Raw genomic sequence first — 72,089 nt, 5'->3', positions numbered from 1 at the left:
TTTTGAAGAAGTTGAAGATTTGTTTCTGCAATGTTAAAAGAATATTTTGTATGTGGGTAAAGGAGTTATCAGAAGAAAATCATACCATATGGAAAAATGAGAGGATTTGTCACAAATCTCTGTTAGCATTTATTGTTCAACTTTCACATTAGTTTGTTCTTTTAAAAGGTTTTATGCTTAATTCAATTAAAAGTATACTTTAAAACATTTAATGTGTAATTTGAACTATGTCAAAAGTGGATAATATTCTTGATGTTTATATTAAGGGATTGCTAATAAATTAAAGTACAGCATGTAGTATTTAAACTTTTTATTTTGGGATAATTGTAGATTCACATGCAGTTTTGAGAAATAATGCAGGTGATCCTGTGTACCATTTACCTAGCTTTCCAGTGGTAATGACTTCTATAACTACAGTACCATATCACAGGTAGGATATTGACATTGAAACAATCCACTGAAATTTTCAGATATCTCCAGTTTTACTGTACTTGTACTCATTTGTGTGTGTGTGTGTGTGTGTGTGTGTGTGTGTGTGGCTTAGTTCCATACAATTTCATTATATTTATATAAAGTTCAAGTATTCACCACCATGGTCAAGGTACTGAAGAGTTCCATAACCACATTCATCTCTCATGTTGTTCTTTTATGATAATGCTCACTTCTTTCTCTCCCTCTCATACCATCCTGACCATTGACAATCACTAATCTGTCCTCTACTTAAAAAAATATATCATTTCAAAAACATTATATTATTGGATCGTACCATATGTAGCCTTTGGTATTGGATACTTTCACTTAGCAAAATTCATTAGAGTCATCCAAGCTGTTGTGTGTATCAAAAGTTTGTTTCTCGTTATTGTTGAGTGATATTTATTCCATGATATGGATATACACTGTTTGTTTAGCCGTTCATCTGTTCTGAAGGACATCTGCCCGTCCCCAAGTTTTGGCTATTATACCAAGAGTCAACTCTTTTTCCTTTCTTCTATTGAATTCTTGTATGATTCTATTATATTCAGAGAGCATACTGTGTATGAGTTCAATTATTTTAAATATGTTGAGGCTTGTTTTATAATCTAGGACAAGGATACTTGAAAGAATGTATGTTCTACTGTTGTTGGCTGGAGTGATATAGATGATAGATAGATAGATGATAGATAGATAGATAGATAGATAGATAGATAGATAGATAGATAGATAGAAATTAGATGCTGCTCATTGATTGTATTGCTCAGATCAACTATATCCTTCCTGATTTTCTGGGTAGCAGTTCTAGCAGTCGCTGAGAGGGGAATTTTTAAGTCCCCAATTATAATTAGGAATTTGTATATTTCTCTCTTTAGGTTTATCAGATTTTGGTTCAGTATATTGCGACTTGCATATACATTTAAATCATTAGGTCCTCTTGGTAGATCGTTTTATCATTTTTAATGCCCTTCTTTCTCACTAGTTAATTTTCTTTGCTCTGAAGTCTATTTACATGATAGAAGTAGAGCCACTCCTGTTTTTTTTTTTTAAGTTAGTATTTGCATGGATATTTTTTCTGTTTTTTATTTTATTTTATTTTATTTTATTTTATTTTATTTTATTTATTTATTTATTTATGTAACAGAGAGACAGCCAGCGAGAGACGGAACGCAAGCAGGGGGAGTGGGAGAGGAAGAAGCAGGCTCCTAGCAGAGGTGCCTGATGTGGGGCTCGATCCCATAACGCCGGGATCACGCCCTGAGCCGAAGGCAGACGCTTAACCGCTGTGCCACCCAGGCGCCCCGGATATTTTTTTCTATCCTTTTATTTTCAGCTACACATGCTGTTACATTTGAAATGAGTTTCTCTTAAATAGCAAATAATTCAGTCATATTTTCTTATTGACTCTGCTGATCTCTGTCTTTTAATTGGTGTGCTTAGACTATTTATATTTAAGGTAATTACTGATATGTGAGAGCATAAGTCTGCCATTCAATTCTATGTTTTCTGGTTTCTCTGTTTCTCTCTCTTTTTTTGGCTCCCTGTGGAATTTTGAAGATTTTTAAGGATTCCATCTTGATTTACTTTGTGCGTAAATCTCTTTGTCTAGTTTTATTTGTGGATGCTCTAGATACATATATGACTTATCACACTCTAGTAGCATCAACATTTTATAGCTTTGAGTGATTTGTCTAAATCTTAGTTTCATTTATGTCTCTTTATCTTCCCCACTTTTAAATATGATCATTTTGAGTATTACATAGTGTTATAATTTTTATTTCATCATCAAATATGATTTATAAAACTCATGAAGAGAAAAACAGTTTGTCTTACGAACCCATATGTTAGCTCGTTCTGTTGTTTGTCCTTCCTGATGCTGCAAGATTCCTTCTTTTACCATTTTTTTTTTATGTTTGAAGAACATCTTTCAGCCATTCTTTAAGGCTAGTTACAAATTTTTTAGTTTGCTTTGTCTGAGAATGTCTTTATTTTCCCTTTCTAAAGGAGAGTTTCTCTGGGCAGAGAATTTACAGTTGACAGTTCCTTTCTTTCAGTATTTGTGCAATGTACCACTTCATCTTGGGCTTTGTTTCAGGTGAGAAACTTGCTGTAATTTTGAAAAGGCATTCCCCCATAGATAATGTGGTATTTTTCTGAAGCTGCTTTCATTTTTGTTCTGTGTCTTTAATTTTCAGAAGTTTAATTATGATGTCTTGCTGTAGATTTCTATAAATTTATCTTATTTGGAAGTTTCCTAGGCTTTTGAATCCGTATGTTTATGTCTCCCACCAAATCTGGGTCATTTTAAGCCTTCTTTCTTCAAATATTCCATCAGTCCCATGCTCTTTCTTCCATCCTTCCAGAATTCCAATGATTCAAATGTTGAATCTCATGTTATTGTGTCACAAATCTCTGAGACTGAGTTACTTTTTTAGAGGGTCTATTTTCTTTCTTTTGATCAAATTGTAAATTCTATTGATTTCTCATTGATTCTATTTTCTGCTATTTACATTCTACTATTGAACACATAAGCAAGATTTTTATTTTGATTACTGTATTTTAAAGTTATTTAATTTTGATTTTGTTCTTTTTTGTGACTCAAATTTTTCTTGAGATTTTCTATTTTTTCTTTGTTGTAAGAGAGTTTGATATTGTTTGCTGACACATTTTTAAGACGGTTGCTTTAAAGTCCTTGTCAGACAATTAAAACATTTGGTTCACCCTGGATTTGGCATCAGTTGATTGTCTTTTCTCATTTAAGTTATGATTTTCCTGGTCCCTGGTATGATGCGTTATTTTCTTATTGTATTTTGGACATTTTGGCTATTACTTTAGAATACCATGAGACCTGCTTAAATATTTTATTTTGCTAGGCAGTCATCTCTTTAGGTTTAGCATAGAGATCCTGTTCTCTATTTGTGACTGTGGTTCAAACTGAAATTTATTTTACAAAGTGTTTGTGATGGTATTTTGGTCAACCTAGTTTATCTGTTGTGACTGAGACCCCACTAGTCCCTAAGTTCATGCAGCCTAAGTGAGAGGAAGGAAATTCCATAGTCTTGGCTGTCATGTGTCTCTTGACGGCAGAAGAGATTCTGTGGCCTGCAGAGACAAAGTGATTTCCTATAGCAGATAACTTGTGGTAGGATATATCTTGCTTGTGCCACCCAGCCACATGGTATCTCTTGATGGGGAAGGGGAGTTTCAGATTCAAGAGAGAAAGAGAACACTTTGGTTGACCTCTTACTATCCACAGGGTTCCTGATCAATCCACCTTGATGGTGCTCCTGTCTAGCTTAGAATTGTTAGCAGGACAATCCAGAGCAGAAATGAGCCTACCTATGCCACTTTTATTGTTAGCTTGGTAGTTAAGAAATAAGATGAATGGGTCATTTTTTTTCTTTTGGGTGGTGGGTTATAAGATGTCTTGCCGCTTTGTGCTCCTACAGTCCTAGAATTTCTAGCCAGTTTTCCTTCTTCTTTCCACCTTTCAAGGTTTTCCTTTGCTTGCCTGTTGCATTAGTTCCAGCATTTATAGTTGTACTTAGTGGAGACGAAGATAAGATAAGTCTACTTTATCTTATCTAGCTGGGATATAACACAGTGTATTTGAACTTTTAAAAGGCTATTTTTTTTCAGAAAGTAGATAAAAAATATCCCAACAGAATATATAAAAATGGTAGAAACAAAGGAATATGAGAAATAAGAGTTGGAGAGATAAGAGTAGGTCGGATGCTGAGTATGCAAGACAGTAATTGGAAACAATATTTCAGTGTCATAAGTAATTTCATACCATAAATAATAAAACAGCCTACATATTATGTATATAAGGAAAAAAAAGAATCAGAAACTGAATATTTTGACGTGTCAAGATAACGGCAATGTACTATTTGTGGTAGTTTTGGTAATTTCCCTAAATCTTTAAAAGCATGGTCAAAATAAACTAAAAGGGGTAGCTACCAGTGCAATACTTCTTGATTATGTAATCGTTGTTTATTGGCACAGTTCTAAAAATGATGATTTTAAGCTGATTCAAAATTTAATAGATCAAGAATAGCATAAACTACCTTGAAGAAAAGAATAAAATTAGAGAAATTATATGGAACACATAATAAGACATAATGAATCTGGATAATTTGAAACATATAGGTCAAAAATATGCAAATGAGACAAAATACAGGAGTTATGTACAGTCACTTGTTACATGTTGAAGGTAGTACTGCAATTCAGGGAGGAGAAAAAAAGTTCAATATATAGTGTTGGCCAATTGTGTGCTCAAATAGAAAAAAAAACAAAGGAGCTTTAGCCAATATTTCACAGCACATTCAAAGACAAATTCCAGATGAATCATAATCTAAATTTGAAAGGTAATACATTAAAGACACATAGAAGATGGCCTTTATGAATTTGAAACAGGCAAAGATTTCTTAAGCAGAACAGAAAAGTACTGACCATTAAAGAAAGATTTATAATTTGGACTATATTAAAATTTAAAAATTCTGTTTATCATAAGACAATATTAACAGTGTGAAAAGACAGGCCACAAAGTAGGAGAAGAAATTTCCAATGCATATATACAACAATGGACTCTTATCTATACTGCAGAAAAAGACAAACCAGGGCCCCTGGGTGACTCAACTGGTTAAATAGCCAGCTCTTGATTTTGGCTCCACTCATGATCTCAGGGTCCTGGGATTGAGCCCCACATGGGGCTCACTGGAGCCCAGCACTGGGGCTTGTGCTCCTTGGGGAGTCAGCTTGAGAATTCTCTCTCTCCCTCTGCCCCTCCCCCTACTCACATGCGTTCTCTCCAAAATAAGTAAGTAAATCTTAAAAAAAAAAAAGACAACCCAATCAAAAAATTTTCAAAAGATTTGAATACTGTTTTATTAAAGAAATTGTCCAACTGGTTAATAAGCATATAAAAAGTTGCCTGATTTCATTACTCATCAAAGAAATTAAAATTAAAACCAAAAATGAAATATACTACACATTCACTAGAATGGCTAAAATGAAAAAAAAGACTGAAGATATCAAATGATGGCAGAAATGTGATGCAGCTGGAATTCTCATACATTACACTTGACGATAGAGACTACAGAACTATATTAATCCTTTCAGTTTGTAAAAATACCTGGCTGTACCTACAGATGTAGGCATACGCGTAAATCTGTGACTCAGCAATTCCATCCCTAGCTACACACATCCATATGCAGGTACCACAAAACAGGCAGGAAAATATTCACAGCAGCTTTGTTCATTACACATAAAAGAAGAAAACAATTCAAATGCCCATTAACAGAAGAGTAAGCAAGCAACCAACAGTGTATTTGTATATGAAATATCATAGAGACAAAAAGGAAAAATTTAGGAAAAAAAAGTACTACTGCCACAGGCAACATACAGACATAATTTTGAGCAAAGAAGCCAGATACTACGAAGTACACACCATATGATTACATTTGTTTAAAGTGTTAAAACAAAAATGAAAGGAACAAGCATGATCTCTACAACAAAAGTCAGAATATTGGCTTAAGTTTGGATGTTTACTTCTTGAGACTAGACATGACTGAGACTTCTGAATTCTTCACTATGTAAACATTTATGGAGCTATACACTTAATATTTACGCACATTAGTGTACGTACACAATAACCGATTAAAATATTTACAGAAAAACTGCCTACTATGACTTGAAAACTATATCAAAACCACTTGTGAATGACTATTAAGATAATGTGCAGAGAAAAGAGCCAGAAATATTTCTAAACATTATTTTATTTATATTCCACATTAAAAACAAAATAAAACCGAGGAGGATTTAAGTAATTAGAAATTAGAGGATGTAGATTTGAGTCAGGACGCCTCTGCTTACTCATGATAAAATACAGCAGGTCACAACAGTCAGCATCAATTTTTTTCATCTGTAAAATGTGAACTAAAACACCTGCCTCAATCAAAATTTTGTGGATGGTAATATCTGAAGGTGACTTACAAAGCCTTATAAGTTTAAAGGTGTTGAAATTTTAAAACAAATGCAATTTGAGATAGGTATTTCATGTTACTGAAACACTATCATGTCATGATTTGGAGTACTTAAAAGAATAAGAAGAATGTGAGATATTCTGGAAAGGGGATTTAGGAGGTAAAATAGGAAAGGTACAATTGACCAGTGTTTTGAGAGATTTCAATGCAGTTTATATCATTGAGCTTAGAGCATTTTTACTTGGAAGACCATCTCATAGTCCTGCTAAACTCATTTTGTCTGAAATAGACATCTTTGTACATAATTCGGTTCTCCTGTCTTCTGATTCCAATACATATCCCAGAGGATTGCTGTCTGCCCAAATGCCCCACCTTCTAACCTCCTTATTCCTTACAGCTCCCCTCATTCCCTTCCACTCTGCATAGTAATTACTAAATCTTTTTTTTTTAAACTCCCACTTTTTCTCAAATCATCCACTTCTTTCTTCTATCTTATTACTACCTAGTTCAGACTGCCCTCATCTCTCATCTATTTGTATACAATAAATACTTGACTGACACTTTAGCATCTATGAGAGTCTCCACACTGTGGTCAAAGTCAACTGGCAAAACATAGATCTCATCACTGCCATATAAAAATTGCTCCATTGGATGAGAAATGCCCTTAAGATGAACACATATTCTTGGACATAGCATAATCATTTTTCATTATAAGACCTATGTTGTCTACTTTCAAATATGATTCTCAGAATGTCGCTAGTCTGCCATTAGCTCTTCATCAAGAATTTTTCCTCAGGCCCACCAATTTATGTGGATTTTTGGAAAAAAAAACCAATGATATTTCAATTTGGAGCTTTGTTACATGCTTCCTCTGCCTGGACCCCTTCTTACTGGCCTTCATCCTCTCTTGCAACCCTTCACAAATTTTGATGCATTCTCAGATTACACATTATAACTAGTAAGACTTCTCCAGGCAAAACTGGGTGTGGATACTCTGTTATGTGCTCTCATAGCAACTTAGTCTCCCATTAAACTGTCTGGCAATTATCTGTTTACTGGTGGGGTCCCTGACCAGAAAACAACTCCTTCAAGATCCATACTCAAATCCCACTTGAATCTCCCGTATCTGAGAGAGTACCACATATTTACTGGGCACTTGATGAAAATGTCTTAAATAAATGAATGACTATATAGATATCAAATTTGCTGTGTAGTCTGACTGGCACTCTTTAGTACACAGATGGGTATAGTGAACTTTCAGCATGTTGGAGATATAATGGGGAGGACACTTGGAACTCAAAGAGAGGAGTCATAGTGTGGGGCAAAAAGTCACAGGAAAGGTGGGAGAGGGGATGTCTCTGAATGATTGATGGAAAATGACCTTCCCAGGTACTCTAAGTAAAACAAGATCCTTCTCCTTTACTAAACTGCATAGAGTTGTGCCCATTTTTGAAAATAAGCTAATTTCAGAAAGAAGAGATTAATGAAAGGCTTCCAAGAATAAAGAGTAGTCTATGGAGACTGAGAGTCAATGGTGATTATAGCATAACTACCAGGAAGGTGAATTACCATCACATTGAAACCCAAGTGAAAAGACTCGACATATCTGTAGTCACCGCAAATGGATAAAGAATACTCATAAGCCAGGAATTTGGCTGCATATGGGTAAAAAATAAGCCAAAGAGTTACTATATTAAGATTAAATATAAATTATTATTAATAATTTTAATTAGGGGCACCCAGGTGGCTCAGGAGGTTAAAGCTTCTGCCTTTGACTCAGGTCATGATCCTGGAGACCCAGAATTGAGCCCTGCATCAGGCTCCCCACTCAGTGGGGAGTCTGCTTCTCCTTCTGTCCCTTGCCCTGCTCATGCTCTCTCTCTCTTACTCTCTCTCTCAAATAAATAATTAAAATATTTTTAAAAAATTTAATTAAAATTTATTTTAAAATAGTTTTAAAGTTCTGGCGATGTTGTAATTGTAGGCTATATACATGGATGGATTATTTTGTGTAACAAACTACTTTTGGGATGAACATATTGTAGCAATCAGGACAGGTGAGGCTGGATTGCAATAATAATCCCAATGTTGTAGTGGTTTTCGTATTGGAAGTTTACTTGTTGCTTCATGCTTAATGTCCATTGTGGATCATCAGGGAATCCAGACTCATTCTGTTTACTCAGGTACCCAGATGACAAATGCTCTGTTTGGACATGACCTTCCATGATTGCAACAGTACAGAGAAATCCTTCATTGGTTCTCAAAACCTTGTTTTGAAATGACTGTTGTCATTGTTAACTCCTATTTCATTAACTAGAGAAAATCTACCCAACTTCAAAAGACATGGGAATGTGAGATCTTACCAAATGCCTGCATGGAGAAACAAATAGAATATTTTTGAACAGTTCTAATGATAGCTTTGAATGGATCACAGAAGTAGCGGAGTGAAAAATCTTATTCTGGGCCCTCTAGTCAATAAAATGATACTAAGAGAGTAGAGCAGAGAAGGAAATTTAGTCTTTGAGAAGTGGGATAGAAGGCCATTGTGAAACAGCTAGTTATTGGCAGCGGTCTAGCTAGGTTTTAGTTTCAAAATCTTCCTTTCATATTTTTAGTAGTATAACCTACTGCTTCCACTTTCACATATTTTAAAAAGAGATCAGTGAATTCCATATTCCTGTGGCAGTCTGTAATTTTGTGTGGTATCCCTCGGTACTCTCCTCATCAACAAATTGTCAGAAGAAAGGCATGGATTAAAGGGTACCTTGTATATCAAGCCACTTTGGTTTCATAGGTATGTAATTATTATTATATTTAAGAAAACTTTGATGACCTTTAGTGAGGATATTTTTAAAATCAATATTCAAGAAAAAAGCATCTTTTTCTGCTCCCCCCACATCCCAGAGACAGATTTGCTTAGACTGAGGGATGAATCAACCTTAGGACAAGTGAAGGTTTCTAACTAAAAGAGTTATTTATAAAAACAATCAAATAGATTATGCTTGACTCATATTCTGCATTATCAACGGAGTGGAATGTTCGCATCATCCCACAACTCTTCCTATTAATCCCCAGTCTGAGATGTTGAGCAAATCATCTGCTTGAACAATGATTCAGGAACAACTACTCTCAGGATTCTATCTAACATTATAATTTCAGGAGTAAGAGATAGGATTATGCAACCTGAAAAAATATCACTTGTACATTTAGAAAATAATGCCACATACTGGGAATATCCACACTTGCTATACCCCCTTTTATTCCAAAAAAGCTTGGAAGAGATTTAACTGTGATACTTAATCAATCACAATTTGCTAATGATATCAAAGTGGCAGATTCAAGTGCACTTTAGATCATTTGAAAAGCCTTTTATTTTTCATGTATTCCTTTTGTCTGGTGTAGAATAACCTTTAAAACTCTGTCTCAACCCTCTCTTCAGTGCAAAGACAGAGACTAATCACAAATGGGAACTGATTGCTGTTCACCAAACTTGAAATAAAATGCAGGACTAAAGCTTTATATGCAGAAAAGATAGAGTCCTCTTATCTCATATTGAATATGATTGCTGCCTCTCTCCCCACCCTTTGACATTCATTACCATATTAAGGACATCTTCACAGAGAGGGGAAGGAACTATAGATTTAAATTTGAGAGTCATATTAGTTCTACCAAATAGTTCTTTAATTTTTGTTTGTATTACCTGATTTAACTGGTCTCCATATGTCTCTTCTCTCTCTAAATTTTCTTAGAAATTATGGCATTGGCATGAAAATAATTTAAACTCCTGGATTGTTTACGAAAATAAAAAGTGATTTGCTGAGTGTCTTGCTACTTTTCAGAAACACATATATGTACAGAACTCTGCACTTACTGTCCATATCAGAGATGGCACATAAAACTAACCCTCCGGGTTAGTTCATGTCTATCAGAGCTTTTATTTGGCTTGTAGTGCGTGTGTGTGTGTGTGTGTGTGTGTGTGTGTGTGTACGTTCCTAACATATACATACTGTGCTAACATAATCATCCAGATTTTTGGCTTCTCTTGAACGCAATCAAAAGAGCCAATATCTTGTCAGAGAAATCTCTTTTCTTCTGTAAGAGCTACCCCCTTATATGTTGCTGTTTTCCTCTACCTAGCCCTCTTTACCCGGGTGTTTTTTTTCTAATATCTATAAGCATTTTGGTTGGTCACCCTTGCTCTATATAAATAACATTACTTGTTCATCAGTGTTATGGGCTCAATTGTGTCCCCCTCCCCAAATTCATACATTGTATCTCTAAGCTCCAGAACCTTATAATATGACCATATTTAAAGACAGTGCCCTTACAAATGTGATTACATCAAAACGAGGCCATGAGGGTGGCTATAATCTGATCCAATTTGTGTGTTTATGAGAAGAGGAAATTTGGACACACATAGAAACCATGGGCAGATATGCACAGAGAGACATGACCAGGTGAAGGGGCACCAAATGGGCAGTCATCTGCAAGCCAAAGGGAGGGGCCAAACTGCCAACACCTTGATCTTGGACGTCTAGCTTCCAGAACTATAGGAAAATAAAGTTCTGTTGTTTAAGCCGTCCAGTTTGTGAAATTTTGTTATGGCAGCTCCAGCAAACCATTACAGCCAATGTCACACACACACACACACACACACACACACACACACACACACACTAATTGAATAACGTTTTACCAATCTGCAGAATCAGGATTTTGTTTTTCACCCAATTGGAATGGTGTATGTTAACATTTAGAATATGATGTTCTTACAAACACTCTTGAGGAAACACCCTGAGAGGATAGGCCACTAGCCTTTCAGAGACCCAAAGGTAAAGAGGACAGATGTGCCTTGTTTAATAGCAAAACCAAGACAGAGAATTGAAAGGTTGACTTCAAACATGAGCCTGCAAGCACGTCACAAGGAGTGAAGGTACTAATGTGGTGTAGAGCTGCAGCTCATGCGCAACCGCATGTTAACACTCCAGAAGGGGTAGCTTCTTATTAATGCACAAATGAAGTTGATGATTCTTCAGAGGAGAGCAGCTAGTTGAAAAGCATCATAAAGGGAAATTGCAACTCACCAGCGTTTAGATAATACAGGTGAGATAGGTCTGATTCCTCAGCCCCTTTCCCTTCTTCCCAACTCCGGTCAACTAGGGGTCCGCTGGGACTAATCCTACTGGCAATTTTTCAACTTGTCCAATCTAGTCTAACACTCTGAATATCCCTGGGAGCTGCCTAATATGAACACTCCCACACACTTTATGTAACCTCTTCCTTATTCCCATTCCCAAACCATTCCATTCTTTAACTATTTTTCCTCTGTTTCTCTTTTTCAAAAACCTTCTATACTGAAATAGCATAATACCCCAGGAAACCAACCTCTTTTTTTTTTTCCCCAGCAAATCAACTTCTTAACAGACCTGGCTACATAATATGTGGGGACCTGTGTCAAATAAAAATGGAGCCCCTTGCTTAAGAATCAGGAAAAAAGTACAGTGAAAAGTACTAAGATAGGCTTTTTCTTTTAAAAATATTTTATTATATACTTATTAACAATGGATACATAAGTAACAATAAACTTGCAAAACAAAATTGCAAAAAAATAATATTTTGGTATAATTTTATATAATACAATAAATAATAATACTTTATTAATGTGATATCTTGATTGGTGATAAGATTTTTCTAGCTTACTTTTCAGAAATTTTGTATATTTGGCCATCAACTCATTTTCAATCAACATAATTAAAGGTGACGTTAGTCAATCTTGGCAAATGTAAGTTTGCTAATAATTTTTGATAATTTTTAATTTTGAGAAGGATCTTTCTGCTGCTGCAACTGTAAATAGAACTCTTCATAGTATTTTATAGGTTTTGGAAACATTGGGAAACATTTCTGATAAATTATTTTGAAATATAAATTTTAGTATCTCTGGGGCTGATAATTCTTGAGAAACAGTTTTTTTAGAGACAGTTAACACTTCATATAAATCAGTTTCAGATGTCTGTTATATCTAATACTATAAATCTAATATAATTAATATTTTAAATGTAAATTTATATAATAGCATTTTAATGGTTTCACTGACATTTCCTATAACTACTGGTTATTGTACAAGGTACAAAAATGGCTTCATGACTTGTATATAATTCAAAATTTCAAAATACCTGTCCATGTATTTTATAGTTATAACTTCAATTACAAGACAACAAATAGTTTTAAAATTGCCTTCTTCATTAATAATTGATTCATCCAAAGTTTCGTGTGAACATATTGTTCTTTTCTGTCAAGTGTGGCCATTCTAAATTTAATTTCTATTATATCTGTGGTTATGTGCTTTGAAATATGGCAGCAGATTGTAAACCGAAAAATTCTATTTCCTCTCTTTCATCCTTTACTGCAATGTTTATGTGGACATTTTTATTTTCTGATAATGCACAGACAACATTTAATGCTTGACAGCTGACTTGGCCTGCACGGGGGCTCAGGCCAGGTCTTTGCTATCTGTGAGTTGCTGCAGGCACAGACTTGCGGGCTTGGTGCTGCCCCATTCAAAGCCCTCCTCTCTCAAGGAGCCACAACACCTGTCACCATCTCTGCTGCTATGGCCGCTGTTCCGGCCCTCGCTTCTGCCAGTCTGGAACTTGGTCCACACCTGGCAACTCCCTTGGGCACTGGAAAGACTAGACTGCCCCAGGTGTGTGTTTGTGACCTGGGGTTCTGCCAAATGCTTGGCACCTTATCTTTCCCTCAGTCCTTCTCCCCCTAAATTCTTTATCCCATTGAATTGGGACATCATGCGTTAGGTTGCACAAGCATGTTGTCCAAGCATTCCTTTGATTCTTCTCTCTTACGCATCTTCTCTACCAAGATCTAAGCTTTCTTATTTCCCATCTGATTGGAATTGTCAGCAGTATTTGACATAACTGAGTACATGTATTTGATCAATATCGTCTCACTTGCCTTTTAGGGCACTATGCTCTCTTATTTTCTCCTACCACTCACTGGTCATTCAATCTCTTTGTGCTTATGGTTTTCTTTTCTTCTCCTAATCTCCTAATGTTGACATCCCTAAAGCTAGGTCCTCAGCTCTCTTCTCTTCTCCATTGCACCCACCCCCTTGGCTAGTTCATGGATTTAAATATTATCTCTGCTCTGATGACCATCACATTATGTCTCTAGTCCAGACATCTTTCCAAAGTCCAGACGCATATATCCCTCTCTGTTTGGATGTTCAGTAAATGTCTCAAACAAAACTTCCAATCTCTCCTAAAGCCTGCTCTATGCTCACCTTTCATATTTCACTTAATTACAAATCCACCTTCCTTGCTGGCAGATCAAAACTGGTATTGTCCTCACACTTAATATCCAATCCCTCAGGAGATCCTATTAGCTTGAAGTTTAAAATAAATCCAGCTTCTGGCCACTTCTCACCATTTCCACTTCCAGTTCCCACCACCACCTCAGGCATAGCCGCCACCATCTCTAGCCAGAATTCCTGCCATAGTTTCTTAACAAATTTTGCAGTTCATTTTTGTTCCCTTACGATCTAATCTCCCTGAACCAGTCAGTATTAACTCTCTAAACATGGAAGTCCAATCATAACATCCCTGCTCAAAAGCCCCTAAATGTCTCTCATTCTTGGTCAGGGTAAAGCTGATGTACTTACAACGCTTACCAGGCCTTTAGTGATCTGGGTTCTATTACCACTTTGACTTATCTGGTCCTCATATTCCTCTAACATGTTAGGTGTGCTTTTCCTGCCTTAGGGCTTTCATGTCACCATTCTCCTTGCCTGCTATGCTGTTCCACCAATTTTCTCATGATTCACCTTCTTCAAGTCTTCTTCAAGCCACCTGCCCTCTGGCTCACCAGGTTTTGCACTTATTCTAACCTGCCATTCCACAGAGCCCCTTTCTGCATTTCCAATATCCGCAGGTAGGTCCGGCCATGGTCGACTCTCCTCCTTTAATGACCTTAAGAGCTATGGAGGTAGCAGCTCTTGGTAAGCAGCCTCTTCAAGTTTAGAGACAGCAGATATTCCTTTTTCAGTGGTCTCTTCACGAATCTCTAGGAATTTACGTACAGTGTAAAGAGCTATGCATGTTGCATTCTCTAAGGATAACTTGTTTTGCAGAACTGATGACACAGAATCCAACAGAAGACATCGACCTCTCCTTTGCCGGCTCAAGTCCATTTCTGTAGCAGCTGTGCAGGGAACCCCTCAGCTGCTGTTTGATAGCAGCTCTTATACTTAGGTCCTGCCGTGTAAATGATGAAATGGGTGGCTATATTAAATCCTCTTGTCAATTTGCATCACCTGTTCAGCAACCTTGAAGTTTTTGGAGTTCCTCTTTCAAATCAGGCCCCACAGGTAGGAAAACAGTTTCTGACAAAGGATTCTTACCTGTGAGACATTCATTGGTGGTGTTCACAATGGTTGTATAGATTGGTAATGCCCCGTCTCCTTGCCAAAGTAGCACTTTTTCACTGACATCCCTATTATTAGAAAAAAAAAAGTGATTTAATGGCATCTTTCTGAAATGTTTCAGTTGCAGTATTAGAAGCACTTAATTCATCTCTACACAAGTGGCCAGCTTTCTATACCTATCTACATCCACAAACTGGAAAGGTGCACCTATGGGATCTGGGGAATGGAAACTTCAGCGTGTTTTTGTTTTTTTCCAACTTCCTCCACAATTCAGTATTGACTGGAGACTTTCGAGCGTTCTGGTGGTCTCATCTGGTGGCAAGCAAGGCAGGTGAATCTCCTTATGGAAAGTGACCAAGCATGTCAAAGTGTCTCTCACATAATAAAAGCTCAATAATTATTTTAATTACTTTTTGTAATTCTTGCTTAACATCTATACATAATCATATGGTTGTACTTCTCATACTTTATTATAATTGCCTGCTCACTTCCCAGAAACACTCCACTAAACTATTAGTTTTTTGAGGGCAAAGACTATGATGAGTTTGCATTCATTCCCCCAGAATCTGTAAATGAATGGGTTGATTGAATGAAGCCCGTATAAATTAGTCTCAGGATTCTACATTACTGGACAATTTCAAGCATTGGGTGGATAATGATTCAGGAAGTTATTATAAAAGGAATTAGATGAAATGGCTCAATATCCACTCCTATGCCTTACACCTGTGAATGGCAACAGTGTTACCTATCAAAATATATTTCATATTGTGAACACTGAAGTATTGCAAGAGTGGAAATTATCAAAAACGATGTATTATTTTCAGGTTACTAGATGTATTAAGACAGAAAAATAGTCTAGTTATTTTAAGAAATTTGTCAGCAATGGTTGAAATAAAAATGTTTTCTCTTACCTTTGTGTTATCCAGAAATATTAATATATCACATATTACTTTCTTCAAGTACAGTAGTGTATCAACATTACCATGTAAAAAGAGAAATCAAGGATTGCATTAATTTAGGAAGTATAATTTTATGTCTATAAAATTATAGTCTATAAAATTTATACCCACATTTGTGGGTAAAAACATAAAGCTGTAAAAAATCCATAAAAACTTTTTATAAAAATAAAGCTATACATAATTATCAATGATTACAAAATTTAAGAAGAGGAACATGATCATAACTTCCCAGAGAACGATTTATCAATTTTCTAGGTATCTTGCAGGAGATTTCCTAATTTTTTCCCACTGTAGTTCTAAAATTTAAATCCAAGTTATACGGTATGTCTTATTCCCTAATGACAAAGCTTTAGATTATATGAAATGAAAATTTTTATGATATTAGAATGAATTCATATCAACATGAGGGTGGAGACATTTTCCATTTGTGCAATTTTTCCATTAAGTATATAGAGTAGGTTTCTCCAATTGGAAAGCAGTTGGTGAGATGAGGTTCTAGGTTGTCCATGTACCATGCAGAAATTTCTGCAATGATAGAGAGTTCTTTCTGGTCCAGTAGGGTAGCCACTAGCCACAAGAGACTATTTAACACTTGAAATGTGGCTAGTGCAACTGAGGAACTGAGTTTTTAATTTAATTTAATTAAAATGTAATTTGAACCATATGGCATTAGTGGTTACCCTATTGGACAGTGCATTTCTAAAGAAATTTCCTGAACTGGGCCAGAGGTTAATAGACATTTCTAATCTATCTCTATATTACATGTGAAAATACATTAACTGGTACGCTTCCTCACATATGGAACATGGTGCAAGATTAAAATTCTTTTCAAGATGCCATTTTTATAAATCTGAATTTCCTTGGAAAGATCCAGTGATGAAATTTAGATCCATGAAAATTAGGCTGCTTGCATTATAACTACTCATTATTTTGGCATGCAGAGTGTGACATGATGTAACCCTACATCATTACATGTGTTCATATATTTATATTATGTCATCAGTTTGAATTGTTTATCCAAGAGAAACAGCTATTTTAAAAATGCAGATAAAGTAGTGACTTAAACACTCTGTTGGCATCCATTCTATTACTACACAGGTGCCACTTTCTGTAATTTCATAAGACACGTAAATGATGAAAACAAAAATGTGTTGGGAAAGAATATGACATAAAATTGATTTTTAAAAAAGCATAAACTGCAATCCTGTGTTGCTAGAACTGATGTTTTCACAGGTGGGAAATAATGTTTACTAGATATTTTAGAACATATTATTATTGAAATGGAACTAGATAATATTTAAGTTTTGGAAGTATATGCACATTATCTCATTAGCCTCTTAAAGCAGGTGTCATTAAATGAATACACTTTGGAAAGTTAACTTACAAGTGTTACTAATAAAATGTGTTAATAAAACGTGTTAATATTGAGAAAATAGAATCCCAGTTATTTTACTATCATTTTATAGTCTCTATCTATGATATCTGTCATCATTTTGGATGTTCAAATAAGTAAACCTATCCCCCAAATAAGCAAATATGGCTGGGGACTTACTTCTGGGTGTTTTGTCATTAGAAAAGACAGATTCTGTGATCTTAGATTTTAAGTTTATGCTCCAAACAGACATACATTTCATGGATAATATAAACAAAATCAATGACATTCTTTACCACTTAGCAATGCATTCTTTAGTGAAAATGGAATTACTTTTAAATATTATATTTTGAAAGACAAAGAAGTTGAACCTGAGTAAATCCAAGTAATGCATATAGTTATTGAACTTCTCATAATACCTCTTAAAAATACTTTCTTTTAACATGTTTTCTACTCTGTGTACTGTGATAAATTTTTGATACAATTTAAAATAAAGTGCACATAATATGCAATCGTGAAATTAAAAAAAAGAAAATGTAAAATGACAAGATTTTGGAGAAATCAAATATTCCAAGAACTTAGGCTAATACAGTTACTGTAACTGAACATGAAATTTAGCTCAAAGTTTTCTAGAGATAAAAATTTTAAAAAAAGTAAAAAGAAAGCCCCAAATGTCATATAGAGTGTTATAGATGGTTATGGTATTGTAATGAAAGTGGATGAATAATTTGACACTTATAATATTGTCCTTTATATTAAAATAAATGTAACAATCGAAACATAATTTTTCTCAAAACTGAATTCTAAAAGTAAATTATTAATAACCTTTATGCGAGTCATATTGAACGACATGATGGGAGATTCCCTCAAAAGTGCTTTTGCAGAAGATGCAAGGACGTATTTCATGTAATCATTTCACTTGGATGTTTTATTCTAGGGAAATAGGTTAACGATGTCCAGGTAAATGGATTTCTGGTTCTAAATTGATTTTTCATGAAGCTTAGATATTAGAAGAGAAATGTTTAGCTAGCAAGTGTCTCAGCCAAACTTTTTCGAATATACATTTTCTAAACTACACTTTCAACAGGAAGATTGCAGGAGCCCAGGATCGAACTGTAATAAATGTATGGAAACAAATGTTGTACATCAACAACATTAACGATTATTAACAATTCCTGCTCTTTGTGCAAACTGTGTGTCATAGCACAGTATTTACTCTGTATCAAAATTATACTTTATTCAAAAGAGAGGGGAAAAAAAGGAGTAGATCACAGAATCTATTCGAAACTGACTCAAGTATTTCCCGATTGGTAGTATGGAATCTGCTGGATTAACTGAAAATTTCTCACTGGGCAAGCTAGATTTCTACATCATAGAGCACACCCTAATTAATCTGGCTAGAAAAAAATTGAGAGCAGGTATGATTATCCACTTTGGACATTAAGTTAGAAACTACTACACATTGGAATATCTAACATTTGCATGATTCTATAAGGATTTAATTAATATGTAATCCCAGACCAATATTTGAATGACTACAGTATGTAGTAATTATAATCACATATCACTCTCTTTGACTTTTATTTTCTTTTTGGTTATTTAATGATTCATCTGGAATTTTTGATATAAAGATAAAAATCTTCTGGAAAAAACAATCTCCTGGTATAGTATATGTGACTCTATGGACTCTAGGGAAGTTTGGTATCAAAAGCTATTTCTTGCATTTATTCATATTTTCCTCATTTGACAAAGGCTATGCTTTAAAATGGTCTTAAAGTTTATTCATCTTTTGTTTATCTTAATATGAGTTATGTATTTCAACTTCTGTCTCTTTTGCAATAGGGATAACACTCAAATTCATGACACTTCCATAAATTAACATTTGGATGTTTATTTCTCTGTGCCTCAATATAACTGGATATATACTTCAATTATATAACAATTATGCTGAATTTTATTTGTTCATAAATTTGTCTTTTAACCTTAGCTGCTAACTGGAAGCAATTGGGAAGCTTTAAAAATACTGATGCCTCAACTCCCTCTGACCCAAGATTCTGAGTTAATTGGTCTGGGGTCATATCCGAGCACTAGTAATGTTCAAAACTCTCCCAGTGATGCTTATGTATGGCCAAGTTGCGAATTACTGCTCTCAACTGTAAGATTCTTAAGGGTAGGAGCCATGGCTTATTCATCCTTGTATTTGCTTAACACAGTGCCTGCCATATGTATTTAATTTCAGAACATATGTTACTGGATATTATCCAATAATAAAAACCCAATCATGTAGTTAACCTCACAAAGGTATTCCAAGGCTTTTTAAAAAGCCAAATTTTTGCTATTCTCAAGACTAGGTTTTCCTCTCAGCAATTTTCATCTTCTTTCTTAGGATTAAAATTTATCTTTTTTTTTCTTTTTTTGTCCTTCATGGACAAAACAGAAAACAAGAAAAATATGCTATCATGTTACCTACTGAAAAAAAACTAAATATTGTGATTAATTTCTTATTAAAAAACATCATCTGGCCTTTCCCTTTTCAATATGATCTCTCTTAACTCCTCATTCCTTCAGTATTTACTTGACAATTAAATAAATTATGTTCCTAAATGTCATGTACACAAGATTGGCTTCCTTTAGAAATAAATTATTCTCTGTACAAGCATTTTGAACCCAAACCTCTCCTGAACATGATTTTAAATTAGTGGGTCTCAACCAAGGGCATTTGGCAATATCTAGGGACATTTTTTGGTTGTCACAACTTGGGGGAAGGGGAGTGTCACTGGAATCTAGTGGGTAGAAGCCAGGATGTTGTTAAACATTCCACAATGAACTGGACAGCTTTCACAATGAAGAATCATTGACCCAAAATGTCAATAGTACTGAGGTTGAGAAACAAATGCAAATTAAATACAAATGCAAATTAAACATAATTATTTTTAAATAAATTATATTATTTTTCCATGATCTCCTTTCATTCTAAAGAAAAATCAATGAAATGACCAAAATTTATGCTTGCCAGACGTGCTGAAGGTATCAGAAATAAAAAAAAAAAAAAACATTCTACAGAAATGGAACTATGGAAGTGTGTCAGGAATTTCCACCATTGAAATAAAAAGTCCCTAGTGGCTTCATGTTTCACTTTAGTGAAATGTAAGTTTCAAGGCCAGGCTTGCTCTAGATATGTTGTGGAATTTGTCACCATTCACCATTCTTTCACTCAATACACCTTCTGTTTTCAAGATGGTACCATTTTTCCCAGGCATTCGTTCATTCATTCATTCACAAATCTTCCTTTATTGTCCTGGTGACCTCTATGCCTCCTTCATTGTATGAGATTGGAACCTTCCACTGATTCATCTACCAATAATCAATCTCCTAGCCATAGCCAGTCTATAAAGCTTCCCATCAGAATTTAATGCTTTGAGTGGTATCTCTGGAGTGGATGGTGTGGTGTGGCATTCATATCCCCTTTCAAATGGAAACAGTCATTCCACCAGCTTCTAAGAGTGTTGGCTACTGACAGTTCATAGCTGCCTCTCTCTATGGGAATTGCCTTTGCAGAGGCAGTCTGTCTGGAGTGAACAGCATATGAAAGGCTACAAAAACCCAACCATTTTGCATTAATTTGGGACAATTTTGAAGCCTTTTTCCAGATTTAGGACTCCACATGGTATTGGCATTGACTAACACTGCTATTGTAACGTAGCACAGTTCACCTTTTCTCTTTGCTGAATATTGGCACCCTCAGTTCCTTACAGGTGTCCTGGGATCGTCCCCACTAAAATTCCTGCTTAAATGTCTCGATGTCATAGTATGTTTCCAGAAAAAATTGACCTAAGATAATAATATCCTGGAATGGGATTTGGAAACTTATCATACTTTGGTTTACTGGCACTGAGAATTTCATCACTAGTTGTAAGTGGAGCATTGATAGTTCCTGATGTGTAATAAGGTCAATTATTAAAGTTTCCTTTGTTTGTGAACAGGTAAGAAATAACAACAGAAGGGAAGGCAATGGTCAGTGCAATACCTCAAGTGTTTGAGAGAAACAGAGGATCAATCGTAAAGGCTTTCAAGTTGGAAGAGTTTTGTTAAGTGTATTAGATAAATAAAATAATAGGCTGAAGATGATTACTGACAATGTAAAACAAAGTATAAATGTCAAAGAAGTGCCTTGGTAGCATATAAAGATATAGTCATGCCTGGCAGGCAGAAGGTAGAAGAAATGAAGAATCAGTCCCAGCACGTACTAAAAATGGAACTCTAGAGAAGGTAAAACTCTCAATCCCACACCAAGATTAGAACACTGATTTGGAAGGCGTGGGATGCAAAGACTTGGAATAATTACATCTGGGATTGGTGCACTCAAGAATTTTAAAATGCCAGATCTTCCTGAACATTCTGGATCTAGAGCTCACTATCCTTATTAAAATCTAGCTTTCCTCTCTTGGTGAAGAAAATACAAAGAACTCTGTTTTGTATTCCAACACAAACTTTTTTCAGGGTCTACCACCACCTCTCTTCCTGACAAATACACCAATAATAATATACCATCCAGGAAAATGCTGGGAGCTGTAGGTTCTAGCCAATATGAGGACACTGAAGACAGCATGGAGAGTATATAGGACAGGGTATTAGAAATGATGGATTAAGGGGGATGGATAAGAAAGAGTTTATCCATATAAGGGCATTCTTCCATGATATGGCATTTGACATCCTGGCAAGGACTCAGAGAGATGACATTAATATGATACTAGAATGTCTCTTAGAAGGTTGAATAAAGCAATGGTCCACCCAAAGTGAAGTGCAAATACTGGCTGCCAAGGCAAACAGTGAATAAGAAGTTGAAAGACTCAGAGAAGTGGGAATGCTAACATGGATTTATCTTATAAAACCAAAAACTCACTAGTTAATGATTGACTAAAGGAGAGATCAAATCCCCAGTGAGGAAAGACTCTGCTATATATGGCAAGTCTATACAGCAATGATTTTTCCATCCCTCTCCAAAGGATTCATGACCATTTGCTTAAATAATTGCTTGTTTGGAAAGGGGACTACTCAAACATTAGAAGCACTATTAGACACGGAATCTAAGTTGACAAAAATACTCAAGGACCTAGAGTATCACTATGCTTTCCATGTTAGAATAGAGACATAAATGGCCAGGTAATAAACCCCTGTCCAGCTTGCAATAGGTAATAAATCTAAGTCCAGCTTGCAATGGGCCTACTTTGTTCATAGATCCACTCAGTAATCATTTCCCTGAGCTGCAAATATACAATTAAAATTGATATACCTGCTCGACCTGTGGGGTAAGAGCTATCATAGAGGGGAAGGCACAGCAGAAGCCTCTGAAACCGCTACCCACCTTCAACAAACATATTAAAACAAAGCAGTGTTTCGTCTTAGGCACAATTAGAGATTAATAGCTCCTTTAAGGACTTAATATAGGAGTGGTAGTCCACATCACATTGCTATTTAACTCGAGTCTATTCCTTAAAAAAAATACTAGCAGAAGAAAGTAAACAACCAAGTAGTGTCCCATTTGAAACTGCTGCACTGACTATGGTATCTTTGCTAGAACCAGTTGACTCAGCTACTGTACAAAATGTATGACCACTGATCTGGCTCACGCATTTGTCTCCATTACTATGAGGAAGGAGGATCAAAAGAAGTACATTTATGTGGGACAAGCAGCAGTGTACATTTCAGCTTTGCTTCAGGGCTAAGCTAACTCTATACTTAGTCTATTATATCAGTGGTATCAGGTTAATCAAACTGGATAACAAGAAGCAGCAAACATATTGGAGGCCTTGGTGTGACACATGTACCATAGAGAGCGAGACATAAGCCTTACGAAGATTAACCTTCAGAAATTCAATTCACTGGGGTATGCCTGCTCATATCCTCCAAAGTAAAGGACCAATGACTGTATCTTGTGCCTTCCAGCACCAAGAAGGAAACACATTGCCTGGTAGACTTTTTTTGGAATCTGGCAACAGCACAATCCACAGCTAGAAGTACTCTTTACACCTTTTACCTGAAGATATGGAGGGTAGTCGCATCTGAGTTGGGTGGGGAACATGGAAAAGTTCCTCTACAAGTTAACATATAGTGCAAGCCCATGTGTAGGCCATATAGTCTGGCAGACCCTGGAGGTACCTGTGATGAGAAAATTACCACTTAGTGTTTATAGCAAGTCCCAATATGAAAACCACAATTTAAAGACCCAGGGTTTTTGAGAAGAAATGTGCCGTCTGTAATGGAGAACTATGCACCATTGGGAAACCAGCGTCTAGCCTCTAATAAGTCTGGGCCGCAATGGAGCATCTGATCATAAGACATTACATGACCATGTGGTCAGAGCTATACATTATGAGCTGGATTCTCAGACCAAAAATTGATAAGGCTTGGTGGGTCCAACAGCAATCCATCATAAGATAATAAATGTTATAGCCAGGATCTGGCATAAGGAGGGCCAGAAGGCACAAAGAAGTTGTATGAGCAGGTGGCCCAGACCCCCATATCAAGCTCCACTGTTGCTCCAGTGCTTTTCACTCAGCTCACATGTATGACCACATGACAGACAACCCTTTTGACTGACTGACAGAGCATGGAAGAGTCCTGCAGGATATGTTGGCTTAATATGTCAATATAAGCTGGAAATGAGTTGCTGTGGCACTGTTTTCCCACAGAAGAGAAGCTCTGCAACAATGTGCTTGAGATAAGCGTACATGTAGGATCATCAGCAGTGATGAATGTTTTGGCTGGTGAGTTAAGGTTCTAGAAGGAAAAATATTGGAAGATTAGAGACAAGATCTAAAAAAGAGGCATGTGGATGGATACAGGAAAGTGAATACAAAGGTAAAAAATTTTGTATTACATATTAATGTTCACCAGAAGGCATTCAAATGAAAAAAAAAAACCAAAAATTAACCACATAAGCACAATGACTTAGCCAGCCTCTATCACTGAGAAGAAAAATGGGCTCATAGACAGAGTAGCCATGGTGGTAGGCATAGAGGCAATGCATGGGCTCAAAACTTGGTCTCTAAAAAAACAAAAACAAAAACAAAAGCAAAAAAACACTACTAGCCAAAGGTTTAGACAGAGTTTAGTCCCAATGATAGAGGAGACTGAATAAAATTGCTTTGTACTAAGGAGTCCGCTTTACATCAAGGAGCAGTGGGCATATGACTACAGCTGTAACATATTCCATACCACCCAGAATCTGCTATCTTAATAAAATAAAAAATCAGCTTTTTGAAGGTATATAGTTGAACGCTGACTTGAACATGTTGCCCCCTGATCATGGGACACTTCTAAATGTTATATGGCCTAAATTTTCCTCAATAGCTAAAGTACATGGGTTCAAGAAACAAGTGATGGAAGTAGGAGAGTGGTCAATTTACCATCCTCCCCAGGGTCCCACTTAGGGAACCTTTGCATTTTGTCACTGCAAATTTAGGTTCTGAGAAACTCAAGCAGCAATATCCAATAGAAAATTTTTGCAAAGATGGTTATGTTCAATATCCAAACTGCCTAGAACACATGTAGCCATTGAGCATTTTAAATGTGGCTAGTATGACTGAGGAACTCGATTTTCTATTTAATTTAATTTTAATTAATAGCAATGTAAATTTGTATAGCCACATGTTTGCTGCTGGCTATGATATTGGACAGCTCAAGTCTAGGGTTCTAATTCCCAGAGAGACATGGTTTGGCCAGAAAACACAACAAGAATCCCACTGAACATTTAAATTTAATCTGTGACTGCTGCTCAGTCATTTTCAGCTCCTCATGCCAAGAGGAGAAAAGGCCAGAAGAGGGATCACCTGACTCTAATCAGATCAATTGATTCTAATCATTTGCAGGAGGAAGAAGTTTTGACATAAAATAGGGTAAGGAAGAATAGGATTATTACCTGGACGATCCCCTGAAGTGTCTCTCTGTACTTCCTAGGCATTTTTTTCCATAGGCAATTTTTTTCCCTAGGCAATTTTTGACAGTATATGCACAAGTGCAGCAGCCATGGTCTGGGAAGGCACAGTGAGATTATGTTCAGCGTCACCTAAGCACGTAAGCTACTTAGAGCAGCACAGATGTCAGCCGAGCATGAGGACAACCCAGGGTAGGTAGTGCAGGGGCAAGATGAAAATGACTAATTGCAGCCTGAGAACAGGTGTAGTAATGATAGAGACACGGGATGCTGTTATTCTTTCAAATAATCTTCTTGTAGATTTTTTCAGACACAAGATCAAACAGAATCAAGGAGTTGTTCTGAGAGGAGAACTTTCCATGAGCAGTGATTAGATGATAGTAAATGGACTTTGTGGTGAAACACCCAGATTCCCCTTTGAGGAACAAAGCACTCATTTCTTCAGATGGCCAGAGTGTTTGCTGCTAAAGACTTCACAGAGGTAAAGACCCTTTCCAGAGAAGGAACTGATTTCCCCAAAGTTATGTCTGCTCCATGGGACCAGCCCCATCCAAGGACTATTCCTTGAGGGATACAAAAGGCCTCTACCTTTGCCTCCATTTGGGATAAAATGTGAAGGGCCACCCCAGCTGCAGGACTCCCTGGGGCATCAACTGAGACTTCTTGTTTAATAACCCTGCTATTCAATGTCTCCCCTGCAAATTGCTGTTTCCTTCACTGTTTATAGCTCTTGTTCCTGAGTGTATTCTCCAAAATACCTTATCCAATGATCTCAAAGGTTGTTTCTGGGGACCCCAACCTAAGATTCAGAGTCTTTGCTTTATCGCTTGTTCCATGAAGCACTCTTTGCTTCAGATCTCCGCTGTCTCATATGAAAGTTGACACTTCTCAGAATATCTTGGTCCCTTAGAAATGCCATCACCTGTAGATTATTTGGAGTTTTTGTTTTCTTTCTGTCCTATAGTCCTTTATCCACTTCTAAAACCAGTTTCTGACTGGGAAAGTTTAGACCAGGCAAAGGGTCCTACCTGCTTGGGGATAAACACTAGACGCATTGATTAAATGAAAAAACAGACATGGGTGATTGAAAGGCCTGTCAACCCAGTGTTTCTCATTCACCCTATGCCCTGGTATGTTTTACAATATCTGTACTCTTCTAGATCTCAAACCATATCATTATTTCTCATGGCCCTGGTTTCACTTCCTTTCCTTCTGTGTATCATAACATTTTCCTCATTGACATGGTTTCATAGTCTAGGAAGCCATTTGTACCATTCCAGCTGGAGGGCTTTCCCCCCCTCCCCCAAATGTGTTTGCTTTATAGATGTGCATGGTCTTGTCTCACAGTTGACAGCTGGTATAACCTAATATTATCTAGCCAAAATACACCCCTCAAGTCACTTGTGAGAAAGAGATGAATTTGAGGATTGGTACTTGTTTGTTTGTTTGTTTATTTTTAAGATTTTATTTATGTATTTATTTGACAGAGAGAGAGAGTCAGCTGAGAGGGAACACAAGCAGGGGGAGTGGGAGAGGAAGAAGCAGGCTCCCAGCAGAGAAGCCTGATGCGGGGCTCCATCCCAGGACCCTGGGATCACGCCCTGAGCTGAAGGCAGACGCTTAACGACTAAGCCACCCAGGCGCCCCTGGTACAGAAATCTATTACATTGCCTTGGACCTGCCTTCTGACACCAACTTACTAAGAAGGTAATTAAAGATGACATTTTGCTTTGCATTTATTTTTTTACCTGGATTGGACTTTGACATTATAATGCCTCTATCCAGTCTGTAGAAGTTCTTGTGAAGGTTTGAATCATTAAAACCACTGATTTTTGCAAGCTATACAATGTGTAATTTACAATTTACCTTAAAAGAATACTTAATACAAAGTGATTTGTACAACTTATTTCTTTTGTCTTTACAACATATATATGAATAGGCAGTCAAATGATTTTTCAGATTTTTTTCCCCTAGGTTTTTTTCCTCCTAGTTCTTCCTATCTCTGCCTTTAAATAAATACATGCAGATAATTGGCCAGGATTTTTGCTTTAGAAAAGTGATAAACTTCCTGGCTTCGAAGACATAAATCCAATTTAAAAATGTATCCTTTGTGGGGTGCCTGGATGGCTCAGTCGGTTAAGTATCTGCCTTCCTCTCAGGTTATGATCCCAGGGTCCCGGGATTGAGCCCGCATGGGGAAATCTCTGCTCAGCGGGGAGCCTGCTTCTCGTCTCCCTCTCCTGCCACTCTGCCGACTTGAGCTCACTCTCTCTCTCTCTCTCTCCATATATTAAGTAAGTAAGTAAGTAAGTAAGTAAATAAATAAATAAATAAATAAATAAATAAAATGTATCCTTTGTGATTTGTAGGCAGATATCACCATGAAAGAGTATTCTTGAAATAGAAACTGTAAGAAAAGAGAGGGAGAGATTTTCCGAGGAGAAGAAAAATCCATTTCCCTAGCTTTGGAGGAAAGCGTGATAGAATGGGAAGTAATGCACCACCGGTGATAGTTGTGAACCCCCCAAAAAGTGTCTTATGTGCCATTTTCTGGGCAGAGCCCACAGCAAGGTGACAAGACCATGAAGAGACTGAGAGGACCCTGTAAAGTTCCCTCTAGGTAGAGCCTTCAGAAGGCCGCAGACTCCTAGGGACGGAACAGTTGCTATGACGTCTAGGACAGAGCCGGGTAGAGATGACCATCCCGATGATGGGCACTAGTAGCAGATATCTGCCCGTACCCCCAAAAGTGGTTCTGAAGTAATGGAAGGAAATGCAGGATTGAAGAGCCTGACAGGCAAAAATAGGGAGAGATCAGCAGTAATGTTGGACTAATGGCAGTAAGAAGTGATGGGATAGTGTATTTTTCAGCATGTGTCTTCAGAGACAAATGACTCTGCTCAAACTTTGGCAATTTAGAGGTTTAAAATAGAAATTAAGTTTTACTTTAAAATAAAATAAAAATAAAAAAAGGAAATCATATGAGTTACAATTCCATTTAGGGACCTGACACTGTCAGGGACGTTTTCCCTGGGTAGTACAAATAATGGTGGTAGAGAAGGAAGAAGCCTTCAGGTTTTCCAGCTTCAAACCGATATAATTTGTCTCTTCCTTCCATCACGAATACATTTTACTTTAAAAAGTAACTTGAGTCCCCCAAACCTATAACCCCAGTCTACTTATGAAAAAAACAAACAAAAAACAAACAAAAACATAGAACAAGTATGAATTGGAGGCCATTCTAAAAAGACCTAACCTGTATTCCTCAAAGGTACAAACTTCCACTTACAAGATAAATAAATACGAGAAGTGCAATGTACAACACAGCAACCGTGACTAACACGGCTGTAGGAGATGCAGGAAAGCTGTTAGAGGGAATCCTAGAGGCTCTCATCACAAGAAGCAATTCTTCTCTCTTTTTATTGTATTGAGATCATGGATTTTAACTAAACCTATTGTGCTAACCCTTTCAGAATATATGTTAATCAAATCGTTATGCTATATACCTTAAACTTACAGTGATATATGTCAGTTATTTCTCAATAAAACTAAAAAAAAAAATGAAGAACAGTAAATGAACAAACAAACAGAAACCAGCAGCAGTCTGAAAAAGTGTCCCAACAAAGAGGAGCCTAAGGAAACATGACGACAAAATAGAATAGGGCATCCTGGCTGAGGTCCTGAATTAGGAAAAAGACATTAGGCAAAAACTAAGAAATCTGAATTCAGTATGGGTTTTAGTCTATAATCATGTATCAATATTGGTTCATTAATCGTGACAAATGTACCATGCTAATCAAAGATGTTAGTAACTGAGGAAACTGGGTATGGGGTTTATGCACATGTTGTGCTGTCTTTCAAACTTTTCTGTAGATCTTAATCTATTCTAAAATTAAAAGTTTATTTGAAAAAAAAAAAGCCAAAAAAAGAAAAAAGTAACTGGGTATGCCCATTCTGGAAACCTGTGTTTGTTTTAAAGACATCACACTCTGGCCTCTATGTTAGAAATATTACTTCTCAGAATAACAGTACATCCCTATTCCATTTTCCAGTAATTCTTGTTTTTTTTTTTTAAGCCCTAGTTTGGCTTGATTCAATGTGCTTTCAATTTTTCATTTTTACTCTTGATGTTTCTCTCACCTCGTAAACCCAGACTATGCTAGTATAAATATAGATAGATGAATAACTAGATCCGCAGATAGGAATATATGGCAGACACAGTCACAGACACAGTAACACACAGTTGCACTCATATGCATGCAGATAAACACACATCAGACACCTCAGTTCTCAGATTCAGAGAAGCGAATGGTTAAAAAAATCTTGAGTATGGGTATTTGTTGTTACTTGCTGGGAGACTCTTCTAAGTTATTTTGTATTTTCTAAATTCAGTTTTCTTATCTGAAAATAGGGAAAATAAAACCTATATGGCAGAGATAGCATTTAAATTAGTGACAGTATGCCAGTAGAATGTCTGACCCATAACAGGTGCTCCACTTTATTATGAGGTGCTGAAAATCTAATGGCCAGGTTCAAATTCATGGTTTCTGGTCAACTGCAGTGGTCAATCCTGTTCCCCTTCCCATTGCCTCTTTAGGCCTTTCCAACAGCAGGTCTATGATTTTCCCTACTCACGGAGTTCTTATGTATGTGAATCATACATGCTTATGTCTGAGGAATTGGTGCCTATGCCCAGAGAAGTAAGCAGCTGCAGGCGGAAGATGACTAGGGGATCCGAGAGACATGGGGTCACCGTAGTGTGTCTTTGACTTAGGAATGAAGACAAAAAGTAGGACCATGAGTATATGCAACATAGGGATCATAGGAACTTGGAGCTCTATTGCAAAATTTACTATTGGGAAGAAAAGAGGTCAGGGGTGGATAGATGTTCTTATTAACAACAGCCATTTAAAGATGGCTTGGACTCTACAGGCTCGAAGATGTTTAGAGCTAGTTCCCTTGTGTGCACTTTCTCGATTCTTCAGAGACTCCCTTCTGTGTGCCTCTAAATTCAGCTTCCTCAATTTGGACAACGCCTCCCCTTAAACTGGCAGCTCTTGAGCTCTGCCAAGTTTCTGCATGCCAGCAATATAATTCACAACATCTTTTTGTCTGGGTCTGTTTTCCCTGGTATCTTACCCCATCAGACAGTATGATTTTTTAAATAACCTCAAGCCAACATTCCCAATGGGGATTCCCATCAGTTCCCTGGAGATTCATGTACTTTGCCTGCTTTTTGAATGGGAGTACAGTTCCTTCACTGATTCTCCTCTACGCCACAGGAAGCTTTACTTTCCTAAGAATAAATCAGGAACTGATCTGGGAGTCTCACTGTAGGGTTATAGTCCTTTCTCTCTTGGTGGTCTTACTGAAGGCTCTTTTACTGGGCATCCAGAGATGCAGGAACCACCCCACCAACATACCCAGAGGGTAGATATGGAATGGAGCTCAAATCACATCAGCTATTCTCTAAAGAAATGCTCTACACGTTTTCCCTAATATCTGTTCTCTTGACCCCCTTTTACTCCTTACTAGATGTGACAGTTTCTGAGTCAGCTACAGGTTTTTTATTTTGAAATTCTGCCTGTGGTCTAAAATCTCCTTTGTAATACAGCGTCTTATGGAGTCTTGGATTCTCAGCAGAAACTCCAAATTTCACATCTTTTTACATGTACTACATAGGTGATGATGCAAACTGGAGAATAGTAAGGTACTTTTCTCATTCTTAGTGTTCACCCATGTGCAAAAGTGAGCCCTTACGAATGTGAATCACAGTGCAATTAATATTGGGCCTATTATAGGTTAAATAGACCTCTGTGGACCACTGTGAAGGTTTCTCAAAATTTGTAGCAGTATTTCTTTGGGAAAATGAGAATTAATTTCTAAAGACAAAAATTGACAAATACTATTCTGGAATAAACTGTAAGTTAAGAACTTGCTCAAATTGGTGATTGACCCGCTACCCAAACACTCAGTGACCTAGACGCAGAGGCACATTCATGGTACAGGCTGTGATCTGAGAACAAACTGTTGACCTTGCGGCAGCTGACAGTCCCACCCAACTGCACCCAAGTCTAACAGTCTTGTCTCAGTAGTCTTACACTTCAGACATCTGAGCAAATTAGTCTTACTTGACCTGAACAAAATCTTTACAAATCAGGACAAAATCTTTAGGTTTTTGAAGATGCTTCCTTAAAATTATCAATCTAATTTATTCCAGCCATTCAATATGACTTAGGTGAATTTACTAAGTGAATTTGAACCCTTGTAATCTGTGACTGGAATGTGGGCAGCTTCTATATTTCTTGTGGTGCCTTGTACTCTGAAATTTGTTGATAAATGCCTTTTAAATGTATTCATCTTGCCTATCACTACTAATAACAGAAGATAATATAAATTGTCCTGCAAAGGAAGACAGGTGCAGTCATATTTTATGCACAGAATGCATTCTTGAAGACTTCACATAATTTGAAACTCATATAATTCAAAATTATTTTTCTCATGGGAATAAACATAAAATAAAAATTGCATTGTTTCAAATTTTTTATCAGAATTGATAATCCATTAATATTTTATTAATTTACTGTGTCAAATTATCACAATCAAAATTTACATAAAATAATACCGCACTTTGTGTATGTGATTAGTCACAAGGTGAGATGTACCTTAAATGCATGGGGTTAGATCATTCTTCAGTTTGTGTTTTTACAGATATTAGTAATGGTAATCTCTATATGTCTGGTTCTAAATAAAAATAGCAGTGTTTTCTAGAGTCTGAGTATGTGAGAAATGAATATTAAGTTAGGAATATACAACTTTCACCAAGTTAAACTGCTTTGTTTATATCCAGAATGAATGGAAAATCTTTCTGATTTCCAAGTTTTGAGCTCAGACCCCGTGCCTCAGCCTCAGTGGTTTAAGGGAACATCAAGACTTGAATTTGCTTCCGATGTTAATGGTCACAAAATATCTCAGGGTGGACTGGGCGCTGACTGGCAGCCAAGTGCAAAAAGCTTAAAAAGAGTGCCTCAATTCTATCAGAGTATGTATTTTGCGGTCTGTTAATATTTTGCATTAAGCCAATTTTGAGCTATTAAAGTTTTTCTTTTCTATTCTTCCTTTTATCTCTTTAAGTTTGCTAACCATCAGGAAGCACTCACTTTCATCTGGGATTTGTGTGCATTGATTGTGTTTCCTCAGGTCCTGTGCTTCGTAACTAAGCTTTCAGAGTTAGTGTTGCAGGTAGCGGCTGTGCGGAGCTGCTGGAAAGTACTAACTCGCCCACCCTCACCCCAGACCTGGTGCACTCCCTTTACTCTTCCTTGGGTCATGGAATTAAAAATAGGGGCATAATGTCAGACAGCTGGGAAGATAGTCTACTCATTTTGTATAAATGGACTGACTTAAAGATATGTGCTGGTCATATTCATTAGGAAAGTAGTTCATTATATTCAATCACGGTGATTTTTTTCTGTGGGCCTTTTGAAGGGTTTTCTACCTATATTTGAGGTCCTTTTTTGAAGATCTGTCACATATCCCTTCTTTTTCCTCATGGTTTAGAATCCCCTGTTCTATCAAGCAGGATGCCAGCAAGAAACACACAGTATATTCAAAATAGTTTAACTGAGAGCAGTTTAATAGAAAGACCAGGACGAAGGCAACCAGCTAAGGTGCTTGAGGTGCTGGCTACATTTGAACAAGGGGAAGCCACTGCTAATCCTAGGCCTGAAGGAGAGAAGGGAAGGGGGAGTATTACTGGACTCCAAGGAGAGATGGAACCATGGACAGCCAGATGTCCCAGACATCCGGTGGGGAAATAAATAACCAACATCTCTCTTCCAATCTCTTATATTTGGCTCCATATTTCTGCCATTCATCCTCAATTGAAAGCCCAGCACAACAATAATAACCAAGTGCTTTCACATGAGGGGAAGGATATCTGGGGTCTCTTTTAAAGAACGCTGATCCCATTTGTGGGGGCTCCATCCTCACGACCTAAGCCATTCTCACAGGCACGCCATCATCTTAGAGGTTCGTACTTTAACATACGAATTTTGAGATGACACAAACATTCAGATCATAGTGAAAGGAAAGTTTTTTCACTCATTTTTTTATTTATTGAGTGCAACTATGCCATAAACTCTGTGCTAGAACTAGGAATACAAAAACAAAATAGACACAATATTTGGAAAAGCGTCCTGACAAGGAGCCTGAAAGGAAGTTTGAATGAGAGGCACGTCAATACGTCCGCTGCTTCTCACTCATCCCGTCACTCTCCAGCCAGTCATCTTTGTCAGCCACTGCCTTTGCTCAAGCCCCATTTCTTTCCAGGGGCCCTGCCCTGCTATCCACCAGAAAACTAAAACTCCATCCTCTGTCCCCCCAACACACACACTTTAGTTAGCTTTTGGAATATAATGTTGTAATTGTTTTTTTTAAAGATTTTTTATTTATTTATTTGGCAGAGACAGCCAGCGAGAGAGGGAACACAAGCAGGGGGAGTGGGAGAGGAAGAAGCAGGCTCCTAGTGGAGGAGCCTGACATGGGGCTCGATCCCAGAGCGCTGGGATCACGCCCTGAGCCGAAGGCAGACGCTTAACTACTGCGCCACCCAGGCACCCCATAATGTTGTAATTTTAAGAAAACCAATTGTAAGTAAAAAGAGAGAAAATAGAAAATGACAAAAAAAGAAAAATAATGTGCTTTTAACTCTTCATCAATTCCCCAACTTTCCTAGGGAACGTATAGAAATAAATATAAATATACATGTGCACAAAGGTAACCCTAGGAAAAAAAACAGTGAAGATGCTTCAGGCAACAGTAGTAGGCAGGAGAGAACAGAGTTCATCTTTTGACGATCACACTCAGCATTTTGGGGAATGGACAGGGGAGCCACTGGCAGAAAAGCCTGCTTTCTCACAACTCACTTCCAAGACCCTTATTTGGAACTTTCTGAATCCATTAGCCCTTGACTAGGTGTAGCCATGTATTAAGCTTCTGGAATTATTCCCATTTCCACCACCAAAAATATGTTGGGGAAAGGACAACAGTACATTTAAATACCCCTACCCTACTGCAGAGTGGGGAAAACTGCTATTGAACTCCAAAACATTTTGCCATAGACACATTGTTTACACAACACAGCTGCTGGAATGGCTCTGATGACAGGAACTTATTAAGGCCTCTGGGGGATGATGAGATTTGTTGAAATCGTGATGTCTGTTTGCTGCCCTTGATTGATGTACCATCACCAGTCCTAGGCTTCAGGCATACTATGGCTTACACAAGTTTTGTAGGCTGAACTGCAAGCCCATCCCCACTCTAAAAACATATCAATCGCTTGTTTAAAAGATTTCAGTGTTTCCTACAGATTGAGAGATAAAATTCAAGTTCCCTAACAATAAACATAAGATCTCTTATGATCTGACTTTTATCTCCACAGCTGTCTCTGTTGGAAATACATCATACCTACCTTAATAACCACAGGCCATTTCTTTCCCCCTTCCTACTTCTCTGCTTAGAATGCCTGATCTATCCTTAAAAACTCCTGTTTTATCTTTAAGATTCCTCTCAGGTAGTACCTTCTCCCTGAAGCCTTCCTTGATTTCTTTCCCCTTCCCACTTACCTGGTCTTTATTGAACTCCACTAACATTTCTAGTTTCTTCTGTCAGTGCTATGAGCACATTGTATGCCAATGGAGTCGTGTTACCCTATTGGAGGTCCATCTCTATTCCACAGGCCTCTATAGACTGCATCATTCTGTCCTTGGTCAAGGCTTGGTTCAAAGTTTAGCCCACAAATCCATGACTTGCAGTAGAGATCCAAGTATATTTGCCTTTTTATAAGTTTAGTAATGTTTCTGAGATATAAAGGGGCTCCAAAGAGGAATAGCTTATATGACTCTATTTTTGCCTTTTTCAACATCATACTGAGATACTCAGCCTCAACTTCTTCCACAGATGACCTTTCTATTACATGCCCTGCCCAGCTCTGGACACACAGATAGCACAGGAAAAGGGCACTTTATTCTACCACTCTGACCTCTTTGGAAGGAAGTAGCCCTGAAAGGCTGGACTGCCTTCCTCCTCACCCCAGGGATCCCGGTATATACAATTTTCTCCAACTGATGATGTTTTCATCTCCCTGAAAAGACCATGAATTCTTTGAGAGTAAGAATTCTGTGTAATGTATCTTTTTATCTTCAGTGTTGAGTATAATATAGAGAAGAAAGTAGACTTCAATACTGAATAGCAGTTACACTGAAGGAGAACATGATCTTTACATTTTAAATAACCGCTTTACAACAGAATTTTGGATCTTATCTCTTTGACCACTAGGGAATGCTGTTTTCTGGTAGGACAGAGAAGAATTGCTGACTTTAATGTGGTCTTCAGGAATCTACAAGCTACAACTATATTTTTCCCAGATCTCCTCCTACTGGATAGCTCTTAAATAAGGATCTTGAGGGGCACTTGGGTTAAACATCCATTAAGCATCAGGTACGCATCCAACTTTTGATTTCAGCTTAGGTCATGATCTCAGGGTCTTGAGATGGAGTCCCACATTGGGCTCCAGGCTCAGTGGGGAGTCTGCTTAGGATTCTTTCCCTCTCCCTCTCCCTCTGCTCCTCCCCCTGCTTTCTCTCTCTCTCTCTCTCTCTCTCTCTCTCTCAAATAAAAGAAATCTTTAAAAAAAAGAATTTTGAAATTAGCTGTAGTTAACAGGATTTTTTAGTAAGGACATACAAAAAAGATAGAGATTTCTTTGTTTACTGTCATTGGTTTGCTTCAAATTTTTGCCCTTTGTTTTTCTTCACCTTTTCCATCTCTACCTTCCTCACGGGTACCTTGAGTTTTTTTTTTAACTCCAACTTCAAGAATTTCAGCAAAATAGTATATTGAAAATGATCCTCTGAAGTTGCCCTAAATAACATTAGCAAGTATTGCAAGTATGATATTCTGGTACCACTTTCTAGTGTGTGTGCACAAGTGTGTGTGTGCGTGCGTGTGTGCGTGTGTGTGGTTTTCCTACACTACCAAGCAATGCTATGACATCAACCCGATGCTCTAAAATTCACCTTGATTCGGACACTATCTCCCCAGAGACAGCATCAGATTCCACATGTTAAGGACTCAGTCCCACAAGACCCCTCTCCACTTCAGATGCCAGTTGCCAGCCCAGGTTATTACCTGTGCTCTGACCAACCGAGTCTAGATCAGAGGTTTCCATGGCCCCACATTGAGTTTGATCAATTTGCTGAGCTGCTCACAGAACTCAGGAAACTGTTTACTCACTAGATTATTGGTTTATCACAAAATATATTAAAGGATGTAAATCAAAGACCAGATGAAGAGATAACATAGGGCAAGTTCCCAAACAAAGAAGCTTTTGTCCCCCTGGTGTTTGGGGGTAGCAAGGTGTCAAGTGGAATCGTTCTGGTTCCACCTCCTCTCTCCAAATCTCATCTTTTGTTTTTTATGGAGAACTCATTATAGAGATATTATTGATGAAATCATTGGCCATTGACGACTGATTGAACCTAGAGGGCTTCTCTCTAAATAGATAAATAAAATCTTAAAAAATATCACAAGGTTATCCTGGCAACCAAAGTCCATCCTTAGGCGCAAAACTCACCGCATTTGCATAACAAAAAGCACCTTTGTTGCTCTCATTACTCAGGAAATTCCAAGGGTTTTAGGAGTTGTGTGCTGTAACTAGGGACAAATACCAATATATATGTCTTATTATAAATCACAATATCACAGCAAGTATCTATTAGTTTACAGGTGTCTTAGAGTTAAGAAAAACAACACTATGGCTATGTTATGTTTTCAGATGGATGTACAATTTATATCTCAATTTATGAGTAACCAATTTTATCCCCCCAAAAGCAAATCTATTTTTTTAAAAATTTACTTGGCAGTGTGGAATAGTGAGGAGTATGGGTATGGAAGTCAGAGTAGGATTTAATTTAGTAATGAACATGGGTAGGAAAAGATTTATTCAGCATTAGCTTTGCCCATGTTGTTCTTCTCAGCATTCCATAAAGAAAAAAGTTAATATTTGCTACCATTTATTGAATTCATTTTATGTGCCAAATGCCTGCATAAACTTATTCCCTTATATGACATGAGCATGAAATCTTAGCGAAAATGTGAAGATGTTTCAGATACAGAGGCATATTTTTTGTCTAATGTCACAGCTTATAAAGGTCAACAAGGATGTTAAGTCCCAAGTAGTAAACCATATTCAAAAATTCCAAGAGAGATTTTGTTGGGGAAGAGGAATTTCTTCTGCCCTTCAAGGTCCTTCTAGCTGGACTTAGAATCAAATTGACATGAGAGAGCTTAACAGGAGAAAATCAAATGTAATACCGTACATATGAGGAATACACACAGGCATGGAAATTCCAAAGTCAGACTGGCAAAAACACAAAGCTCAGATGAACTAAGGAGAGGGATGAGGGCCTGAGGATACAAAGGGGAGAAAGACCCTTAAGGAAGGTAAAAGGAGATGTTCAGAAAACAAAGGTTGCTCTATTATGCAGATTAGTTCCGTAGGTAAAGAGGAATCTCTGTTAATAGCTTTCTTTCTGATAAAAGCAGGCAATTGAGGGGGAGGTAAAGAGCTTTTTCTGAATCCGCTGGGTTTGGATCATTCTTAACTTAGAATAATGTTCATGCCAAATGTTCACCCCACTTTGGGGTGGCCGTTCCTTGGCCCCTACAATTTCTCCTAAATTGTTATTTCTTACATCACAAACTCTTCATCTTAAACTTCACTGGGCTCGATACCCACTAGCAATCATAACAGCTTCCTAAAACATTATTCTATTCTGCACTGAATATTTATACAACTAATTCTGGATAAATACCCCCCAAAATCTCTCCTTATTTTTTTGTTTGACTTTATATTAAATTATTTATTTTTCAGGTCCAAAATAAATGCTAGAATTTATCCTTCAGAAATGAATCCAGTATGGCTCAAGCATAGTTTGTGGGCTCCTTGGATTTACTTGGTAATCCAGTCATTGGATTTTTTACTCTTCATTCGACTCAAAATAGAGTGAGCTTAACAGTTTATTCACTATTCCTGATCAGATCATCTAAACTTGGGAGAAGCATACATCTTAATAAAATGGCTGTGATGACCTTGCAAAGTATTGAGACCTAGAATGACTTGAACCCCACGTAGGCACTGCTTTCTGGGTACTTTATTATCATGAAGGAGCTCTGCCAAGAAAATAAAAAACAAATACTTTCTTCCCAAAGTGCCAAGTATTTCTCCATTATGAAATTTCCATGAAATTCCATGGAATGTCTCTCCTGTAAAATGAGACTCCATCCTTGTGCACAGCTGCAATACCTGGCAACTTCCCTAGCCCTGGGAAGCTAATAAAGCAAACAACAACTCTACTAGCTGTCGAAACCATGAACAAGTTCTGGAAGTGCCAGCGTACTGCTGCTTTCACCACGGAACACGAAGAGCACATCGATTTTATTACCTGTGTAGTCTCAATGCACAGGATGCTACTAAAAGGACATTAGACAGTGGTTTATTGGTGCGCCACATGGCCATGTAGAAGGAATCTGTGTTCTTCTCCTTTGCGATAATCCTTGGTTCTTTCTGCGAGGATGACTAAGTCATGAAGAAAAGGAAGAAATTGGTATTGTGTGCTTAAACATGTTAGGATTCAGTCAGCCAAGATGGGCATAAGTGTTTTCTAAGTGTCTTCCTTCCTTTCCCTTCCTAGGAGAGCAATATGCCATCCTTTGAACTAAAAGTGCCCCTGACCTACACTGAAAATTAAAGATGAATGTTCTGCATATCAACTGCAATACAAATCATCTCTTATCCTCTTGTGTTTGCAGAGAAGATAACTCTTACTTCATTTGCTATAGGGCTGTGTATCTTTTTGGCATCTTTCACAGTACTGTGCTGTTCTGGACTCTGTCCAGAGTCAACAGCTGAGCAGCATGATGTAGCCTATGATTCAAAGGCCCAGGGCAGAAGGGAAATAATTCCCCAGTGCCACTTTGTATTATCTTGCTTTTTACATAAATAAATCAACATCCTCTGAAAGATATTTGACCATGTAGGTAGTAAATTTAAGAAGTTTGCTTCATGTGAAGATGAAACAAGTGATATTACGCCCTTTAAAAATTGGTCACTGTTGAGAGAAGAGCCACATGTGTCAGAAATTATTTTTAAGATATGCATTTGGGGGAAAAATTGCTGTTATCAGAATGTCAGGTTCTCCCACAATGGATTTTTCCCACAAACATCTTTTTTTTTTTTTTTGACTACTCTAAAAATATAAATGCCTTAGAGAGTAGATTTGAAAAAAAAAAACATTTTGCTAAGTTTTATATATTTCATTCACGGACCTTAGCAAATAGGCTTTAAGATGTATTTAATTTAAGTAACTTTTTAATGCATTTAAAATGAACATTAACCTGTAACATACAAACCTACAGCAGACCGGCTTTCCAGCTGTGCATTGAAAAATCCACATTGGATTAGACAAGGTAAATATAACCCCGTTCATGATTCTTAAATAGACCTGACATTTAGTGTTGGAAACATACAGGATTTGTTGCTACTACTTAGTCTATGAAGAAAAAATGAGTGTTGGGCCCACTTTTAAAATTATGAGGTACCATAAAAATGTTGGCATTCTGAGGACTCTCCCTGATTTGGAGAGAGCTGGAAAATTGAAAAGGGATAGAAACCTCACTTTTATGGTAAACTGAGCTCAACAGGATCTAGAACCCTGTAATAGTCTCTCCTTATTCATGGGGGATATGTTTGAAGACACCCAGGGGATGCCTGACTATGGATATTACTAAACCTTATAGATACTGTGTTTTTCCTATACATTCATACCTATGATAAAGTTTACTTTTTAAATAACGCACAGTAAGGGATTAACCACAATAACTAATAATAAAACAGAACAACTCTAACGATACACTGTAATAAACGTTGTGTGAATGTGTTTGCTCTCCTCTCTCAAAATATCTCATGGTACTGTACTCTACTTCTTGTCATGATGTGAGATGATACAATGCCTGCGTGATGAAGCGAAGCGAGGCCAACGATGTAGGCACTGTGACGCAGCGTTAGGATACTGTTGACATTCTGACAATACATCAGAAAAAGGATCCTTTGCTTCCACGCGGTTGACCACAGGTAACTGAAACCACAGAAAGCAAACCGTGAAGGAGGGGCTACGATAGTAACATCCCGGGGCAGGTCATTTTTTGTTGCGGATGTGCTCTGTGGACGCTTAGCAGCTTCCCTTGCCTCTACCCACTAGGTACCAGTAGCACCCTCCCAGTCGTAAGTATCAAATATCTCTCCAGATAGTACCCGACGGCCTAGGAAGGTGAGGCAAATCATTCCTAGCAGAAGACCATTGCTCCAGGGGGAGAAAAATGGGGCATGGAACCACATACAATTTGAGGAGAACATTTCCCTCCTTGTATAGAATGATCTCTGCCAGGCTGACATTGCCGACTCCCCAAATGTTGAAAAGGTGCTCTTTTTCTCTCACCGTCTGTGTGGTTTCTGGGTCTCCCCTCAGCTGCTTGTTTATTGCCTTCTCTTCATGTCCCTTGATGTTACAAAGTGAGTCCAGTAAGATTCAATACTAGACTCTTCTCAGATTCCCCTTTTTCCTACTAACGTCGTCCATACCCATGGTTGCTACTCATACTGCTTTTCCTCTAGTTCAGACTTTTCTAAGCACCAGATTTCCATTTATCTTCTGGACACTATGCATTGATACCTGAAACTTATAAAATCAACTTACCTAAAAATGATCTTATTTCTCCAAATCTCTGCCTGCTTCCTGTTCTGTTAACTATTATTGCCCTTACCAGAATCCAGGTGTCCTTGGTTTTAAAATAGGGAGTTTTCTCTTCATTATAATCCACATACAATCGTTTGTCCATAAATTCAGTTATGCATACTGTCCCATCATCTCTACTTTGTAAAAACTTCTCACACCTATACCCTCTTTTAGTGACCTCCGGATCTATTTTACTCCAGACTCTCATTTCTACTGGACAAGATTTACCATTGCCTGACAATCATTTCCTGTCTCCCCCTGTCTACATAGTTCTATAAGAGGATCCTTCCCAAAGCATAATTTCAATTGTCATTTTCCTTCTCAAAACTAATTTTAATTACTTCCTTGTCTCTAGAGAGTTAAGACCTCCATGATCTAGTTCAAACCTTCTAGTTGTCTTTTTGGTATTTCCTCTCTACTTACAATTTCAGCCCAATGAATGTTACCTGAAGATACCTTTGTTTCTCACGTTGCTACTTTTCCTTAAGTTCTTTTCTTTAGCACTAACATTCTTTTTTCTCTCTGCCACAACAGTCCTACCTAAGCAGCAGGAGTCAAGTCAGGATAAAACTTCCCGCAGGTTCCCAGATACAGTTAATCTTCCTCTTTCCCATTCTCACCTAAATTCAACACTTAATTTATACCAATTCACTCGCTTTTCCCCTTACTAAGCAGTGAGTTCTTTGTATTTCCTAAATTATGTAGCACAATGTGTTATTCTTGATAAGTACTTAATTAATGTTTGTGAAGGTCTGTATACCTATCAGGAAAGCGGGGCTTGCTTGGGACCTAGCTTCCTAAAAAGTAAGAATCTGGTTTACACATGAAGAATTATTCACTGGCAAATCTCCCCTAAAAATCTTAAATTCTCAATGGCAGATTGTATTCCAGAAAAATGTCCACAGCGTTATTTCTAATCCCACGTGTTTTTTCTAGAATCTTGCTCTCTCTATCAGAAAACATTATTTATTTCTTCTCCTCTTGAAATTGAGCAGGACTTTGTGATTGCCCTAACAAACAGAATGCAGCTCAAGGATGCTCTGTGACTTCCAAGATTAGGTCCCAAACAGCAATCTGGCCTCCACCTTACTTTCTTTCTCCAGACGCTCATCCTTGGAATCCAATCACTATGTTGTGAGGAAACCCAAATTCACACACCCTAAGAGATGCCTACGTAGATAGGAAATGAGCCCCCGAATCACTGGCCAGCACTGAACTCCAATCAGTTACGTGAACGAGAGAGTGAGCCTTCAGATGATTTCCCCAGCACCCAGTTTTTGAATTTTCCTGCTAAGGAACCAGATAACACAGAGCAGAGAGAGAGACAAGCCATCCTACTTTACCTGTACAAATTCTTACTGTGAGTGTAAGTGATTGTCTTAGAGTAGTGTTGTGGGGTGATTTGTTATGCAGCCATAGTAACTAGTACACACTTCTAAGTAAATACAGTAAGAAACAAAATCATATTTTTTCATCTTCTACTCATATGTAAGAGATGAGGCCATTGTCTCATAGAGAAAGCTTCTTACAGTGTCTTAAGGTGGGAGAGAAGGACAGAAAAACTGAAACGGACTGATGAGAGTGATGACTAGAGGGAAGAATATAACAAATTATAGCTGCAGTTTTAACAAAAATCTACATAATATATTGAGTATGATAATATTAGGTCTCTTCATGATATAAACATTTAAGCTTCTGTCAACTTCTGGGAGAATTCTAGTTAAAGAAGATATTTGGCAAATGCAAAGCATCAAATGCAAGCCTATAAGTATAGGCATAAATCTCAAAGGGCAGATTTTTCAGTTGATAATAAAATGGTTCCTGTTACTGTGTAACTTGAGAATTTGTGTTTTTGTGGTTTTGCCTGTCATACATATCACTAGAAGATGTTTACTCTGAAGAACATTGGTGTTTTGCAGGTGTATCAAAGAATTCTAGCCCAGTTTCTACTCAGCCGCCTTTGTATTATCAGTCTACAGGGGGCCAAATCACAATCCTTTCCTGGTTGATTTCTGTCGGAATAGTGGTCGTCTTAGTTTTTCTCTCATCATTTCCGATAATTGCTGAGCTTCCTTCTCTTATACTGTTGGTGTTTCTTGTAGTCAACAGATATTCGGTAGGACTTTTGGTGTTCTTTATTGAATTACAATTGATACACTTTGTTTATTATTTATTTATTTATTTAAAAGATTTATTTATTAGAGAGAAAGAGCAAGAGTGGGGGAAGGGGCAGAGGGAGAGAGGAGAGAGAGAGGGAGAAAGAGAGAAAAGCAGACTTCCCGCTGAGCACAGAGTCCCACGCTGGGCTTGATCACAGGACCCTGAGAGATCATGACCTGTGGAGAAATCAAGAGTCAGATGCTTAACATACTGAGCCACCCAGGCACCTCTGAAACACTATTTTTAAAATGGGGTAACTGCAACAATTGTGAAATAGCTAATTTTATAATTAACTTCTTAATGGACTTATGAGAATGTGGATTCCTACACAATATCAGGTATGAAAACATACTTGAAATGAGTCAAAATACACGTTTTCTGTATCTCTAGAATACAGTGATTAATTACCAAACAAACCAAACACTCAAAGCCCAATGAATTAGGTATTATTATGCATACATGGCAGGAGTGAAGGGGGAGAATCTTCCTTTATGTACACGTTTTTCTAGATGTGGAACTATTTATGTTTTGGTATGTTTTGCTTTATAAAATTTTGTTTTAATATTTTTAAGTGAAATTAATACCTAAGAGAGCTCAATCAATGAATCAATTGAACTATTTATAAAATTATGAATCGAACCTTAATTTTATTATATATATATAGAATAATGATGTTAACAATAAAAAATATAGCAAATGTTTGTTGAACACTAACTATATGCCAGACACTGGTGGACATTGTTCAATTTAAGAGTTAGTTTCTCAAATTTAGGTAATAACACATTTAATCTACACAATAACTCTAGGGGATAAGCACTTTTTATGTATGTATGTATGTATGTATGTATTTATTGGGGGATAAGCACTTTAAATTTCCCTTTTTTTCAGATGAGGAAAGGGAGTCACAGGGAGATTATAAATGTATATAATACGTATCACTTGTGTGTACTCTAAGCATAAACACCACACACACATTATTATAGTGTGTCAAGTTTTCTAAAGGAAAGACACACCACTAGTTAACTAGCATATTTTCTGCTTTGTTTTACCATGAATATAATCCAGTTCCTGTCTAATAATTGTCTTCCATGAAATGCCCATTTTTCTCCAGAAATGGTGTTTGAATCGAATGTTCTAGCTGAGGGGCTCACTGTTGTAACGGTTCCCGCAGCCATCAGTACATTAGCTCCAACTGCTGCTGTATCCATTGCCATTTACGTTTCTCCCAGGAGAATTTAGATGAAGAAAGGAAACTGTTAGTGCTAAGCGGGTGCCAGGTTTGAATATAATCTCTAAACACATTCTAGCTGAGCCTAGAATGAGAATATTTTCTCTTATTTTCAGTGGGCAAACTACCATGTTATAGAGTAAAGAATTGTAACACATTACAATAAAAACGCAGTATCATAAAAATGTACACTCTTATGAGGACAGAAAAGATTTCATTTGGAACACTGGTTTCGAAACTAAACTCTTGCTTCCCAAAATTTCAATATTGGGGACCCAAGGATGCAAAAATCAAATGTGGTTGCTGAGTTTTTTCGGATTGGTCTTCCCTGACACCAGGTAACAAATATACATGTAATTTCAAACAAGGAGTTTTGGGTTTATTCAAAATGAGGTTTTTTTTTATAAAATTCAATTTTACCTTAACACTGCCTTTCTTATCATAAAGCTATTCATATGAATTCATAAGAACCTACCATAAATATGTCTTTGTTTATTGTCATCTCTAAATGTTTTATACTTGCACAATTCAGTTTTGTTGAAACTTACATTCAAAGTCACAGGGAGCGTTTCATGCAAATCCCAAACTAAGAAGATTGGGAGTCATGCAAGTCTTTGGAAATTAAACCCTTCATCTTCCAAATGTGGTGCTATTGCTTCAGAATGAGAGAGTTAAAGGCTGAAACCTGCTGCTAAATGATCCTGCTCAATATGTTTGTAGGTGCAGCTCAAAGAGAATCCAAGGGATTCCTCCTTGTTTTTGTGTGAGTAGGTGATGTTTCATAGTCGATACGGGGAGGTCTGACACATTCCGCGGAGAGAGGATGGTACACTCTTAGCTTGAGCACAACTGGGAAAGGTATAATTAGAGAGTGAAATCAGAATAACCGAAGACATATAAAACTTAAAAAAATAAAAGTAGAATAAAGCAAGAAACTGTGAGTAAAGATTCTGGGAAAAGACTGAAACTAAATGTAAGCCATCCTAATAATACCCAGCAAAACCACAGCCTCCTGGAATTTTAAATCAGAAATATAATAGCAGAGTAAAACCAAATATAAATGACTTAAATAACAATTCCAGAATCCCACAAAACCATCCATCCACTCTTCCATTTATCCACTTGTTAGTATAATTGGTAAACCAAATACAGTATAGTGGCCCTCTGACCATCTGAGACACCAGAAGTCAGACTCTTTTCTAAATCACAAAGGTACTATTAAAAGCAATATTGAAAAATTTAATGAGATGGGATAATGCAAAGAGCCAGTCTTGGTAAATGATTAAGTGACTGTTATGTTTTTATTGGGTTTAGTGCTTCTGGTATATATATTATTATGATGGTGTGTAAAAGTGATATGAGAGGAATTGTTTTCTCCTAGGCAATTTCACCCTTTTACTTCTGAACAAAAAGAAAAACACTACCCTGTCTTACAACTCTTTCCAATCTCTCATTATTTTTCCTTTGTTTTTCCTTTTCTTCCTTGTTTCTCAGAGTTCCAAACAGATTTGATGAATGAATGTTCATGGCTAGGAAGTACAATTAAATTTGGGGGATACTGAAGGGCAGTATTGAATCATTGCAATGAATTGTACTTCTTAAACATAGGTATTGGGTACATAGCTGTGGTAGACTGATAGTACTGATGACCTGAATACTTTACCCATCCCTATATTCATGCCCTTTACATTTCCTCTGAAAAGATCTGGGGTCTATTTGCCTATTCGTTGAATCGGGGCATAGACACGTGATTTGCTTTTGTTGGGGAGGAAGAATTTATCCTACATTTCCAGGTCCTTCTATCTGGACTAAGAATCAAATTGATGTAAAACAGATTAACAGGAGAAAATCAAATTTAATAGGGTGAGTACAAGGAATCCACACAGTCATAGAAATTCTAGAGACAGGCAACATGGTGCTTATATGTGCTAAGGAGAAGGGTGGGGGTCTGAGGATTCATGAAAGGAGATGCTAGGAAATCAACGTTTTCCCTGTTATGTAGATACGTTTCTTAGGTAAAGAGGAATTTCTGTTAATAGCTCTCTTTTTGATAAAAGCAGGCAGTTGAGGGGGAGATAAAGAACTTTTCCTGAGCATGGTAAGTTGTATTGCTTTTAACTCAAAATAATGTTCATGCCGAAGTGGCCCATCTTGGGGTGTTCTGTGCTTGGCCCCTAAACTTTGGTCAAAAAGACGTTAGCAGGCTTTATATAAGCAAAGGCCTAAAAAACTGCTTGTAAATTTCGATGTACTCCCTTGGAAGCCTGCTACATCAGGAGATGTGAAAGATGAGAGAACAGGCAGGGCAGAGATCAATTATCCATGCTAACAGACTTCTATATCAAGCAACCCCTAAACTGCTAAACAGCTGACCACAGATACATGAGGGACTCATGGAGCCCAGCAGATCCCTGCAGAGATGAACCAATCTCCAGCCTACCTAGAGCATGTAAGAAACAACAAATGGTTGTTGTATTGAGACAGTAATGTTTTGAGATATTTATTAAGCAGCAATAGCTAACTTGTACAATACTTCAAAGATTCATACTCTGCATCCTTAAAAGCAATATCTTTTCGTACTTGAATGAGAAATTGGTTTTGGCCTATGCAAGATAGAACTTTAAGAACATTAATATTAACATATTTTTACACCCATATCTTATAATGTGAATAATATTAAAGTCAACATTATTTAAAATTAGAAAACTGAGAAACAGAAAGGTTAAGTAATTTGCCTAATATCACACATTATGTACGGCCTGGTTTTTAACCCAGGTAGTTTGACCCCAGTGCATGGGATTTTAGCTACTAAGCCATATTAAGTATTTTTTTCAGGCATAGGCTAAGGTTATTGTTTCTTTCATTTGTCAGAATTTTCTTCAGTGTGATCATTTTTCTCTTCCTTCTAATATTTTTTTTTAAGATTTTATTTACTTATTTGAGAGAGAGAATGAGAATGAGAGCAAGAGAGAGGGAGAGAGGGAGCATGAGTGGGGCATGGGGCAGAGGGAGAAGCAGTCTCCCTGCTGAGCAGGGAGCCTGACTTAGGGCTCGGTCCCAGGACTCCGGGATCATGACCTGAGCCGAAGGCAGATGCTTTACCAACTGAGCCACCCAGGCACCCCCCTTTTAATATTTTTATATAAGCCATTGAGATAATCCATGGATTCTCTGGATAGGATCCTGAGTCGGCCAACATGGATAATATTTTAAAAAACTGGTCATAGTATCAAATGAATACAGTCTATCTTCCTTCTCTAAAATCCTACAAGTATGAATGCTTACCAATATGTCAAAAATATAAATGTTCAATGATTTTTAAGGACAATTATTTAATCTAATTAGTAATTCTTTCCCTGTGCTCTTGACTTCTGTTTAATCACTTTTGAGAACAAAGTTTAAACAAATATCCTATCATGCTCTAGTTAAGAATTCTCTAGTTGACAGAACCCACTGCCCATGCAGCAGTGAATCTAGAGAAATACCCATCTGGGAATCAAACAGGAAATCCTAACACCTGACTAATTCCACCTGTTCACCCTGACTCATTCCAGGCACAGCTGAAGTGATTAACAGGGTATCATGTCCACTTCCTGTGCGGGGTCTATTTCGTAGCTCCAGGGATTCCTCCCTTCCTGGATGATTATTTCCCAATGTTTTAGGGAATATATTTATTTAAACCTGTAGCATCACTAGGAAAGAGTGAAGATAATACCAACAATAATTGGGAGAGTAAAGAAAATATTAAAAATAACTGGAGGTGGAGAGAAGACAGATTCTGTATTTTAAAATACAAAACAAATGAGTCTGAGACCAGTTGCATGTGAAGAGCTGAGTCAGACCTTCAGAGTCAAATGACAGTTGATCATTCCCTCCTCCTCACCGCAGTGTGGAATATGAGAGCAAAGGGACCCTCATTGGATTTAAAGGGCAATAAATACAGACCAAATAAAAAGAAATATTTTCTCACACAGCATATAGTTAACCTGCAGAATTTCTGGCTCAGGGGGTGATTTAATTAAATAATCTACACAGATAGAATTAGGTAATTTTATGACCACTAATAACATTTTCAGTGCTACAAAGTGAACATGATAAAGGTAAATCAACTCCCATCTTCCAGGCATAAGTTCATAGTCCATAGAAGATAGGAAAAATTTTGTTTCCAATTGCAAATAACATTGGACCACCCAGTAAACCCCACTGACTTCCTTATGAGTAACAAGAGAGAAACTTGGAATAACCTTTCCTTCAATTGTGAAAAACTGACCCCCACTCAAAATACAACACTGATGCCAAAAAACATTAATGGCTGAATCCATATTGGCAAAATTTGGGGATAACTATTTTCTGTATTATATTTTCTACCCAAGTGAAGGTTTATAGCAACAAAATCTATGAAAGTAGAGAAAAATAATTAGAGAAGTTAAAAGTAGATGCGAATGGTGTTAATTACACAATCAAAACAATCAAGCAAACAAATTCAAAACAATAATAACAGTGGAGTTTCCAAATTTACCGCCACTTGAAATTTTGTATATTTCCTGACAGGTAAATTTGCTTATTAAAATATAAGGAGATCGTTTTCTAAGAGAAAAATGTGGGGATATATTGGTATGATCAAGCTGCCATGACAAAGTATCATAGAGTGGGTGGCTTAAACAACAGAAGTTTATTTTCTCACAGTTCTGGAGCCTGGGAATTTGCCATCAGAGTGCTAGAACTTTCAGGCTCTGGTGAGAGCTCTCTAATGGCTTGCAGACTGCTGCCATGTCCTCACATAACGTGTCCTCATGTAATTGTGTCCTCATGTAAAGAAGAGAGAGGAGAGCAAGCTGTCCGGTGTCTCTTCTTAGGAGGGTACCAATTCTACCCCACCCTCAAGACCTCATCTAAACCTAATTACCTCCCAAAGGCCCCACCTCCAAATACCATCACACTGGGAGTTAGGGCTTCAACATATTGAATTTGGTGAACATAATTCAGTTCATAGCACAAAATATTTACTAAATGCCCATTTTAGTCAATAGATACACAAACTTTCCTCATAACAAGCCAAATATATCCAACTCCTACTACTTAATCAGGCAATATTCCAGGCATTGGAGGCACTAAGGTTTAAAAAAAAAAAAAAAAAAAGACCCTTCATCTTACACTGTGTTCCCAGTTCAGTTAGGGAAGTCCGTATACAAATAAAGGATCCTAATGCAACATCTAAATAACATAAAGAGAGAATGTATCTAATGTTTTGGGATCCACAGAAGAGAAAGAAGGTAGTTGGGAAACTACCATTTAGGCTTAGAGTACGAGGATGAGCTTGTCAGGCTGACATGAGTTTTCCAAACAGAGCTGCCGTTAAGTTCAGCCCCATCACCTGGGATGGAGAGAGGATGTGCCGCATTCTAGACACAACCAATTAGACAAGGTGGCTGAACCTCATGAGCGACTGGGAACTGATAATGTTCATCTGAAAAGGTAGTCTGAGGTACAATGTGAGACCGATGGCTTTCTGCAGAGCATCACAGAGTCACATTTCTAGACTGGAGGATCAGCAATAGGAAAGTACCGTGTTAGTAAAAGAGGAAATCTACGCAATAACTGTTCTCACATTTCCCACAAGGACGAAGAGATGCCTTCCCAAGTGACAGGGTGGCAACATTCACTTCTTCAGAATTTTGGAATAACATTGACGATAGGAGGATCTGGAGCAACTCTACAATTTAAGGACACCCTCACAAAAAAACCAGGTGTGTGATGGAGAGACATAGCTCCCGGCTCCTGGGCAGAGGGCTTATGGTTCTCCATACGCTTGCTGTGGATAAAGAGATTTGGAAATAAATCATCCTGGCGAGGGAGTTGACCATATTGAATCAAAGTGAACTGACACGGACAACCGAAAGCTCCTTGTGACTCATTTTTACACCTTATTCACACCGCCAATAAATAAGCCTTTTGCTGGATCCGAGATTTACACACTTGTCAAAACATTTTCATGGCAGAGCATTTGTAGTTGTTTTGAAGGTTCATCGCAAGGGACCAACAGAAGAAAGGAAAATACGTGTGGGTATTATATAGTTCAAGTGACTAGGTTAGCATTCATTAAAATTATGAGTCTCCAAAAAATATCAAGTATCAGAGATTTACATTATAGATGTGGTTTGAGCCATATGAATATTTATTATCATTTTTATTGATTGACTAGGCAACAGGTTTATTATTCTTTGCTGCAGTAACCTTGATTGTAATTATTATAAACATTTGACATAATGTCTAATCAAATTGTCTTTCACATGTTTTTCTCCATATAAAGCATAAAACTAAAAATGAGCTGAAACTGAGGTATTCCCTTTCTTTACTTGTGCCATAGGAAGACTATGGAATTCTGTGTTTTAAAGGAATACAAGAATTTCGATGATGAGAAAAATCAAACTGAGGTCACATGGTCATCGTCAAAGAAGAAAGTTGTGATATTTCAGCAGAGTTATGTGTTTTTTTTAATTCATTCCATCTTTTTAAAGCTCTGGTTTGTTTCTTTCTTTAAAGCCGTAGTTTGTTACCACTCAAATGAACAATGCACCCTAGATCTGTGCGTTTAATAACACTTTGGTCAATTAGCATATCATTTGGACATATTTTCTCCTATATTAAATGAACAGCTTCTACATCCTTAACTCACCTACTGTTACAGTTTTCGGTAGGAAACACATACACCCATTTATTCTGGATTATCTGTTCATGTCACTTTTAAAAGTCTTTTCCTTCCTCATATTTAGCTCCATCGCATAAATATAAGTTCTCATATGGTTTCTAAAACTGAAGAACGTATTTCTAGAAGACTGTAAGTACCATGCAAAACAAAAATATGAAAGTCCCACTTATGAAGCAGAAATCATATCTCAGAGCATAAGTTCTCTGTGGATTATCTTATTCCATATGTTTTGAAGTGACTCAGCCCTAATCCTGCTTCTGCTAGTTGCCATGCTTATCATAAACACAATTTTGTAATGCCAGCCATAAAGAAAATTTAAAGGTGGTTGTGAAAAACTCACTAGTTATCCTTTTTAAGCATCACAATAGAATTTACAGTAGCCACAATCATTCTCTTTTTGACTGCTTGCTTCTTTTTTTTTTCCCCTATCTAAATTGTGAATGCTATTAAAGAATACAATAAGGTTACGTAATGGAATTTAAACACACTTTATTGCAACAATATAAGTTCCATGTACAGTTATAAGCAATATGGCTGTACTTAATAATTTTACATTACAAGCATAATTGTGGTATCAAATTAGTAATTTTCACAAAGTACTTGCATTAGAAATTTGTATGATACAATATATTTCAATTCTCAGTTGCACAGGAAGATAACAATTTGTTTAATAGGAGGACTGGGGATACAGTTCATACTCTTAGATCTGATTGTCCTGCTTTGTACAAAGCTTAGACTCCTAGTCATAGAATTTTAGAGCTTGAAGAGCCCTTGGAGATCAAATAGTTCAACAACCTCATTCTACAGAAAAAGAAAGTAGAAGTTAGGGGAAGTGATCTGACTTAAATCAGGTGCCAGAGCACGTTAGTGACAAAGCTAGAATGAAAGCCACTTCTCAACTTTCTCAAGATCATGATGGGAGGTGGGGGCAAAAAATTTAGATCTGTAAATCTCAGGCACAGCAAAAGGGTACTTAACACCTTCGCGTTGGACTCAGTCACCCAGGGATGGAAGGTGGGGAGCATTCCAACCTACAGCTGTTAAGCAGAAGAAAAGAAACCAGTAAAGAAGGCTGAAGGAGGAGTAGCTGGTAGAATGATAAGGAAATCAAGAGAATGTGGGATTATTACACCCAAGAAAAGAAATAAGGGCCGGGTCTGTATTCAATGCTGCTCGAAGATTAAGTAACAAATACCAGCGGAGGAGACCACTGGTTTAGCAACGTGGCAATCACCGGTTTCCTGATCATTGCGCCTTGATGGGGCCGTGGTTAGGACCAAAGCCCGACTGGAGTGAGCAGAGGTGAGAAAGCGGACAAAGTGACCAGAGCCGTTAAACCGAGGAGGTTTTTGTATGGTGACAGTAGCTGTGGGAACGGAGAGGTTAAACAAGGTCTTCATGAAGCTCCTTCTTCAAGTTTGTAACAAAACAGCAAAAACAACAGTAACAAAACAACAAAGATTAAACTGCCACGGGAAATCGGCTTGAGATTTGTTACAGGGGGCATATCCGCGGCACTTCCGTTTTACCGGGGGTGGGGGTGTGTGTGGATTATTAACCATCCATCCTAGAACGAAACGTGTGCTCGATTTATACAATGCTGTTGGAATCCCTGAGGGTGAGAGGACGTTTTCATTCTCCGTGCTGTCTTAACCTAACGCCCCAGCCAAACCCTCAGCAAACAACCCGTTTGTCCCTGCACAACCCTCGCTAAGACACTCCGTTTCTAGAGCAGTCCACCTTAAAGACTTGTTTCTTCTAGCAGGGAGCTCATCAATATCTGCACAGCCTCGCAGGCAGCTAGGAGGCCCGTCCATTAATGAAATGTTAATGACTGAATTAGACCTGCAATAACTGAAGTAGGAGGCACTGCTGTGAGTCCATTAGCATCGGCAGACCCCGCTGAGGAACAAGTAAACAGGGCACGCAATGAGAAGACTTTCCGGCAGAAGACTTGGAAGTGCTACACAGGTGTTTTCACATGGAAAATGACATTTCCCTGAAATAGGATTAGTTTATTTAGGAAAGCTAATTCCAGTCACTGTATTTCTTCAGACAAAAATAAAGAATACAAGATGGATGGTGTACTTACTCAAGAGTGTTTTGATTTTTTTAATTCCAATATTGCACAATTGTTTTTGCAAAACTTTCTAGGATGGCTTACATTTGTCAGGTGCCAGTTATTCCCAACGACAACTGGTCTTCTTTTCCTCTTGCCTTGTTCTTTTAATGGTTTGTTTTTACATTGCAGATACTCCCTTCTCTTAAATTGTTTCTTACTTTTATGCTTCAAGTAAACCCTACAATCTTTTCAATACCGCCTATCCGTTTTCAGAAAGGAGAACAACATAGGGGGATTTAGGATACTTTTTAAGGCTTGATTAATATAAAATGATTGTGGAATTCACTCCTGAGATGTAAATATAAATCATATGGCATATAAAGTAAAAGCCGTTATGTATTAGCATGTAGCTCAATTCAATAATATATTGTTCTTGTAATAAGCTAGAAGATTTACCATTTTTATTTAAACATATATTGTAATTCAATAATATCTGAATTGTAGCAACTGGGTGTGAGGCAAAAATAATCGCTATCTCAAGTTATTACAAAAGACAGAATAGCTAAGACTAATTCGATTGGAACTCTTTATTATGTCTACCGTTGGTCTCATTATTGTCCCATAGTCACACTTGGATTGCTAACCACAGTTAAAAATAACGTATAGGTGGTTTGAGGATTGGACCCTAGGGTTTGCTAGGCATATGTTGTAGAAATACATATATAAAAGCTATAAAAATCAGTATCATATTGTTTTGGTTAAGTCAAATATTGTATAGCAGATGAAGTATCTGATAATGTGTATCACGGCTTATGTTTAACCTCAAGCCCTTAGTTCTATTTTATCTACTGGCCGTGCGACACTAGAAGAGTCCTTTAACCTTTCAGGGATTGATTTTAATCTTTGAAAAGAATGTTTTATAAAGGATAATATCTATAGATATTCAAACTTTCTATTTACATGAACTGAAAATTTACATAATTATGTTCCTGATATATTAAAAATTAAGAGGTAGGAACAGGAGATGAGAGAAAGTGAATTTAAAAGAGGAATTACAAATCTATCAGCCAATTCTGCTCCACCAAAAAAGGAAAAGTCATATCAGGGGAACCCAAATTCACAGGAAAAAAAGCAGTCTACACGAGCACAAAATAAATATTTTAACAGAATTCACAAACACAACAAATCATAAAACATACTTGTTTGAACAAACTGTGCTCTAGTACGGCCCTTAAGAGGTCAGACGTGAAAGGAACAAATGAAAATACTAGCATGTTTCTTCTCTAAAACCTAAATGTTGGTTTATTATGCAAATGATTTGCTCCTTGATTTACATGTCTGGAGTGTTGTGGTTAACTTTAGACCTTAAGATACACACACATACATCTTCCCACGTGCGCACACATACACACTCACCATCTTTGTTCCTTGAGATCTTTGTCAGTTTTCTTCTTCATTCTAGCTTGTTATCCAAATTCAAGGGGAGAAGTTCCGCACAGTGTTTGCAAATAGCAAGCATGACACTTGAGTTGAAATTCAGACCATGCAATGAACTGGCCTATAAAGATGAGGTCAGTGACAAATAGTAACACCTGACAAAAAGTATCATTTTGATTACAGCTAATGGAATGCTTTTCTTCATTCAGAACTTCCAGTGTCTGTAAACACTGCTTTACAATTTTAAATGGAGAAGAAAGAGAAATCCATCAAGCCCAAATGGTACAGTGATAACTATGAATATGTAATTTATGGATAATCTATTGGAGGTATTTTCCAGAAGAGCCAAAGATCAAGTATGGCACACACTGGTAGTATAAACACCATATGAGTTACTACAAAATAATAGGCTCATAAAATCACTCACAATAATAATAGTGAGTTTAAAGCCAATTTGAAGCAGTAGGCTATGAGCTTCAAACTGAATCTCAGCATTTAAGACTGGATTTCTGCTCTATTCCTAGACAACTACTGATTTCAGAATCAAACATCAAAAGTCTTTCATAATGTGAAATGTACCCCCACCTTTTTTTTGGTCTTTAGTTAAGTATTATTTTGTAGAATAATGAGCAAACTATCCTTACAGATTTCTTCTTACAAATTCCAAGGAAAAAGTCCAAGCACATCTATTATTTTTCAATAAGGATAAACTCCCATTAGTAATATATATGTAATCATTCCCTATGTCAAAGAACGGGATTGAGGTTATGGTAAAGTATAGTAAATGCCCCATACTTTAAAGGCTCCATAATTCTAAAATATTCACAGTGTAATAGAATATACAAATATCCTATTATTATGGAATAATAATGTGTGGCTTATCCTACTGTGAAAAATAGCATGGAATTTTCCAAAGTAAGATTAAATCAGGATTCAATTAACTTTGCTCCCAAAGGATTGGTGAAGCCCAATCATATCAGATGACTTAGTAGAGATGCTAGGGTCCACAAAGCACAGATGCCATTCCCTCACTTGGAACAGTATTGGTCCTTTTTCAGGCTATGTGCATATCCATTGGCCCTTGCTCTAAAGAAATTATACTGTAGAAATCTTAATTAATTGTCATCTAGAAACCCCAGCAATGATACTCTCTCATTTTTCCCCCTGTGTTATTAACACTTAGAAAATCTCCCTAATACACTAAATCGTGGATAGAGATTAAGGCTTTCTAGCTAATCAAGACCTGTTTTATTGATTCACACACTCTTTCATTTATAAAATTATATTAAGCACCTGCTATGTACAAGACAGTTCATATTTATGTCCTATTAGTTCATTACTGTTGAGACTTTCAAAGTTCTATAGGAGGTATCTATTCATTCATTCATTCTTTCATTCATTCGGCATATTTCCTGAACTCCCATATTCCAATCACTGTTGTAGATACAGAGACACAGACGTGAAGGAAGCTGTCAAAAGTCTCTACTTTTGTGAGGCTCACATATTCCCCATGGAGAGACTAAAAATGAAATAAATGTCACAAATTAAACAATGTGATGTAATATTGATGGGAATCAAGAAGAAAAATAGAGCAGACTGAGTCAGTAGTAAGTGGCTGAGGTGCTACTTTAGATAAGGTGGTCTGAGAAGGCCATTTAGAGATGTTTAATGAGATACCTGAACAATATATTGGAATAGAGCTTTGAGGCATAGGGCAAAACAAGTCCCCTGGGCCTGAGGTGGGGATAGACTTGGCCTATTTCTAGAAGAGCAAGTAGGCCAGTGTGGTTATAGTGGAATGAGGGTAAGTAGGAAGTTCATGAAGTTGATCAGTGGTAGGAAGGACATGCTAAAGATTTGGGGATTCTATTCAAAGTGAGATTGGATGAAAATACAAGCCAGGGACCACATCTTCATTGCACAGTTTGATGCGATAAGAGGTAAAAATTAATATAAAAAGAGAAAGAAGGAAGTCTGACTTCACTTAGAGTAGATGTGTTGGAGGAGACTTGGGAGGGTCAAGAACACGTAACCCAGAAGAAACTATGATCACACTACGTTGGTGGTAAATACAAAACCTTTGTAATCCAAGAATCATTCACACATGCTTTCTCAACTATTTAACAATGTAATGCATGCTTTGCATGTATTTTTTAAAGATTTATTTATTTGAAAGAGAGCATGTGTACACGTGGTTACGTGAGTGGGGAGAGGGCTAGAGGGAGAAGGAGAGAGAATCCTCAAGCAGAGTCCCCACTCAGCACAGAGCCCGACTCAGCGCTGGACCCCATGACCTTGAGATCATGACCTGAGCTAAAACCAAGAGTTGGACCCTTAACCAACTGAGCCACCTAGGCGCCCCTGCATGTATTCTTATCCAAATTATGATTGGTACACCATGACTTGAGACAGATAAAGCTCAGAATGCCTTCAGATCACTGGACTAGGGAAGCAGAGTGGAGAACCCAGCCCACTGCAGACTTGACAGATGTCAATAACGCTGGACAGAGGACAGGAACTGAGGAAGCCGGTAACCCAGTGGGCTTTAGACTTGTATACCGTCCATGCCCAGGGCGATAATGTTTTCTGCTTTCATTCTCTGTTATTTTTAACCCAGAAGAACAACTCCACTGAGCATAAAGGTAGAGATGATTCTGTCTCTGGTTAGGATTTCTTCAGCAGAGATTCTTATTTTCTGGCCTGTCTTGGAGAAGTCAGCCTACTTTGAAGAGTACTTTCCAATTGCTCTAGTGTTTCTCAGAATCACATTTGGTTTCCAAATTAGATTTTATTTTGTATATGCCTTTCATTTCCCATTGATTTCTTGAGCTTTCTGGTCTATCCTTTGAGATTATAGTTTTTCCTTCAGGTTGATTTCACTCAGCTGAACTAGTCAGTGGTGACTATAACTATGTTTTAAAGCAGAATTCCAAGTGTTCAGGGGTAGAAATTAATCAGCTTCTTACTAAATATCTACTGAATTATCAAACATGTTTTATATTCTAGGAAATCTGAAGGAGCTTTCTTGGGTGAAACAGACATAGATGGTTCCTATGTCTTGCTTTGAGTTACCTTCCATCCAGAAATATTTTTCCTTATTTTCCTTCTTGGAAATTTGCATTCAAAAGGGCCTAATAACCATTTCTTTCTCCCTCATCTGCGTTGCTATTCACACCTTTGAAATGCAAACAGAACATAAACCCAAGTTATCTTAGGAAAAGCAACGTCCTGGTGTTAGTGCACTGGCTGAGAGCAAAGAAACAACAGAGTGAGGTTTTAAAGACAAAAGCAAAGACAAAGGTCTCTCCCTTTGGTCACTTTCATCAAAATGGGTGGGCACAGCACAGCCCTCTCCAGGCCAAGAAAGGGAAGGGCAAAGCACAGAAGGACCAAAGGGGTTTTTCGCTATTGCTGGATAGATTCAAGTTGGATGTGAAGAGCCATCCTAGTATCAGTTCAATGATGCTTTCTTTGTCATGCACCTTTGGGCCAAGGGGACACATTCTGGAAGAGAAAGAATGAAAAGATAACAAGAAAAATTATGTACTTGTGAATAGGACTGTTGTCCCTGGTAAATCTAAGTACACAGATTCATCACAAGCTGTGGGGGGGGGGGAGGGGGCGGGGGGGGGGGAAGGCAAGTAATTGCTGAGTTCTTACTTTGTGCTGTGTTCTTTATATGGATAATTTCATTTTATTTTCACAAATCACTGTGAATTAATCTCAATTTTGAGATGAAGAAACTGAGGCTCAGGAAATTAAGTCAGCTGACATTGGAACTATGTGGCTCTAAAGGCCAAGTCCTGCTCCCTGGGCCACTGTCCATCTGGATTCCAAGTATTATGATGAAATGGGTCCAAGATGGGACCCAGGATTTTGTATTTTTAATACACTTTTCAGGTGATTCTTCTAACCAATGACTTTTGTCAATCACAGCAACAGGCTGTGCTGCCTCTCACAGAATAAACATCTCACCCCAGTGTGCTGAAAGCAAGAAAGCAAGCAAACACCTAGTTGTAAAGACAATGCGTCAAGGATACCATTCAGTGAGTAAAAGAAGTTGTTTTTCTGAATTGTCAGAAATATGTCTTGGACTCTGCAGGGCAAGACAATGCATGCGTATGCAATTGCAAAGGGAAAGAATAAATCCGAGTATCCTGTGTTGGTGACACAGGGCTATATGGCATGTACCTTAGAGGGCCAGAGCACACAGAGCAGACACTGAAGATCTAAGTGGAAAATAACTCCTTGGCTAAGAGAGGAAAGGGGGAGGAAATAAAGCGAGGTGCTGCTTAGTAGTGAAAGACATTAATCCCCTCCCCTCCATACCCGTGTCAGGGACTTCTTACAGGTGGAAGTAAGAGGATCACTATGGTACCAAACCAAAGAAATAGAGCTGATGGCTCTATGGAAGAGAGATATCCATTAGCCTGGGGTGAGGCTGACTTTTATCATACGTGGTGGAGTCCCTAGGAGTGCCAGAAGGCCGAACATAGGAGCAAATAGAACTTCCAGGCCTTGTGTGCCCACTCAAGAAAATAAATAAAGCTCAAGGGGTTGCAAAGGATGTCAATGGATTGTGCATTTTAACCTAGGAAGCTTTAGTGTTTATATGCAATCGTCATACTTCAAGGATGGTTATGTCGTATTTTCTTTCATTTTAATTTTGTTGGACATCTATGGAGAGGGTGCTTTTGCTGTTTTCTAGTTATTTCTGGGAGTATGCAGAAAAGGGAAGTGTCCCAGCCCTCTCTTTGCAGACCCCACTCATCACTTAGTAAACTGTCCATCAAATCCTCTCCAGGCCAAGACTGTAGCCAGCAGAACCTGATCATAGAAGCTTCTGTAGCTCCGGGTCAATTGGGCAGGAGCAGACAGGGACTGACATTAACACCAAAGTCATGGCCCTGAAAATGTTTATGAAGTAGTTCCCAACCTTGCATGCAATTATTATCACATAGGGAGGTTTTATTTATTTTTTTATTTTTCACCTAATACCCAAGCAGCCCCCCAGACTAATCAATTAATTCATAATCTGTGAGAGTGAGGTCCAAGTGTCAGTACTTTCGAAAGCACCCAAGGTAATCCCAACAAGCAGTCAGTGTTGAAAGTCACTAGCCTGTGATTTTGCCTGTTCTCTCAGAGTTTAAATGTCTTATCAACATAATGTAGAAAAGGAAGTTAATAAACATTAGTCCTGTAAATATATACAGTTGGTTGTTATGTATTTGCTTTGAAAAACAGAATGGATTCATGCATATCATTCTTTTATCTCTAAATAAATCTTTATTTCATGTACCAACTTAAATATGTTAAAAGATCTCCCATATTATTCAAGAAAAAAAATGCATTAATATTAAAAAATGTCAGCTTTTGACCATACACTCAAGAGCAGGTTGTGATTTTCAAAGGTAGCAGTGATGGAACTAGCACCTAAACAGAAAACCTCTCCTATTTAGCTGATGCAGTATTATAAAATTTGAAAGAAAATAAAAAATAAATATAAAAACCTTTTTAATAGTAATAATCATTAAGTCACTCACAAATCCTGGATCAACAATTGCCCTATATTTCTATAATGTCACAGGGAGAGGGACTCTTTTCAACGCAATCTTTTAAAGCAGCTGGTTTATTAGGAAACTAAAATTTTCTCTCTCCTTCTCCTTCCACTACTGTCTTTGTTTGTTGTGTTTAGTGTCTAGGATGGATGGTTATTGTTAAGGAGGCCTGATAAAAGGGGACATGGGATCAATAGAAGCTATTCTGTCCTACAGAAATTCAGCTTATTCCTTACTCTGGGCGTCTTGATATTCAAATTTCTCATTCTGGAGGTCAGGAAAATGTTAGATTTAAGGCTTTAAGGCTCCTCTGCCTCACATATGATAGAAAAAAAATCTGGATTAGGAGCCAGGGGCTAGCGTCAGTAAGCACAACTCCTGAGTTAACGATTTGTACTATCTTGAACAAATCGCTTAACCAGCTTTGCTGACAATTTTTTCATCTGTCCACTAAGGGGCTTGTACAACACTGAAGAGCTTAGTCCCTTCTAACTTGAACTTCTTATGGCATAATTTTCGATCTGTGACCTATGGAAATAATTTCATTTTGAAGAGTTTGATGGCAATTCATTTCATTTGTTATAAATCAAATGTAGGGTGAATAAACAAGTTATGGAGGGTTCCCAGAAGAGACTGGAAAACATTTCTTTCCTGTAACTGTGCTGTTTATAATTGCAGGTTACACAAATTTCCATATTATTTCAGTTGCAGAAGCTCTGCTCAACATTGATTTAGAGCATTCAGATTATATTAAATATGTATATTCTATGAAATAACATTATATGTACATATAATTAAACATCCTGGTGTGTGTTTTTGGACAAATGGTGTTGCTGCAATTAAAAAAAAAAGAAAGGAAGAAAGAAAGAAAGAAAAAGGCTGTGGTGTGTGTGCGTGCGGGGGGGGGGGTGGTGTGTGTGGTGTTTCCAAAACCAAACAAAACCTCAAACACCAAAAGCTGCATAAATCAAAGCTTAAAATCTGACTGGTAACAGCAGGACCAGATCCACGAGTATAAACTGACAGAGGTGTGTTTTCCAAAGCTACTCAATCCACTTGTATACACAAAGCTTGAATTTATTGGGCTTTGCCGAAATGACCATTTGCTTCTATGGCTCAAGCTTTGTTTCCTTGAGGGTTTCCCAATCTGTCTCCCTCTTGAGCAAACTCATGAGATGTGTTCTTTTAATCTAAACCACTTGCATTCCTCTTAGTCTTTCTCCTTTTAAGGTAAAATAGATTTTAATTCATGTGAATGCCAATGAAATTTGGCATATTCTGATTCTAAGGCAAGCAATTTCTTTCCATATGGCTCTTGCAGGATAATGATCTCTCTATATTTGAAAGAATAATCAGGCTTAAAGATTCTTTGGAAGGTCATCTAAGCCATATTCCTGCCTTCACACACATGTAGTCTTGCACAGAAGCGTGAGCTTCTCAAAGCTCTCCTCTATTTCACTGAAACAATCCAGCTTCATCTGAACCAATCATTTTAACAGGATGCTCCTATTTACTCTTTCACGGCACCTAAATCATAGTCAGAGATATTGGACCATACAGAATGACAGGCCTGGGTTGGACTCAAAAGGAAGGAAACTTCCTCACTGCTGTCACATTAATACTTCACGTGGGGGACTTAGGCTGACAAGTGTTCACATTTTTTGATATGTACATTTTCTCTGAGATGATCTGTGCACTCTGGGAATGGTAAACTGACACTGCACAAAACTGGGTAGCTCAGCAGTGTCAGCTTATGCTCTGGGTCACAGTCCTTGCAAGGGCCTCTACTTACAGCTACCAGATAAAATGACAATTCTTCACACACGGTACTTTTTGGTACATATGGTGAAGTATTCAGTTGATTTTTTTCCCTATGTTTTAGGCTCTATCAGTGAGGATTCTGTAACCTCCAACCTATTAGGACACAGGAGCAAAAGAATGCTGATTTTCCGACATGTTTTCATCCGGGGCTACAAGCAGAAAATCAAAGGCCTTGGAGTCTCTTCCTCCTCGTATATGAATCCAACCCTTCTTCGAACATTCAAATTAGAAAAAGATTGGAACACCTTTAAAATAAAATACATATATGATAAAAGTATATATGAAAAATATTAAGTCTTTTAGCCTGCCTTTTATCAGACCTCTTCTTTGCATGATAAGAATATTCATTAATCCAGGAAAAATTTCAAACTATTTACCAGTATCACAGATAAAAGTCAACCAGTTTATCTTTAGTTCATATTTAAGAAACTACCAAAATAATTTGTGCTTGTGGTTGTATCCAAGTGTTGAAAGAATGTATGCGTATGTATGTATGTGTGTGTGTGTGTGTGTAGAGAGAGAGAGAGTCTAGTGCAGACAATTGCATGGTATTAGGATAGTAGGATATTGGGTCTACTCTGATGGCGAAGAACTTTTAACTATTGCTATAGCTTTGTCTGAAGTCAAAGGAGGAGTATAGCTCTGAACATGTACCATTTTCTGTTATACTCAAACCATTTCCTCTCCTTGGCATATTGTTCCTTATATATTGCCATGCTTCAATCTCTCTTAATCTTCAAGACTCAGTGAAATAGTCACCTCTTCCATAGAACAAGCTCTTCTTCCTAGAAAATCTCATAACTCTTTGTCTTCTTTTTATATTACCTCTTGTTTTGGTTCTCTCTTGGTCCATGTGCTAATTTATGTAAAAAGCTTCTTGACGTGATCATCATCATCGTCATCTGTGTTCATCTGTCTTTTTTTTTTTTTTTGCATTCACACAATGCTTAGCACAATACTTTGAACAGTGTGGATACTTAATGTGTATTTTTTGAATGCATGAAGGGAAGAGATATAACAACTTTTATTCTTTGGTATAGTGAAACAGCATCTCTATTGTACTTCTTAAAATTCTGTTTCCAGCCTAAATGAGGGAAACAATTTGCTAATTAAGGTTTTACATTCTGCTCCAACCTCAGGTTCTGAACTTAAATTAAAAGCTGGCTTTGAATCGAGAATCACTTGTTTGTATTCTCTGTCTTCCTTGGAATCCTGAGCTACTTTGAAAGTTCCCGAGGATTCCATCAGGTGTTCAGGGACAGGAGAATCTTAGAGCTAGCCATCATGGGTATTTCTACAAATTAAGTCTAGAGTCTTGTGAGCTCTGTCAGGTGACAGAGGATCATCCACGGGCCAAGTGGTGAAATTATAACTAGGATTTCTACTCACATAAAAACAGACCCCCCCCCCCAAAACAATAATGTCCGGAATACCCATATGGTTAAGGATATAAGTGGTTCCCTTTGTTCCACATGGAAAGCTTCCTGTGATCATTAATTTCAGCAGGACTCACTGAGTGAGTTGCCACGAGGCTCTCAGAAGCAGAGGTTTGTTTTATTTTTACAATGTCTTAGGTTAGAGAAGAACAACATTAGCAGAGGTCCACCCTATCAAAATATAAAGAAATGTTAGTTATATCATATAGGAATCTTGTCCATTGAAGTTTTGGTCCTGACCTATCAGTCTTAATTTGAATTTTTGCTGAAACCTCCATTGCTTGGAAATTGTGCAGATGTGTCTAAGATAATAAAGTCTAAATATCATAAAGGAAATGATTGATACTAAATTGACTAAATTTTGGGAGTCTTTCACTCATATGAAAAATGACAAAGCGAGTGACGTAGTGGATGAAAATATTTGCTACATATATACTGAGAGTCATATAATCTTGCATATAAAGAATTTCTACAGATTAACAAGAAAAAATATTTTAAAATGAACAAAATATCCCTAGGCAACTAATTGAAAAATGCTACAAATAGTTAATACATATATGAAAAGGGAACCCAGTTCTGTAATAAAATAAATTGACTGTTTTAAAAGCTCCTCTTTAACTATCAAATTAAATGCGGCAAAGTTTGAAAATATCTAGAGTTGATGTAGTTTTGGTCACCTTTACATTGATAATAAATCTTACAACTGAATTTCTGTATGTCCTTGGACTCAGGATTTCTACTTCTGCGAATTATTATAAAAATGTCCCCACAATACAAATACATATATGAAAATTATAGTATTATGTGTAATAATATAAATTCTTGAAGGACTCGAGAATCTATCAATGGAGAGGATTAAAATAATTCATTACATGCACATATTGGAACATGGATATGATATAAGAATATATGGATATCTTCAGTTTATTTTAAGAAATAAACTAAATAAATGCAATATCTTGATATGTAAAGAAAGTATGTTGAAGAATAACAGGATTGTATAATCTTTTATATAAAAATCTGGAAATTTTTAGTGTATATAAACAAAAGAAAAATTAAAGGAATATGCATAAACCTTTTGAAGAACGGTCTTCTCATGAGGTAGAATTATTGAAGATCTTGAACTTCTAGAATCTATTCCTCTGTTGCTTGACTTTTGCCCACATTTATGTTACTTGTTTTAGTTTGAAAACAAAATATGTATTTGTTCAAAGAATTTAAATAACATCTATCTAACAAAGTACTGTTAATGTTCATATTGGTACTAATTATAAGAGAAATTTACTTGAAAACTAACTTTATGTGTATTTGATGAATATTAGTAATTTAATCCATACTTTTCAGGGCATTAATCTTTGCAAGATACCCAACAATACTATTAAAAATTCAACAGAATAATTACTGTTTATAATTTTAACATTTAATACCTTTCTTTAAAAATCAATAAGGTATAGTTAAACTCTCTCCTTATAAAATTATTAAATATCTCTTCTGATAAAATTATGAAAGATTATTTCTCGTACTGAGTGTGAAGTGAACCTAGAAATGCACTATACCCTAAGATAAACTCTCACGTCCCCAGAAAAACGATTAAAACAATTATTAAAAAAGAAAGGATCCATGAAAAGACCCATTTGATCATTTTTCAAATCTTTTAAAATGGTTACTCTCTTTTGGGACTCACTATATATTTATCACTTTTTAGTCTAAATGGTAAGAAAAAATAGAATTTAAAATGTTCTGTGCTTTAAAAAAAATCAAATATTATTTTTATTTCACTCTCTCTACAATTGCATTGCCACCAGTAACAAATAAATCAGTTGTTGACTTTAAAGTGGGCAGAGGTTATTACTGCTCTTTAGTAAGCATAGATTCATTGTGCAATTAATATTCTCTCTGCAATCTGTGAGTAACACATCATTCTACCTTTTTTTTTCAGCCAGGCATTAAATATAATAAAAAATGTTTTGACTGGTCTTTTGCCTCAAAGGGATTTTATAAGCCTCAAAAATATATTTAAGTACATGTAAAATGCAACACCATACTCTGACTTCCATATAATTCCATAACTTACAAAGATAACTTGATATTTTAATGAAAATAGATATGCTACGATAATGCTTTTATACCCCATAGGGAAAAAATACCTTTCGTATATTTAATGCTTTTTAACCACAACATAACTAGTGATTCTCACTTAGCAAATACTGTCTCTGAGACAATATAAATAGAAAGAGGAATACAATCTCTACTGGGTAGCATTAACCTTTACTCAATCATTAAACAATGAGAAATATTGGACTGTTTTTGTTATGGATTAAGAAAATGCTTTTGGATACAGATAAACATTTGTCCCTGCTGGAATCTCCTTCAGCAGTAATGCATCATTATGCCTGACCAGCCCTAGAAACCTTGGAAAGACAAAATATGTACATGTTGGTTGTTAAGCATATGTGATGTGTTTTGCTTTGTCACCTGGCAACCAAAAGATTTTTGAACTTCGCCAAAATCCAAACTTTTGAGACTCTTAAGCTGCTTAATTTTTATACTCATAGAATGTAACCCAAGGTATATTTTTGTTTGGAAAGCTACTTGACTTCTTGAGTTTTGATAGATTGTGTTTAACTTCGCTTGTTTAACTTTATTGTTAGGCATGACAACTTCAATTCAGATCAGAGTCCATGCTAGTTATTTAGACCTACATGGATGGTTGATGAATCTTCAAAATCTCACAGATTTCCGGTCTTTATTTTGACTTGATTTAGCCAGGAGAAAAGGGAATCAGGATAAGTCTCCTAATCTTGCTCAGCTCTGTTATTTAAATTAGCCTTGAGACTTCAGAAAATCATGGAATCCTTCTGGTCCCGGTTTTTTTCATTTGTAAATTAAGGAGGTCCTTGAAAAAGTTGAGTCCTAAAACGTATTTGAGGTGTGTATTCCCTTTTTCAAGTGGGAGGAATGTAGAAGATTTTCAGTCTAATGACACATGAGTATATCGGCCTTTTATTCTTACTGAGTCAATTCTTTTTTTGTTTTTAAAGACTTATTTATTTAATTGAGAGACAGAGAGGGAGTGAGCACACGTGTGCAAGAACCCCTGGGGGGGGGGGCAGAGAGAATGAGAGAGAGAGAGAGTCTTCAGCAGACCCCACCCTGATGCAGGGCTTGAGGCAGGCCTTGACTGGGGCTGGACTGGGGATGGAGTGGGGCTCAATCCACCATGGTGAGATCACACCCTGAGCCTAAACCAGGAGCTGGTTGATCAACTGACCCAGTCAATTCTTTACCCCCACATTCCATCCTCAAACCCTCCAACACGCTCCAATGTGTATCTAATACTTCTAGGATATGAAGCTGGCTAAAAATGCATTAGAAGTGTCATAGCTTTAAAAAATGTTTCTATATCCATTATTGCTGTTCACCATCAAAGATATTGAACTATTTTTCTTTTCTTCTTAAAATCCCCCTCCCCTTATTCCATTTCCAATATGAGACAGGGATAAACTATGCTACTCCAATTTAATTTGGTTACCTGGGTTTTTACACACAGTGGATTATCCTGGAAGTCTGAACTAAATTGTGGAATCGATTGATTACGATTGGCAAATCTTCTATAAATGTCATCTTTTAAAGCATCTAAATTGCATTCCCAAATAATACATCTAGTAAGGATGAATAGTTCCACTATCTTTAACATTTGCTTGAGTGATATGGTATCACTGAGTGTGACATTCAAAGGATATAGGGCCTATAAGTAAATATTTGTCAGAGGAGACCGTGAGCCTATGGCAAAATAGACACCAGAGCGCTACATAATTTGTGTTTGTTCAGAGAAAGACTATTCAGATTTTTATTATCCTAATGATAAAAAAATTGCTCTTGCTACTTGTTCCAGTAAAAGAGAGAAGTATTCTCAAATGCTAAAGCAATAGCAGCTCCTTTGGTGAGTGATGCACCACTTAGTTATAATGCAGTACATTTTGAGCAGATCTGTAGTTTTTCAATGACAAACATCAAATAGAAAGAAAAAGGTTATGTCACCTTCACCCTCACAGTACTGTCATTTATATGCTATCAGCTCATTAAATTCACATTAGGATACTCCATGGGACTTGAGTTGCTATTAGTGCACCTAAAATGGCATAACAAAATCTCAGTTCACTTTAAGAGAGATGGCATTGCGACATTTTGTATTTCATCACTGAATTATTACAGTCTCAGATGCATTCTGCTGTGATGGTAATGGAAGGAGCAGCACAAGAGAGGAAAGCTGTCCATTTGTTGTTCCCCAGGGAGAGAAAAAGCAAAGTTTGATTAAAAAAAATTTAAGAAAGTGAAAGTAAAGCATTAACAATTTAACCTCTGTATCAAGGCTGAAAATACAGAAGTGAAGGCAAATGTTACATTTTGAGATAGGCTCTGAGGAACTAGAGGTAAAGTGAATATATTGAATGCCTCAGCAGTTTGGCTGGTTACTTGGTTTATGTTGACAGGTGGATGGCCTCCTGGACTCCATATTACCTTTAAAAAGTACTGACTGGTAGCATAACACTGTCCTTTTCTATTCTGTTCTCACCGGCTATGTCCTTTGATAAAATATCAGTAGCCTCTCATAAACAAATGATCCTGTGACAAATATTGTGAATATTGATAGTTCTGTCATGATAACAGAAGCTTTTCATGATGACAAACAAAAGCTTATTGTCTCCTATTCTGACATACATGTTTCTATCCAAGATTTCATGAAACAATTTTAACACCACTTAGAATGATCAAATTGTGCATTTGTCAAGAGTGTAGTCACCAGGGGAAGAAGCCTGGCCTAGCAACGGTTTACATATGATACCAGGATTGATGTCATCTTTGAAAACCAGTGCACTCAGGAGAATTTTGTTTTATATTCAACCAACAGAGAAAAGCAGAGTATATGCCTTATGTAATATGCTCACCCTTTCCTCAAGATCATTTCTTAGTGAATGTGAATAGAAAAAATGGGGGGCACCTGGGTGGCTCAGTCGTTAAGCGTCTGCCTTTGGCTCAGTGCGTGATCCCAGTGTTCTGGGATCAAGCCCCACATCAGGCTCCTCTGCTATGAGCCTGCTTCTTCCTCTCCCACTCCCCCTGCTTGTGTCTCTCTCACTGGCTGTCTCTGTGTCAAATAAATAAATAAAATCTTTTAAAAAAAAAAAGAAAAAATGGTTAATTGTAAATCTTTATGATGTCTTATATGTTTAGAAGTAATTAGCACAATACTTCATGACTGAGGGTTTATATTATATCGCTATACAATTTTTAAAATTGTAGTTGGGCAGGCATTTTAGATTTCATGACTATTGCTTTTTTGCATACTTCTTGTCATAAAGTAAAAGAAAATAAATCAACCAGGTGGAGATATGAATACCTGTTGCTTGTTAGGAGATTTGGGTTGTAGCTGGCGTTCTGCTATGGTTGGTGACTCCAATCCAGTGTAGGTTTTCTCATCTAAAAAAGCAAAGGGCGGGACAAGACAATCATTCAGATTCTCTACAATTCTCAACATCTCTGTGTTATAAAAAAATGGCAGAGTGTTTGAAAAAGAAATCCAACAGGAGTCTGTGATATTGGTCTTTGTATGGCCATTAGCAACCTGAGAGACCTAAATTAGCCATTTATTTGCTCTAGGACTTAGTTTGCCTTCCTATAAAATAAGGCAAAATAATTTCTGATTTCTAAAACATCCTGAGATCTAAAGTTTTATGGCTTTTTATTCTTCAATCCCTTCCTAGCTCTATCAAATTGTACCTGGTGATATTGGAAGAGGCGCTAAATCATATACAGTACCCAATTCTTTGTGGAAATTATATTTACTATACCATTCTATTCCCAAGAGTTTAGAAAATGTTGCTTGATATGACCCCAAATGAACAGCTGCAGTGAAGTCCCCTAGATACAAACTTGTGAGGCACCGAGGTTGATTTTTGCCTCTTTAGTGTCACAATCTCCCACAAGGTTTTAGTTGTCCACTTCAGCCCAGTTCAATCATCTGGTTATGTGTCTAACACCCACAGCCATCTGACTTCATAGCCGTCCAAATAAGATAAGGAAAACGAGATCCACACAGGATAAATGACTCATCCAAGGTGACATAGCAGAAAGCTAGGATCAGGATAGTCTCATGAAGTGCTTGTCCAGTCACTGTCCTGTCACATTAGGGTTCTCCCCTATGTTTCTTTCAGCCTTTACATGACTGATGGCAGGGTGGATTCTTTGAGGGAGCTTTGCATTCAACAAAATGAAATTGTTATTGTAAAATGATAAGACTTTCATGGGATATGAAGAATCAACTGGCACTGAGGGGAAGTTTTTCAAGGAAAACCCTTTCATGTCAGGTACCCTCTGAAGTGAATAATAGATTTTTTTTTTTTTTTTTTTTTGCCTAACTTGAGAAGAAGTTCTAATCTATATTTAATACATTCTGTGTACACTTGGGATAGCATTCTGAATCTTATTTGTCTTTATGTCCCGAAGTCACCTGCAAAGCCTGGGCATGAGGTGCAGACCTTATGAACCTGTTCTATACTGAATCATTGAGTCTGACCATTTTTGAAATAAGCTAGTGTTTGTAGTTGTGTACCCCTCAGGTGTGTCCTTTTTCTCTTCTTAAACCTTGTGTGTGTGTGTGTGTGTGTGTGTGTGTGCGTGACATCTCTACACCAAGCAGCAATAGAAAGTGTATTTTAGTTATGTAGTTTGTACTTTCATATCATGCTTCTTAAATGCAAAACACCCGAAAATGTATGAATATGGTCATAAATGTCACCTCGTGAAGCTGACATCATTCAACATAAAACAAATGAGATTAGCCATTTGTAGCAATAACCCTCCCTAAGAGGCTATTTTACATGTCTTGATGATGAGATAAATGGGTTTCCTAAAATTCACCAAGGAGCCTATGTAACTTTCCCCAAACCCAACAGGGGACACAACAATCAAGCATGTAAGTAGTGAAAAATGAACTAGAAAGTAATTAACAGTGTGAAATACTTATCATAAAGAAAGGTTATCACAGAGTCTTTTATTAAATGATAAGGGATATTTTTTGTTTTGTTTTTTAAAAAAGTAAATACTGAAATTTGTCAGTGCTTATTCAGCAATGACTCAGAGGGTGCTTGTTTGGTTTCTTTTCTGTGCTTCTTGGCAGGTGTGAATCTGAAATGCAGGAAGATGCAACAGTCTACCACTAATTGAACAGAGTATTCCCCAATATCTTCCAGTTCCCTTTGTTTCACCTCTTGCCTCACCACAAAAACTATCTGATCTTATTGTGATTTCCCAAGAAGACTTTTTTACTGGGAAGACGCGTGTACTTTCCAGCTGATGTGAGTATTCTGTTTCATAGCGTAGTGCGTCGTTGTGTGTAAGTGACTAAATTGGCATTCTGGTTTATAAATCTGTTTCCTGTAAGCTTATTTAGCATTAATGAGTCCTCTAGAGTCTGACCATCCCTGGGAAAACTGATAAAATAGCGTTCCTGACTAGGCCAAGCCAAGGCCCACACCCTGGGTCTGAAGTAACTCCAGCAAATATTATTTATATGCCATGTGTTTCTGCCGGAAACAGCAATTCCACCAGCCTCTCTCTTTACTCCCAGTAATTACAAGAGAGAAAAAGTCTTAGGATGAGGACTTCACTTTGGAGATTCACAATGTATTTTATATAATAATGGATTATAGAAGGTGAGTCTGATGGGCATTGTAAAAACCGCTGTTTCTCAATACCTTAACTTTTTTCATGTGACCCATATTAAACTCTGGGAATATACAATGGAAAACTCTGTTTGGGGGATAATATAGTTCTAGTGATCCTGAAGAATACTTGGCAGTACAGCTTCTCATCAGGAATTTCTACCTCAATTGCATCAAGATAAAAAGGAAAATTTCTCAGCATACAAACCCCAATAATGATAATGTCTGACCCTTTCATAATAAAGCTAGTTTCAGGTGGAAGCCACATAGATCGGCATTAGCCAGTGTCTTTACCTGGCATTTTATTAGCTTCCTTTTTTGTGAGAGGGTTTATTCTTAACAAAGAACCCAGAATACGGGGGCGCCTGGATGGCTCAGTCAGCTAAGCATCTGCCTTCAACTCAGGTCATGATCTCCAGGTCCTGGGATCGAACCCCTTCATTGGGCTCCCTGCTCAGCAGGGAGTCTGCTTCTCCCTCTCTCTCTGCCCCTCTCCCTTCTTGTGATTTCTCTCACTCTTGCTCTCTCTCTCAAATAAATAAAATCTTAAGAAAAAATGAACCCAAAATACAGTATTTAAGGTAGCTGTAGAACATTAGTCAGCATGGTTCTGTCACAAAACTTTATTAGACTTAAAAATATGCAGAATCAGTCACATCCTACTGTGTTGGGATCAAAGGGGTACCCAATACATATCACCCCCTTCCTTATCGGAGTTCTGAAAAATAATTGAGAAATAAAATAAAAAAGTAACAGATGAAACCCAACGATCACCTTATTTCCTGACCAGATGGGAGTCCCTTGATTAAAGTGACAGCCACTTGGACCTGCCAACTGAACCTTTGAATTTAGGTAGAATGACCAGCAGATTGTACTGGGCAGGTGGGGAAAAAGGCAGCCTCTGGAGCAGTAAAGGAGCTGTGTTCTCCTTGTGGGAAGAA

The 72,089-nt window shown here is 37.2% G+C and overlaps 1 pseudogene; it reads right to left on the bottom strand.

Moving 5' to 3' along the window:
- Window positions 1-14,259: 14,259 nt before the first annotated feature.
- On the bottom strand, window positions 14,260-41,221 carry LOC123783344 (ganglioside-induced differentiation-associated protein 2 pseudogene; annotated as a pseudogene).
- Between the last annotated feature and the right edge of the window lie 30,868 nt (window positions 41,222-72,089).

The sequence above is a fragment of the Ursus americanus genome, chromosome 1 (assembly GCF_024610735.1).
Source record: "Ursus americanus isolate L20-20 chromosome 1, mUrsAme1.1.p, whole genome shotgun sequence".
NCBI lineage: Eukaryota > Metazoa > Chordata > Mammalia > Carnivora > Ursidae > Ursus > Ursus americanus.
Note: the sequence above shows the minus strand (reverse complement) of the source record. Positions and strands in the feature narration are given on the sequence as shown.